This window comes from Alligator mississippiensis, chromosome 3 (assembly GCF_030867095.1).
Source record: "Alligator mississippiensis isolate rAllMis1 chromosome 3, rAllMis1, whole genome shotgun sequence".
Lineage (NCBI taxonomy): Eukaryota > Metazoa > Chordata > Crocodylia > Alligatoridae > Alligator > Alligator mississippiensis.
Genome location: NC_081826.1, coordinates 302,099,482 through 302,170,368, shown reverse-complemented (window position 1 = coordinate 302,170,368; position 70,887 = coordinate 302,099,482). Strand labels below are relative to the sequence as shown.

General features: G+C 52.4%; 1 protein-coding gene and 1 long non-coding RNA gene across 3 annotated transcripts; both read right to left on the bottom strand.

Moving 5' to 3' along the window:
• Nucleotides 1–31,121: 31,121 nt before the first annotated feature.
• Nucleotides 31,122–44,371, bottom strand: LOC109282023 (uncharacterized). Of its 2 annotated transcripts, none has more exons than XR_009461197.1 (4): nucleotides 44,276–44,371; nucleotides 39,920–40,038; nucleotides 34,616–37,484; nucleotides 31,122–32,424 (listed from the first exon to the last, which is right to left on the bottom strand). It is a non-coding gene; the product is annotated as an uncharacterized LOC109282023 (long non-coding RNA). The 2 variants fall into 2 exon arrangements; XR_009461198.1 differs by having other exon boundaries at nucleotides 34,616–34,742.
• Nucleotides 44,372–63,028: 18,657 nt separating this feature from the next.
• Nucleotides 63,029–67,869, bottom strand: LOC132249171 (C-type lectin domain family 1 member A-like). Its single transcript, XM_059723509.1, has 7 exons — nucleotides 67,771–67,869; nucleotides 66,601–66,690; nucleotides 65,914–66,141; nucleotides 65,401–65,549; nucleotides 64,887–64,975; nucleotides 64,321–64,485; nucleotides 63,029–64,138 (listed from the first exon to the last, which is right to left on the bottom strand). The coding sequence occupies exons 1-6, from the start codon at nucleotides 67,856–67,858 to the stop codon at nucleotides 64,335–64,337; spliced, it is 795 nt and encodes a 264-aa protein (XP_059579492.1). The 5' UTR covers nucleotides 67,859–67,869; the 3' UTR covers nucleotides 63,029–64,138; nucleotides 64,321–64,334.
• Between the last annotated feature and the right edge of the window lie 3,018 nt (nucleotides 67,870–70,887).

Genomic DNA, 70,887 nt, shown 5'->3' with positions numbered 1-70,887 from the left:
TCACACCCTTGGGTTGTGACATCCCTCCTTGCTGAAGGCACAGCTGAATTATGTTGCATGCTTGTCATTCGAGTGATCCAGAGCTCTATCACGAGTCATCAAACAAACAAACAAACACAAAATTTATCAACATGAGAAGTTCTTCCTTCAGGGATCAAACCAAACAATAACCAACACAAACATATATACACATAATCAGATTCATGACAAAGAACTACACGATCAGGGCTTCAGTGGGCGTCATGGCGAAGTCGCGCGTCAAGCCCTCACTTCTTGGTGATGTTATCCTTCTCAGGGCTTCTCTCTGCCAAGCACTCTGAATTCCAGATCTGTAAACAAATCTCTCAAAGAAAAATAAGTTAACGCATCTCAACATATTCATGGAACTTTACTGTTATTTCTATATGGTACAAGTGGTTGCTACTCTAAACTATCTTTTCCTATACACTCAACTAGATGAAATCATCAAGGAGCCATTGTCTAACTCTTCTAGATAATGGAAACCTAACTCATAGGCCAGTTGCCATTGGCCTGAGTCTCCTAAAATCCCAAGTTGCCGCTTATTGAGTCCAGAACGCTATAGGAGAAATCCAAACATGTATCGCTCCTCTGGTGTTCTCTGTGGCAATGATGGAAGATCGGATTCATGATGTCTTGTGCCTTGAATCTCAGTCGGGTGTTGACGGTCCTGATCACTAGATAATCTTGGTTCCATCAGGATATGCAGTCATGACAACTGACGAAGGAGGTTGCCAGTTAGTCATGCTTAAACTCCATGGACATGAGTTCCAGCCATGAGACTATAGCCTCGTCAGACTCCATTTCAGATTCTTTGTATAGCTGTTGTAACTCCGTCCAAGCACGAATGCGACTGGTGACGGCATCTTGTTCATTAGTTACTTGGTTGATCGTGGCTGTAGGACAAGCTGTTCTTTCGGGAGTCGATGTTGTTATAGGCTGAACTGCTGCTGCGGGAGTCACTGCTACTGTGGGAGTCATTGTTGTTATTTCTTCAGGCAGGAGGGGCGGATGCACTCCTCCACTCGATTCTCTCTTCCGTCGGCAAAAAGGCGTTGTTGTCGGAGGCGGCGCTGCGTCGCTGGGCGGGGTTGCCGGAGACGACACTGCGTCGGTGGGCGGAGTCGCTGACTGAAGCTCCACCCTTCTTTTCCGGTTCTTCCACGAAGTCTCCCTCTTGCTCGGCGCCATCTTGGGCTGGCGTTTCAGGATCCCTTCTCTCAGCCGCTTCCTTGACCGCCTGAACAGCCATACGCAGCTGGGCCTTTAAACTTAAATTCTTATTCATTAGATCCATTATCGTACGGAAAGCTGCACTTAACTCTCCCCCCTTGTCGTACCGCGGGGCCACCCTCTCATCTGCGGTGCGTTCCTCCATCTCCAGATCTTTGCGGAGCTCGGATGGAAGCTCGTGACCCCTTAATCTAGACACCAGCATGAAGGGGGAGAACCGGCCGATCGGCACCGATTCTTCACTCCCCGAGCATATCGTAGGCAACGGGCACACTCTCGGGTGAGGGTCAGGTTCACTGCGCCCGCCGGGTTGACTCTGGTGAGGGACACAGTATTGAGGGGCCTGAACAGGACCCGCTCGTCGCTCATCATACACCCGAATGCCGCGGCGTGCAAATACACTTCCCTTTCTCTTGGGGCTCCGTCTTCGGAAGCTCCCTCTTCTCCTTTCAGCGAAAGGCGTCTGCTGATTAATCTGTCACCCGTTCCGCCTGCCTGGTGATAAGCGATATGCGCCTCCAGCTCCATGAAACATTTCACTTGGCGTTTTTCAATGCGCCAAGGGCAATTCTTAACTAATTCTAGCTCTAGCGTGCTTTCTCCTGATCCCATCCTCATCGCCATGTGCTGGCCAGGGGAGATCTGGGCCCTTTTTCGCACCGCGGGCTGTGGCCAGCAGCCCGGACACGCTAGGTCGGAGAAAGCAGGCGACATGCTAGTATTAGGCACGGACACGTAATGGTTGATTCAGGATTGTTTACTTACACCGAAGATGGTCGCAGTGTAGGCTGGAAAGTTTCCCAGGCAAAGCTCTGCTTAAATCCCCAGTTTGAGGACTTGAACAGTACTCTGATCACTCCCATGGAGTTGTCGAGGCTCTGTGGATCCTTTTTTTTGCGCGCAGGGAAGGGTTACGTCGAAGGATTGCGATCGGTGACGGGGAGAGGCGAGAGGCTGATCAGACCCCGCTTGAAATACACTGGGCCCAATAGGCTCCGCAGCACTTAGAGATCTTCACACAGCATGAAGTCTCCTCCTCCTGATGTTCGTGGAGTCCTCCAACTTGGGTGGAAACCACTCAAGCTTCTTATACGGCTAGCAAGCCAATCACTAGCTGCCACGTGGGAATATTTTAACACAAGCCAATAATGGGGCAGAAATTTAAATACAAATGGCGGGAACTCCTTGCAACGTGCATTTCTGTGCTGCAAAGAAGAAATGCACCCTGCAAAGAAAGCTTCAAACGGTGGGAAAATAATTCAGTGGTGCCAAAGCACGCACAAAAACAAAATCACACCCTTGGGTTGTGACACAGCCCAATTACTCTCACCTCTGCACTTGGGAAGTCACCAGGGCAGGAAAACACTGAATGCAATTTCAACCTCTCCCAGCCATGAAATGTAGTCTATAGGTGGCACCCTCTTGGGGAGGCTTCCACCATGTCCAGGCAGTCTGGGACTGGGGGATCCCCCATAATGTAGTTCTCAGGGTCTGCACCCCTATACCTGTCCTATAGAAATGGGCTGGAGGGGCGGGCTACACTCCAAAGGGTCCTGTGAATTGCTCCTGGGGTTCACTGTGCTATGGGGAGCTGCTTGAGAATGTAAATCATTCTGCAGTACAAGTGGCCCCTGGATGCTCCTTGGAGAGCTGTAGGGCACCAATCTCTGCTTCTACGCAGTCACTTTGGATGGATTTACTGTGGCTCCAACAAGCATAGCGCACCCCCAAATCCATAGTCCTGATCCAAGCTTTGCTGGGGCAAAAAAAAACCCTGCAAAGGAACTCAAAGATGGGCCAGCAAACAGCAAAAGAGCCTGACCTGCAACTAGCACCAGCCACACCATTCGCATACCACACAGAGCTACAACAACAACCTGTGCCAGTCCCAAAATGTGCCAGGCCCCAAGCCAGGCCCCAAGCACACAGTGAATGTACAGCGGGGCTCAGCCACACAGCTCTGCTGGGACACAACAGCTATAAAACTACAGACTGGGGCACAGCCTGTCCTGTCCAGGGCCTGAGCACACAACAAAAGAGAGCCAGGCCTGTCTGCCTGCAGCCTGGATATTTAGTCTCAGTGATACAGCTTTGCTGGGACTCAACATTTATGAAACAACAAGGGGGGGTGGGAGGGAGGGTAGGCCTATGCGGGCCCATAACTGCCAGGACTCCACTCCTGAGCAGTTTGGACCAGGACTCTTGCTAACTTTATGTTCAGACCAGTGCCATGTGGTATCATACACTGCTGTGAGGCCAGCGAAAGAACTACCTGTCTTAAGGTTCCTTTGAAAACTCTTTCCAATTAATGTTGTTAGCACAAGTGCTCATTCACATCTGCTTCAATGTTGTGGGAAACCAGCTTGATCAATACTGGGGATGCTCTCCACCTCCACCTCTGGGGATCTGTGCTGAAGAATCAGGCCCTCCAGTACTTCAAAGCACACAACAGTGATATCAGACAATATCTGGACATCTGGTTTGCTTATTTCCTGTTTTGAGGAGCCGATGACTTTTGACATGAGCCAGATCCATAGCAGCTTTCCCTCACGTGTGACCCTTTTAAAGAATTGAACCAATGGGAGTGCGGGCTGAGTTGGGGCTGAGTTGCTTCAAGAACTGGGGGAGATGTTGTCATAGAACATGGTGGTGCCAGACTTGAGAGTGCCCAAAACCTTGTTAAGTTCAGGAACTGTGAAAGGTTCTGGAGAGGTTCTGGTCCGCTGCATCCCAGGTGCTGGGTGGTGCTGTGCTGTGGTACAGGCCAGCACTGCAGCTGCTCCCTGGAGTGACAGTATTAGTGATTAAGACTAACTAGTGGGATGTCCAATATCAAATTTATTGTATGGGAGTGTGAAACTATTATACCCTGCACAGGACTGGAACCAAAAGGGTTATTGGTTTCCTACATGCACACACACACACATGCACTTGCTCATTCAAACCTATGTAGTACCTGCTGTAGTGTTTATGAGAGCACTGCTGTTTGTATATCTACCTATCCGAGGTGCTGGAGCCTGCTATCAATGGCCAGTCAAAGCTCCCTCCAAGGCGATGTCTTCTCCAGAAGGGGTTCACTGGCTTGTCCTTCTGGTCCATAGGTTCTGGTGCTGATCAAAGAAAAAGGGCACCACTGAGGGTCATGCTTCATTGCTTTTTGTCCCTCTCTGGCAGACTTCTCTGATTCCCCAGCAACATCTTGGCTGCTCAATCTGGAGGTCGCTATCCCACATGGGTCTTCAGTAGAGCATGACAGCTGTCAGTCACAGTCACTGGGGATTCCACCTGATGGTGCAGTTTCTGGAGTCCACCCTTGTCTTGACTGACTCAATGGTTGTGTCTTGCAGGTTCCAGGAATCAGTTCTTTGACTTGCTTAGCTTAAAATGGCTTGTAGAATAAGTTTTGTAATGGGAGGTTCCTCTGGCTAGGCTGTTGTCAATTAACAGCCAGAGGCTTCTGCTTTGTATTCCCAGCTTGTCATTCAATTACCTAGGCCTACAAAGGATGGAGAATGGGATTCACCACCAAGGAGGAATATTCTGCACTGGTCCGGTCCTGCAGGGAGCAAACCAGGAAAGCCATGGCTGCAACTGAACCCCAACTAGCTTTGAGTATCAAGGAAAATTTAAAAAGTCCTTTTTGAGATATGTGGGGAGCCAGAGGAAAAGTAAGGGCAACATTACACCCCTGCTGAACCAGATGGGACAACTGACACCCAGGAAAAAAACAACCTATTAAATGGGTACTTTGTTTCGGCCTTTCATCAGTCCTATGGGACGCCCATGCCCATTACAGGACAGGGAGGTCTGGCTGAGGGAGATCCCCTGCCCTTCATCAATGCTGATCTTGTGAAGGAACATCTTGAGAGGCTGGACACCTTCAAGTCATCTGGCCCTGATGGTCTACACACCAGGGTACTCAAGAAGCTGGTGAGCATCATAGCCCAACACCTGGCACAGATCTTTGAGAACTCCTGGCGCTCTGTTGAAGTGACCAAAGACTGGAAGAAGGCCACTGTGTTGTCTATCTTCAAGAAAGGGAGGAAAGTGGATCCAGAAAACTATAGGCTCATCAGCCTGACCTCTATCCCAGGGAAGGTCTTAGAAAGAAATGTATTAAAACGTCCATCCTTAATGGACTGGCCAACTCCAACTTCCTGAGGGATAGCCAGCACAGGTTTGTTGCGGGTAGGTCTTGCTTGACCAATCACATTTCCTTTTACAACCTATCACATGGACAAGGGAGAAGAGATTCATGTCATATATCTTGAATTCAAAAATGCCTTTGATCTAGTATCCCATGATCACTTCTTGGCAAAACTGGCCAGTTGTGGCCTTGGGTCCACCACAATCTGTTGGCTGGGAAATTGGCTCCATGGTCGGACCCAGAGGGTGGTAATTGATGGAAGTCAATTGTCATGGTGCCCTGTGACCACTGGGGTCCCCCAAGGCTCTGTCTTTGGACCCATATTGTTCAACATCTTCATTAATGATGTGGACATTAGAGTCAGAAGCGGATTGGCCAAGTTCACCAATGACACCAAATTTTGGGGCAAAGCATCCACACCTGAAGACAGGAGGGTGATCCAGGCTGAAGTGGAAAGGCTCAGCAAATGGGTGGATGAGAATCTGATGGTGTTTACCCCTGAAAAATGCAAGGCTCTCTGCCTTGGGAGTAAAAACCTGCAGCATTCTTATAGGCTTGGCAGTGCTACACTGGCTAGCACTATGGAAGAAAGAGACTTGGGGGTCATTGACCACAAGATGAACATGAGCATTCAATGTGATGTGCAGCTAGTATAGTGAGCAAAAAGCTGGCTTGCATCCATATATGCTTCTCAAAATGTGCTCTGGTGTGGTGCCAGAGGACTGAAAAAGGGCGAATGTGGTTCCCATTTTCAAAAAAGGGAGGAAGGAGGACCCAGGAAACTATAGGCCAGTTACTTTTACCTGGGTAAGCTTTTTGAGATAATTATCTTGGCACATGTCCATAAGGGGCCACCAGGGGAGATTATGCTCAGGGGCAACCATCATGGGTTCATTCGAGGCAGGTCCTGTCAGACCAACCTGGCGGCCTTCTGTGACCAGGTCACAAAATCCTTAGATGCAGGGGTAGCAGTGACATCGTCCTTCTGGACTTTAGGAAGGCCTTCGACACTGTCTCTCACCTCATTCTCATTAAAAAAAACTAGGGGTCTCTGGCGTCAACACCTACACAGTCAAATGGGTCGCTAACTGGCTGGAGGGCTGCACCCATAGAGTGGTGGTGGACAGGTCAGTTTGGACCTGGGGGGATGTGGGAAGTCGGGTTCCCCAGGGCTTGGTCCTCAGGCCTACACTGTTCAACATCTTCATCAGCGACTTGGGTGAGGGGGTAGAAAGCACCCTGTTAAAATTCACAGATGACGCTAAGATGTGGGGGGAAGTGGGCACACTAGAAGGGAGGAATAGGCTGCAATCAGACCTAGACAGGTTACAGGGGTGGGCAGATGAGAACAGGATGGGTTTCAACACTGACAAGTGCAAGGTGCTGCACCTGGGGAGGAAGAACCAGCAGCATGCCTACAGGTCTGGGGAACTCCCTTCTCGTCAGTGCAGAGGCAAAAAAAGGATCTTGGAGTCATTATATTATTATATGACACAAAGCTATGGGGAGAAGTGGACACGCCGGAGGGCAGGGAACAGCTGCAAGCAGACCTGGATAGGTTGCACAAGTGGGCAGAAAACAACAGGATGCAGTTCAACAAGGAGAAATGCAAAGTGCTGCACCTAGGGAGGAAAAATGTCCAGCACACCTACAGCCTAGGGAATGACCTGCTGGGTGGCACAGAGGTGGAAAGGGATCTTGGAGTCCTAGTGGACTCCAAGATGAACATGAGTCGGCAGTGTGACGAAGCCATCAAAAGAGCCAATGGCACTTTATCATGCATCAGCAGATGTATGACGAATAGGTCCAAGGAGGTGATACTTCCCCTCTATCGGGCACTGGTCAGACCGCAGTTGGAGTACTGTGTGCAATTCTGGGCGCCGCAATTCAAGAGGGATGTGGATAACCTGGAGAGGGTCCAGAGAAGGGCAACTCGTATGGTCAAGGGCCTGCAGACCAAGCCCTACGAGGAGAGACTAGAGAAACTGGACCTTTTTAGCCTCCACAAGAGAAGGTTGAGAGGCGACCTTGTAGCTGCCTATAAGTTCATCACGGGGGCACAGGAGGGTATTGGTGAGGATTTATTCACCAAGGCGCCCCCGGGGGTTACAAGAAATAATGGCCACAAGCTAGCAAAGAGCAGATTTAGATTGGACATTAGGAAGAACTTCTTCTCAGTTCGAGTGGCCAGGGTCTGGAACGGGCTCCCAAAGGAGGTGGTGCTATCCCCTACCCTGGGGGTCTTCAAGAGGAGGTTAGATGAGCATCTAGCTGGGGTTATCTAGACCCAGCACTCTTTCCTGCTTATGCAGGGGGTCAGACTCGATGATCTATTGAGGTCCCTTCCGACCCTAATATCTATGAATCTATGAATCTATGAATTATTGATTCCAAAATGAACATGGGCCTACAGGGTGGGGATGTAGCCAGGAAGGCCAACCGTACCTTGGCATGCATCCACAGATGCATCACGAGCAGGTCCAAGGAGGTGATCCTCCCCCTCCATGCAACACTGGTGAGGCCGCAGGTGGAGTACTGCGTCCAGTTCTGGGTGCCACACTTCAGAAGGGAGGTGGACAACATGAAGAGTGTCCAAAGGAGGGCCACTCACATGATCAGGGGGCAGCAGAGCAGGCCCTATGAGGAGAGGCTATGGGACTTCAACCTGCTCAGCCTCCACAAGAGAAGGATGAAGGGAGATCTAGCATTGGATACAGGTGTCACCGTGGATGTAGTCTTTCTGGACTTCAGCAAGGCCTTTGACACTGTCTCCCACCCCATCCTCATTAAAAAACTAGGTGACTGTGGCATTGATGCCTACATGGTCAGATGGATTGCTAATTGGTTTAAGGGTCGTACTCAGAGGGTGGTGGTGGACAGATCATATTCGACCTGGGGGAATTGGAGAAGACAGCGGAGTCCCCCAGGGCTTGGTCCTTGGGCCCGCACTGTTCAATTTCTTCTTTAGTGATTTGGACGACAGGGTGAAAAGCAACCTGTTCAAATTTGCTGATGATACCAAAATTTGAGGTGAGGTGGGCACGCTACTAGGGAGGGAAAGACTGCAGAAAGACATGGATCGGTTGCGGGGGTGGGCTAACAAAAACAGGATGCGTTTCAATCAGGAGAAGTGCAGGGTGCTGCACTTGGGCAGTAGTAACAGGCAACACAGTTATAAGAAGGGAAACTCCCTTCTTGAGAGCACAGAGGCAGAAAGGGATCTTGAGTCATTACTGACTCCGAGGTGAACATGGGCCGACAATGCGAGGTCACGGACGGCAGGGCTAACCGACCCTATCGTGCATCCACAGATGTATCTCAAGTAGGGCCAAGGAGGTGATCCTCCCCCTCTACGCGACACTGGTCAGACTACAGCTGCAGTACTGTGTCCAGTTCTGGGCACCCCATGTCAAAAGAGATGTGGACAACATGGAGAGGGTCCAGAGGAGGGCCACTCGCATGATCTGGGGACAGCAGAGTAGACCCTACAATGAGAGGCTACGGGACCTGAACCTGTTCAGCCTTCATAAGAGAAGGCTGAGGGGGGACTTTGTGACCATCTATAAACTCACTAAGGGGGACCAGAAGGGTTTGGGGAAGACCTTGTTTCCCCTAGTGCCCCCCGGGTTAACAAGGAATAACAGCCACAAGTTTTTGGAGAGTAGGTTCAGATTAGACGTCCGTAGGAACTACTTCACAGTCAGGGCGGCTAGGATCTGGAACCAACTTCCAAGGGAAGTGGTGCTGGCTCCTACCTGGGGGGACTTTAAGAAGCGGCTCGATGCCTACCTGGCTCGGGTCATTTGAGCCCAGTTTTCTTCCTGCCCAGGCAGGGGGTCGGACTTGAAGATCTACAAGCTCCCTTCCGACCCTGCTTTTATGATTCTATGATTCTATGACCTGACCAACTATGAAACTATGAAGCAAATCCCGGGACATCATTCTCCCCTTGTACTCAGCCTTCGTGAGGCTGCAGCTGGAGTACTGCATCCAGTTTTGAGCCCCACAATTCAAAAAGGATGTGGAGAAGCTTGGGAGAGTCCAGAGAAGAGCCATGCACATAATCAGAGGTCAGGAAAACAGAGCTGACAATGACAGGCTGAGAGCTATGGGGGTCTTTAGCCTGGAAAAGCACAGGCTCAGGGGTGATCTGATGGCCACCTATACATTTGTCAGGCGTGACCACCAGGATCTGGGGGAACATTTGTTCACCAGAGCACCCCAAGGGATGATGAGGTCGAATGGTTATAAACTCCTGCAAGACCATTTCAGGCTGGACATAAGGAAGATTTTTTTTTACTGTCCGAGTCCCCAAGGTCTGGAATAGCCTGCCATCAGAAGTGGTTCAAGGACCTACATTGAACACCTTCAAGAGAAAATTGGATGCTTATCTTGCTGGGATTCTATGACCCCAGCTGACTCCCTGCCCTTTGAGCTGGGGGCTGGACTCGATGATCTTCCAAGGTCCCTTCCAGCCCGAATGTCTATGAAATCTACGAAAGCTACTGACTCATACATACTCACATTCACTCAGGACACCACCTGGTACATTTCAAAGGTGATACAATTCAAAGGCCCATCTACTGTGTTCCTCAGGGGATAAGAGAGATGGTGCTGGGGTGCTGGGTTCATTGAGCACCAGGGTGTTGTTGCCAGGAGGAACGGTACACCGTCATGCCATCAAGCTTTCCTGGGCTGGAATGAAGAAGTCATAGAGAGGAAACGCCCTGCAGGACCTGGCCCCTGCTCTTCCACTGAGAGCCCTCTCAGCTGTGCTGGCAGCAGTAAGATCACCACCCTTCAGAGATGGAGCCCTGTCTCCATCACACCACAGCCTGAACCTGCCTGGCTATGCCCAAGCCAGGACGAGCCTCCCCGGCATGGCCTGTGCCAGCCCCTCATGCCAGACACTCACTCCTCTTGTTGCCCAGCTGCAGCTTGTACCCCCTGTTGCTTGTCCCCAGACCTGTGGTACCAAAGCACACTGTGCTGCTGAGACCCTTACCCCAGGGACCAGAGACTGTGCTCAAACCTCTAGACCCTCCCTTCCCTCCACAGCAGGATGCTATCACCCACTGCCTGAAGCCAGGCTTTCTAGTCCTTGGGAACTCCTTTCTGAACTCACACCAGTTTCTCAGCCCCGTTTAGGAGGGTGGGAGAGCATAGGGCCTGTGGCGGGCCAGTAGGGGGCGCTCCTGCGTTGAGCCGCCCACCTCCCTGCGCCCGACCACCTTCCAGGCTCCGAGTGCCTCCCTGGGGTGCCTCCCGTCCGGCCGACCCCTTCCCTGGAGCACACCCGCTAGCCTGGGGTCCCGCTGCCACCATCCAAGGCTCTGGACTCACTTCTGGCTCTGCGCGCCTTGGAGAACGCAGGCCTGATCGTCCAATGGGTCCTAGACCCAATACAAGCACTTGGGGCACTTCCCCAAGTCAGGGGCTTATTAGGAAAGTCTCCCTTAGTCCACCGACCTAAGGGACCTCCTTGGCATAATTCAGACCCACCCCTCAATAAGTCTCCCACACCGGTCACAAGGAGAACTTTATTGATTACAGGGGGTAGGGCGGAAACAGGGTAAAAGGTAGAGCAATATCATAGAAATCTTACAGGAATATCAAAGGAATCCCATTGAGCAAACCAGGGTGGCTGAGGTAGCCGTTTAAACGCATCTGAGTTACTGAAACTAAATATCTAATCGGATGTTTAGTAGCTTACTCACTCTCATCGTCCAGAGGTGGTTGTTGTATCCTCTGAAGGCAGTGCACTCTTGGAGCATGCGGTGATGAGGAGAGAGCCAGGCTCAGATTCACCTGGATGACCGCATGGCTAATGGCTGACTGACCCTTCTTCTTGGACCGAGCCCTTAAATAACCTCTCTGACCTCAGCAGCCCGGTCCAATTGAAGCTGCCAATACTGGCCACAAGCCGACCAATCTCCCCAGCATCCCTGGCTACCTGGGCCCGCGCAGGGCCGGGTCTTTCCCCCCTGCCCAGGTGACCAGAGCATCGCCTCCCAGGCGCCAGGCTTTTGTCATGTAGACCAGGTGGGAGATCCCCACCCTGAGGAATGAAACACCAGCCTCCCAGGCTGGCTGAGACAGGTCTCTGGAGAGGGGCACCAACGGTGGCATTTCTGCCACAGGGCCCATCCCCTCTGCTGGTGTCCAGCCCCAAGAGGCATGGCTGTTACCACAGTGTCTTTGGTTTCCCGTCTCAATTCCCCACACTTCTACTTTCTCCTGATCTGGTGTTTACATCCCATTTCTCTGCCATGGGCTAGATCCTGTCACTGGGACCAAATCCTCCAGCCACACATAAGTATCAGCTCCGTGCAGGATCTCAGAGTATTTTAACACTGTTTCTCAAAGAGTCTCCTCCTAGCTGGCAACTCAGTATGACCTTGTGGGCTTCTCAGCCTTGGTTGACTTGGGGCCCCTCAGCCAGTGCCAGCTCTTGGCTTCCTTTGGTTTCTTGACTACAGAGCAATGCCAGAGCAATAGTGCTGTCACAACAGACTCAGTGATCCCAGACCAGGGCAGGATATTGGTGACACACTGGAGTCCTCTTGGAAATGGCTGGGTTGACCAGGCCTGTTCAGCTTTGATAACAGGCACTTAAGGAGGGACGTAGTCATTTTATATGGTGATGTGCCGGGTGCCTCAGAAAAGCATAAGGACATAAGAGCTGCCATGGACTGGGTCTGATCCTAGGTCCATCTTGACCTGTCTGCTGTGTCATTCAAGAACCATCCTACAGAGCCTGAGGTCAGTGCAGGCTGACATAATTCACCCCAACCAGATGTACATGATTCCAGGGCATTCCATCTTCAACAGCGTGGTCTGGGACCTCCTCGGTCTGTACCTGGTCTGGGACATCCTTGAGCTTGCTCTATATCTTTATAGATAGATAGATAGATAGATAGATAGATAGATAGATAGATAGATAGATAGATAGATAGATATCTTCCAATGTGGCCTGGGTTATGTCAGCAAGTTGAGGTTTATCTGTATCTAATTGTTGTTATTGCTCTTGCCTGAGCTTACCTGTTGATACCTGTGTTGATCTGCCTAGCTATATTTACCTGTTGTTGGTGCACGTATTTACCAACACTTTCTTATAAATCTGTAAGTATCTGTATCTGTTGTGTATTACTAGCTATCTTTTTAAGGTTCCTTATAAACATTAATAAATGTGTATATAGTTAAGCTATTCCTGGTCCTGGTCTGACTCTATAGGGAACAGGTGGAATTGGCCACTGTTTTACAGATTCCTCTCACAGAACTTCTGCTTAGCTTCCTACCTCTTCTATTTGGAGGGGGGAGCACATAGTTGGGTACACCTGGGTTATACCTGTGTCCTCCAAGTTGCCTCCACTCCTGTCCAAACACTACCTCCCATGCTCCCTGCCAGCCCATTGTACCCCTACCCACAGAAGTTGCCCAGGGAAATGGTGGTGGCCAGCAGGGCCAGGAAGGTTGCCAGTAGATCCAGGGGCAGGGACTGCGTGCTCCACCAGGACTCTGCAGGAGACAAGGCAGCATGGGACAAACTCCAGCACCTGCATCTCCCACTGCCTTAATGCTAGAGGTAGGGCAGAGGCCTGGAGGTCCTCCTTTCCCAAGCAGTGACATCAAGCAACTCCACAAGGGCAGGAAAGGGCTGGGGAGCAACAAAATCCTCCACCCACACCCACCCCAGCCCTTTCTGCCCCCACTGTAGCCTCGAGCTGAGCTTGAGCACAGGTGCAAGTCCCTGTAGCCAGGACCCTGTGGTGGTGGTCCCAGCCAGAGCTTTGGCACAGCCCCAGCCCCAGCCTGTTCCAGCCACCTGTGGAGGGTTTGGGATGGAGAGTATGGTTGAGGGTAGAAAGGTAAGAAAGGTTTACTGACTTAACAAAAACACAGCTACACATAGTAACAAGACAAACAATGACAACAAAAACAATTCACGTCAGCAACTTATCGGCAGTCCCCTCTGATGCCTGATACACAACAAGCTTCTCTTTCCACAAAGTTTGTGAATTCAGGTGTTCCTGAACAGCGCTGTCCAAAGGGTACCAAGAAGGACCCTGGAATGCAGTTCTTGGTCTCCTCGAGGTCCACAGGCCCACTGATCCAGGAAACAGCTAACTAATCTTTTTTCACAGAGCTGTATCTTCCTTTTGAATGGTTTCCAGATATTCCAGCTAATTTATAGCTTCTGAATGGGCCTTACTACTTCTAGGTTTTGCTAAATTCACTTGGCCTTACTTTATACAAGGCCTCACTACATCTTAAACTTTAACTAGGCTCTTAGCAACAACATATAGCTTAATAGCTAAACAAACACAGAAAAAACACTTGGTCTAATCTTCATAGAGCCTTCAGCAAGCACCTTTATCACACAGGCACACTTTTCCGCTGTCACACAGCCCTCGCCTGGGCTTCAGGGAAGGTGGCAGCATTGCACACAGGAATCTGCTGTCTACGAACGAGCATGTGAGCATGTCTGAATGGGTGAGTGTTCATGGTGCCTCTGGCCCTGCCTGCACTCAGACCCACACAAACCAGCACTTTTGCAGCCAGTACCTGGCACCTCCAAGGGTAGCAAAGGAAACCCTGATTCCTGCAGCAACTGGGAAAGGAGACACTCCTTCCTGGCACTTGTAGTCACCAGCAAAGGCCCAGAACCTGGGGAAGCCACACACCCTGTTCTGCCCCGTAGCCTGGGCACAGCAACCAGATCCCACAACCTTAACCCTAGAACAGGACAACCCCTTCATCACATGCCTCCTCCATCACCTGCCCACTCCATCATCTGATTTTGGCCCCTTCCTTCTTGTTTCACACCTGAGCCAGCTGTGCACCCCTAGGAGCTCTCTCCACCTCTGATGGAGAGCCCTGGGCAGGGCAGGAGATGCGATTGCACTCATCTGTATGTGACTTGGCCATGTATATGCCTGACCCTTGACCACCAGACTCAGCTGGTGGGTCTTGCAGATTCTGTTGAACTGTGGGGTCTGCAGACACAGGGCCTTGTTAGAATGTGGGGCTGGACCAAGTGTAACTGGGGTGCTGGTTCCTACCTGCCCCTTGCACCCAGGAGGTCACGCTCTGCCTTGGAGAGTTGGGGGAGGTCTTGGAGCACCATAAGGCCTCATTCATCCTGGCACTGGAGCATGGAAAGGCTCATGGTGCAGGCAGCTCTGCCATGTGGGTTAATGGAGTGACCACAGGAACTGCTGTGGCATATCCCAGAAGTAGACGTGGCCTTGACCACAGGCAGGGGTAGACAAGCATGGCTGGATGTGGGCCAGGGCCCTGCCATTGACTCTGGCAGCCATGGCCCTGCTCTCTCCAGTGCAGACAGGCCTGGCGGGGGCTGGCTGTGGAGGTGAGGGGCCAACAGCATCCGGGGGACTCTGCTAGGTCAGCCCAGGCCCAGGAAGCTACAGGCAGGGCTGGGACTGCCCCAGGAATGAGGGGGCAGGGGATGGAGGTGTAACCTTTCTGTGGGGCCCCAGTTGACAGCAACAACGCACAGGTTCAAATCTTGGATACCTGATATGTATCTACCATGTCTCGACTCCCACCCAGAAATCTGGGGCCACTGAATTTGTCAGGGGGTCCCCCATAAACAAACCCTGTCCCCCAAGCAGTGTGTACACAGAGGACAGGTTTATTATAGAAAACAAAGGAAACACCAAATACAATTTTAAATACTCCCAGCTTCCAGGTGTAGTTTATAAGTCGCAGTCTCTTGGGGAGGCTTCCCCCATGTCCCCCATGTCCAGACTCCCTCAAAGGGTAGTTCTGGGAGCCTGCACTCCTCTACCTGCCCTATAGCAATGGGCTAGATGAGGGACCTTGGGTTTACTACTCCACAGGGAGCTGTTTGTGGGCATGTGTCCTTCCACAGGGGAAGGGGCCCCTCATCCAAATTCCTGCTCTGCTGGGGCAGAAAACTACCAAGAAACTCCAAGAGCCAGGAAACAGCAAAAGATCCTGACCTGCAACTAGCACCAACCACACTGCCTAGATGCCACAGAGCTACAAGAGCAACAACCTGTGCCAAGCCCAAAACATGCCAGGCCCCAAGCCAGGCCCAAACGTACAGCAAACAGACAGCAGGGCTCAGTTAAACAGCTCTTCTCTGCCAACAGCTGTAGAACAACAACATGGGGCTCAGGCTGGTCATGCACCAGGGCCTGAGCACACAACATGCAGCACCAGGCCTGTTTGGCTGCAGCCTGCACATTCCTGTGCCCAAGGCTTCGGTGCTGACAGCTCAGCACTGCGGTAGCTGTCAGTGCAGCCCCATCCATGGCTGATGCCTGCTGAGTCAGACCCCATGGACCACAAGCTCTTCTCGGCGGTGCCACTGCCAGCTAGCCAGTACCAAGCCACAGTGCATCTTAGTTCCCTTCCCAAGAGCAGCCCTTGGCCTCTGCCTCTGTTCAACATCACGGGGTGCCTCCAGCCCAGGTCTCTGCACTGCACAGATCCCCCTGAATGCAGACCCTGCCCCCCAGAGAATGCAACCTGAACCCAGAGCCCGATGAATGTGAAAGGTAACACATGCATCATGTGCTACTTGTGTCAGGGAAGAGTATGCTCGTCAGCTCAGTTTGCAACTGCTAGTCAGAAATGTTTTGTGGCTTGGCAGCCCTGGTTTCCAACAAGGAAACCTCACACCCATTTCACATGTCACTGCTTTGACTCTGGCCATTTCCTGTCTCTTCTCACCATTTGCTTGCACTGAGCTCCTGCAGAAGCCATCGGAAGTGTTTAGAGGCAGCGTGAGGCTGAGGTGTGTCCTAGGACTTTGCAGTGACATGTCCCTGCAGGAGCCGGCCCTGCTCATTCTCCTGGGTCTTTCCACCCTCCTGTGTGCACAGGAATCAGCACGGTCCATAGATGCATTGATTTGAAGGGCTGGAAGGGACCTTGTAAGATCATTGGGTCCATCCCCCTGCACCAAGCAGGAAAGAGAATTGGGGTCAGGTGATCCCAGCGAGGTGACCGTCCAGTCTCCTCTTGAAGATTTCCAGGGCTGGTGATTGCACCACCTCTGGAGGGAGCTTATTCCACAGGCTGGACACCCTGACTGTGAGGAAGTTTTTTATTTTCTAACGTGGAGTGTGAAACGTTTATCCAAGATTTTGTGACCATTACTCCTGCTTTTCCTCAAGGGTGTCCTGGTGCACAGTTGTTCACTGAGCTCTGGATGCATGCCTCTGAGTAAGCTGCTACCAAGTCCCCTCTCAGCCATCTCTTTTCCAGGCTGAAGAGTCCCAGGCCCCTCAGCCTTTCCTCATATGGCTTGCCATGCAAGTCTCTGATCAGAGGGGTGTCCCTCCTCTGCACTCTCTCAAGCTTTACCATGTCCTTGTCAAAGTGTGGTCCCCAGAACTGGGTGCAGTACTCCAAGTGTGGACTCACCAATGCTGCATAGGGTGAAAAAATCAAATTTGGTTTTGCTGGAGATGCACTGATTGATGCATGCCCAGGTATTATTTACCCGGCTGGCTACAGTGTTGCAGGTGGATCTGACTCAAGTTTAGTGCTGGGCTTTGCCCCACAGGTCTGGGTGTGGTTGCCCCAGGAAAGGGCTGCACTCCATGCCGGTGCCAGAGCCTTCAGGGCGCAGGCACCAGGCAGAAAGATTCAGGGAGGCTGTGCTTTCTCCAGAAGGCAGGAGACAGTGAGGGCTGCAAGTATTTCTGGGGACCACGTCACATCCCTAGAAGATGCAGGCAGGGTAGCATCAGAAAGGAGATCTGCCTCTATCACTTGACCTTTGCATGGCTCATGAGTGTGGGAGGCAGAGCCCAGGGCTCAGCCCCTTCTCAGCTGAGAGCCCCTCACTGGGCTGCCATCAGCCCTTCTGGCCCATGGTTTCTGACCTCTCAGCTGTCCCATGGCCCAGCTTCCTCAGGGGGTGGGCAGGGTGCTCCTGGCCTTGCCTCACCCCTGCGGGGTGGTCAGGCTGCTCTGTTCTCCTGCCTGAGGATCCCAAAGGTTATGGTCTTTGGTGGGGGGAAGGAGCTGTTTGAACTGTCCTGCTGTAAGAGTGATGCCAACAATGGAGATTAAGAGCTACAAAAAATGCCCTCTCTCCCTCTCTGTGGGGCTAAAGATGGGTTCGATGCCTTTCAATTTGAGCTCACTCAAATACAGGAAAAACCTTCACTGTAAAGCCATGCAGGTGCTACTGTGTGAGAAGCATGCACTTTCCACCCACACGCAGATGGAAGGGGACAAATAGACGAGTGTATGACTGGGTTGTACCTTGCAGCCCAGGCTCACGGATGTGGGGAACCATGTGTCTTGGAAGCCTGCTTTGAGCATGGGGGTGTCAGACTTTGTGCATCTGAGCTGTTATAGGAATGCAATTTTAGTTTCGAATGTGCTGCACACTTCTGCCAAGAAGAGGAAATGGTGGTGAAACAGCTACAAGGACTGAGCCATCCGAGAACACACAGGATGCATGACCACTTTAAATAAACACCATGCAGTGCAATCGGTGGCTGGGCCCTGCTGCTAATAAAAGCCTGCAGCCAAAAAAGATGAAGAAGGAGAAGTGAAGAATTAAAAGGGGCTTTAAATGTGGTCACAGCCCTGCAGTAAGGAACACTGACATGAGCAAGATGCCCCAAGCATGGGGACCACAGGCACCTGGTTCAAATGTGCAGGGGTGACAGCTGGATCTAACCAAGGAGGCCTGATACAAAGCTGGGAAGAATCAATGTGGCCTCTAGCAGTGACCGGCCTGTACAAAGGCATCAGAGGCAGGACCAGAAGCATTAGGTGCAGGGCCCAGGAGTGATTGCGCTTCTCTGCTCAGCACTGATTTCACCTCAGCTACAGCATTGTGTGCAGCTCTGGGCTCCACATTTTACAAAGGACCTGGAGAATCACAGCATCTGAGAGCAGTGGGGCTGGAAGGGACCCACAGCTAGTCCAGCCCCTGCCAGCCCTCCAAACCATCCCAGATAAATCCAGAATATAACCTCTAAGTAAAACTAAATAACCTCTAAATAACCTACACAGGGAAAGTAGGAGAACCATGGCAGCCAATATCCTGCTTCTATGAAATATTGTCAATATATACTCATGAGATCCTAGGTGTCATCTGGGATAATTGGTGTCATCATTGCTCCTGGCCTCATTGGGTGTTATTGATGTGTTGTCTGTGTTGAAATTTTAGGAGCCATGGTGTTGACAAGTGACAGCCAGGAGATGCAACACCAACCTTGTCTAAAAGAATGACCACAGACTCAGTTTGATGGTAACAATTCTGGGCAGGAAAGACTGTGTGGGCCAAATAACCCCAGCAACGTGTGTATCCAGTCTCCTTTTGAAGATCTCCAGGGTAGGTGCCTGCACCACCCATGCTGGGAGTCCCTTCCAGAGTCTGGTGACAAGAAACATGAATAAATGTTTCCTTCTATTCAGTCTGAAACCTTCTTCTAGGAGTTTATGGCCATTGCTCCTGGTTTTCCCCTAGGGCACTTTGGTGAATAGTTGTCCATCTAGCCCCTGATGCTCTCCCCTGATATAGTTGTAAGCTGCGTTTTTGAACTAACAAGTACATCAGACCAGGACATTTGTACATGTGCCAAGGTAGTTGGCACAACACCATGCAGGGTCCCATTGGACACTACAACATTTTCCTGCTTCCCAATTCTCCTTTTCTACGCTGATCAAAACAAATGGTGCGTTGCATTCACCAGCATTCACCGGAGTGGCCTTATTGGCTGAGCCAGCCCAGAGTGGCCTGATTGGCGGCTTGGCCAGCGCAGGTAATTCAAGCCATGGCCCTTAAAAGCCACTGTTCAATCAAGCCCCTGCAGTTGGGGCTTGAGTCCGGAGTGGGTGCACGTGTGCCACCAGCACACGTGTGCCTCCTGTACTCACCGGCAGCAGTGGTGGCAGAGGCAGAGGCAGTGGTGGCAGATCTTCTGAAGGTGAGTGGGGCAGAGAAGCCGGCACAGCTGTAGCGGATCCAAAGGGGAAGCCCTCCAGATCCCTCTTAACTGAGCCGGCAGGGAGCCGTGCTCCCGAGCCATGTGTGAACAGAGTGTGCAAACAGGCGCACTCTATAAGGGCACACCGGTATTTGCACTGGCGTTTGCACTAGGCAGGTGCACAGGAGTAAGCCAGGACGGAGTCTCCAGCAGGGAAGAGAGGAAGACTCAAAGCTCCACGGGCATGGTAAGGATGCAGCAAGCTGCTGCTAAGGACCCTGCACCTGCGGCATCACCTGCCCTGGGCTCCTCTGAGGCCTCCACTCAGAGTCCAGGGGTGGGCAGAATGTGGTCCAGGGGCCAGATGCAGTCCACCAGGCCATTTTATCTGGCCCACAGGGCCCCTAAAAAATGTAGAAAATGAATATTAATCTGCCCTGGGTTTCCTGTCATGTGGCCCTTGATGGCTTGCCAAAACTCAGTAAGCGGCCCTCTGCCCAAAATAATTGCTCACCCCGACCCAGACAGAGCCCATGGGGGAGGGGGGGTCAGCAGCACCCAGCCCCCCTGTCTGTGGGGGCTGCCTGGCAGGGGCCCTGTGATCAGAGTGGGAGAGGGGTCTGGGGGCTCCCTTGCCTGTCTCTCTTGTAACCATCTATGGGCCCTGAAGGAGCAGGTGAGGGAGCTCTAGGCCAAGGTGAGCAGGCTGTGGGGGATCAGGGATGCAAAGGACAAAACTGATGGTTATTTCCATTCTCTGCAGGGTCAGAAATCAAGCGGAGATGCCCCCCAAGTAGGATGCACTGCAGAGGCATGGCAGAAGGTACCCACCAGAACAAGGCCTGCCCAAGCTAGTGCAGTGTCAGCTGCCCAGGTACAGCTGGGGAGCAGATACGAGGTCCTGGCAGCCTTGGGGGTGGGGGCTGATGTAGATGCCTCTGGAGGAGATGGAGCGACTCCAGGCAATGCATGGACTGAGCAAGGACAGAGCACCAAGAAGAGGAAATGCAGAGTCCTCATCATTGGAGATTCCATCCTGAGGGGAACAGAGGGACCATCTGTTGCCCCAATCCCATGGCACACGAGGTCTGCTGCCTGCCTGCGGCCCAGGTTCAGGATGTCACAGAGATGATCCTGGACCTCATCTGACCCTCTGACCAGTGCCCCATGGTCCTAATACACGTGGGAACGAATGATGCAGCCCAGAGCAGTCCAGACCACATCATGAAGGACTACAAGGCTCTGGGGGCCAAGCTTAAGGAGACAGGGGTGCAGGTGGTATTCTCCTCTATGTCTCTCCATGAGTAGACATGGATGGTGCCACAAGGCCTGCATTGCTGAGGTCAACTGGTGGCTTCAGAGTTTGTGTTACCAGGTGGGCTTCAGGTTCTTTGGCAACGACACGCATTGCTGCGCAGTGGGCATGCTCAGGTGGGATGGGCTTCATCTTTCCCCAAAAGGTAAACGTGTCTTTTCTTCCAGGTTGGCTGATGTCATACAGCGAGCTTTAAACTAGTCTCACTGGGGGATGGGACCACAGAGGCACAGGAGGACACTTCACCATCAAGCCAAGTGTCGAGCACAGGAAGTACACAGGTAAGTGACAGGGGCCACGATAGTCTTAGGAACAAGGGGGAGGCACAAACACCTACAGGAGGTCTTAAATTCCTCTACACTAATGCTAGAAGTATGGGGAATAAGCAGGAGGCGCTCGCCCTTCTGCTAGCTATCATAAATCTAGACATAGTAGGGCTCACAGAAACCTGGTGGGATTCTACCCATGATTGGGCAGTAGATATTAAGGGCTACAGGCTGTACAGGCAGGACAGAGAAGGGAAAAAAGGAGTGGGTGTAGCACTCTATGTCAAGGAGCAATACATATTCTGGATGAGCAAGGTGGGGTCAGAAGAGGGGCTGACTAGGTAAGAAAATAAGGGGGTCGTGGGGAAAGGAACAAAAGGTGGGTGTCTATTACAGACCATCCAACCAGGGGGAAGAGCTGGACTGTGAATTTTTAGGACAGCTCATGTAGGCTGTCAAGAGAAGTGGTAGTCATGGGTGACCTGAACTACCCAGACATCTGCTGGGAAGAGCAGTCAACCAGGTCTGACCACTCACGTAATTTCCTAGCTGAGATCCAGGACCTCCATCTAACCCAGGAGGTGCACAGCCCCACCAGGGGAAATGCCCTGCTGGACCTGGTCCTTGCCACTGGCAAGGGAATTGCAGGTTTTCGGCCACCTGGGCGATAGTGATCATCACCAGCTGGAACTTACTATCCAGCGCAGGGTGTCAAGGGCTAGCAGTAAGGTGGAAGTCCTTGACTTTAGGAGGGCCAACTTCAATGAGTTAAGAAGACTAGTATGAGAGGCAGTGGGATCCAGAAGTTTCGGGAAGTTGGGAATCCAAGATGGGTGGCTATTCCTCAAGGACACGATCCTCCGAGCCCAAAGGGAGTCAGTCCCAATGCATACCAAGGAGGTAAGAGTGCTACAAAGCCCTCATGGCTCAGCAAGGGCATTCAGGAATGCCTGAGGGCTAAAAAGGAGGTGTACATCTGATAGAAGCAAGGGGCTATTACCAAAGAGGATCACGCCTCTGTTGCTTGAGGCTGTAGGTTGGCTGTTAGGAAGGCCAAGGCTAAGATGGAACTGGGGCTGGCAACCAGAATTAAGGATAACAAAAAGTCCTTTTTCAAATACATAGGGAGCAAGAAGAAGGCATTGGGTAATGTAGGGCCCCTGCAGGATGCGCTTGGCAATCTGGTGATTGCTGCAAATGAAAAAGCGGACCTCTTTAACATATTCTTTGCCTCCATTTTTCTGAGCAAGGACTCAGGGGAGGCACTGCCAGGCCCAAGGTTAGGGGTGACATAGCTAGGGAACATCTGGAGAGGCTGGATGTGTTCCAATCATCAGGCCCGGGTGATTTATCCAAGGGTGCTGAGGTAATTGGCAGGGGTCATTGCAGGGCCCATGGCACGGCTATACGAGCACTCACGGAGCTCTGGCCAGGTGCCGGATGACTGGATAAAGGCCAATGTGGTCCTCATTTACAAGAAGGAGAGAAAGGAGGACCCAAGTAACTATAGACCCATCAGTCGTACCTCAGTCCTGGGGAAGATCTTTGAGAAAATTATCAAGGATCACATCTGTGAGGGACCAGTAGGGGAGATCATGCTCAGGGGGAACCAAAATGGGTTGATTAAGGGAAGATCCTGTCAGACTAACCTTATTTCCTTTTATGATCAGGTCACAAAGTCACTGGATGAAGGCGTGGGGGTAGATGTTGTCTTCCTGGATTTTAAGAAGTCCTTTGATACTGTCTCTGACCCCATTCCCATTAAAAAAGCTAGGTGGCTGCAGCACTGATAGCTACACAGTCAGATGAGTCACTAATTGGCTGGATGGTCTCACACAGAGAGTGGTGGTGGATGGGTCATTTTCAACCTGGAGGGATATGGGCAGTGCAGTTCCCCAGGGCTCGGTCCTCGGGCCTGCACTGTTCAACATCTTTATCAATGACTTGGATGAGGGGGTGGAAAGCACATTGTCCAAGTTCACTGATGACACCAAGATGTGGAGTGAGGTGGGCACACCAGAAGGAAGAGACAGTCCCAGCTAGATCTGGACGGGTTACAGGGGTGGGTGGATGAGAACAAGATGGGTTTCAATATCGGCAAGTGCAAGGTGCTGAACCTAGGGAGAAGGAACCAGTAGCAGACCTACAGGCTGGGGAGCTCCCTTCTCATCAGTGCAGAGGTGGAAAGGGATCTTGGAGTCATTGCTGACTCCAGGTTGAACATGAGTTGCCAATGCAAGGAAGCTGTCAGTAAGGCTAACCGCACCTTATCATGTATCCATAGATGTATCATAAGCAGGTTCAGGGAGGTGATCCTTCCCCTCTATGCAGCATTGGTCAGACCACAGTTGGAATCCAGTTTTGGGTGCCACACTTCAAGAGAGATGTGGCTAGCATTGAGAGGGTCCAGAGGAAGGCCACTTGTATGATCAGGGGGCAACAGGACAGGCCATACAAGGAGAGACTAGAGGGCCTGAAACTATTCCGCCTCCACAAGGGAAGGATAAGTGGGGATCTGGTGGCCATCTACAAATTCACCAGGGGGGGATCAGCAGGGAACAGGAGATGTTCTGTTCCACTGGGCACCATCTGGGGTATCTAGAAATAATGGCCACAAGTTGATAGAGAGCAGGTTCAGGCTAGACGTCAGGAGATATTACTTTACGGTTAGGGTGACTGGGACCTGGAACCAACTCCCAAGGGAAGTGGTGCTCGCTCCTACCTTGGGGGTCTTTACGAGGAGGCTGGATAGACATTTGACTGGGGTCATATGACTCCAGCATCCATTCCTGCCCATGGCAGGGGGTCGGACTTGATGATCTGTTTAGGTCCCTTCCAACCCTAGCTACTATGTTACTATGATACTATGATTCCACCTGTATCTTAAATGTCTCAAACCACCCTGAACCAGGGACTTGTTTCATATTCTGACCTAGATGTTCCTGTGCTAATTTCATCATCCTGGGTACCAGACTAACCAACCTTGTCATCAGTTGCAGAGGGTCCTCACATTGGAGGATGATCACTCGGATGGATCAAGTGAAGCGATGTATATGAATCCATCAATGGCTAAAAAAGTTGATTCAAGAGCCACAGACTCTCTGGCATGCATCCGGTATGCCAGAATCTCTGGTGTGCACATGGCAGTGAAAGGGAATGTAAGGCCATATATTTCTTGGTCTTGTTTCCTTTCCTCCCATTTCTGTCATTTTTATGCCTCAAGGGTGAGACAGTTTTCCTCTTCGTTCTAATCCTCAAAGGGAACTTATAAAACACCTTTCAAAGATGAGCCTACAAACTTTGCTTCATAAATCTACTGGTTACCAAAAAAACCCATGAAACTGAAAGCAGCAACCAACCCACAAATATTATCACTCTCTCCACACACACGCTTACCAAAACTGAAAAATCTGTCCTTTCTAAAGGCCTAAATTTCTGTCCAGAAAAATACCCTAACAAAATACTTCAATGTGGAGAACTAGAAGATTTCTTCCGATGCCTGCGCCTCAAAGAATATTTCCACGACCAAACTGAACCCACTCAGGAAAGGATCAACGCCAAAAAGCCCCCAAAAACAGCAGATTGGACACCTTGCAGTGGACGAAACCCTGACCTTGACTGCTACATTGTCTGCTTCAGGGAAAGAGTGAACAATGAAATAATCAGCAACACACGCCACCACAACAACCTCTCTCTACCAGAGAAAAAGGCCACAGAATCTTTAAGATCTAACCACCAAATAGTAATAAAACCAGCGGATAAAGGAGGAGCCATAGTCATCCTAAACCGTGAGGATTACATAAAGGAAGCCAAGAGACAGCTCTCTGACACCACCTACTACAAAGAACTACAAGAAGATCCTACTCCCCTTTTCACCAAAAAAAAACAATACCATCAAATCATTTCCATCAAGATTACAAGAAAAACTACAGACCTTGATCCCCCCGCTACCTAACCCGGGGACTTTTTACATGCTCCCTAAAATCCACAAACAAGGGAACCCTGGCAGACTTATCATATCCAACCATGGGACCCTAACTGAGGAAATATCAGGTTTCATTGAATCCATCCTAAAACCACTTGTCACCCACAGAGCAAGTTTTGTCCAAGACACTACACGATTTGAAAAAGCAGATTATATTTAAGACCCAGGAAATCCCTTTGCATTATTTTTCTAGGCCTATATACCAACTTACTATATAACTATATAAACTTCCGTGGTGGCTAGGAGTGTGTTGCTGGGAAGGTGGTCTATGTTTTTAAGTTTCCGTAGCAAGTTTGTAGTGTCACTACACCACGGAAGCCTATATACCAACATTCCACACCAGGATGGCATCCAAGTCTGCCTTACATATCTACAGGAACAAGATTACAACCCAAAATACAGGCCCAAAGATATTACTGACCTTATACACTTCATCCTCACAAACAACAATTTCACTTTTAATAATCAACACTTCCTCCAGATGATGGGAACAGCTATGGGCACTAAAGTGGCCCCACAGTATGCCAACCTTTTTATGAGCCACCTGGAAGAAGACTTCCTCAAGAACTGCACCATCAAACCCTTACTATACCTAAGATATATCAATGACATCTTCATCATTTGGAGTGAGAACCGGGAATCTCTGATTGAGTTCCATCAGAAATTCAGCAGTCACCATCCCTCCATCCGACTTTCTCTAGAATACTCCAGCACCAGCATCCCCTTTTTAGACACAAGGATCAGTATCCAGAAGGGTAAAATACAGACCTCAGTATACAAGAAACCCACAGACCAACATACACATCTGCACAGAACCAGCAATCACCTGAAACACACCAAAAAAGCTGTGCTATACAGCCAAGCCCTCAGACACCACCACATTTGTACTGAAGAGCACACCTGGGATTGCCACCTCACCAATCTTAAAAAGGCTTTCAACCAGCAAGGACACTCCTCCAGAGATGTAGATCGCACGTTTGAAAGAGCCACCTGGATACCATGTGAAGAACTGCTGCAGTACAGAAGAAAAACACCCACAAATCGCACACCGCTGGTTATGACCTATCACCCATCCCTTGAACCTGTACGGAAAATCCTCCAAAAATTGCAACCCATATTAGAAAGAGACCCTATTGTTAAAAAGGTCTTCCCAGAGCCACCCATCCTAGCCCTCAAACAAGCACCGAACCTTGCCAACTTCATCACCAGAACCAAACTTCCTCAAGCCCAGACACACCAAAAGGATCCAGACCGTGCCAGGACAAGAAATGCAAACCCTGCCAACACATCTCCACCACCCCACTATTACTACACCCCACAACACAGCCATCAGCAACCCGGGATCTTACAGCTGCACCTCCAGAAATGTGATATACCTCATCCAATGCCCCAAATGCCCTGATGGAAGATACGTAGGAGAGACCAAACAACAACTGCGCACCAGGATGAATGCACACCGGACATCCATCAAAGACAGAAACACCCAATTACTGGTGGGGGCACATTTCTCACAGGAGGACCACTCTCTCTCCAATCTCTCGGCCCTGATCCTCAAGGGAAACTTGCACAACACTTCCCAGAGACAGGCCTATGAGCTCCATTTTATCAACCTCCTGGATACTAGAGATCATGGACTAAACATAGACATTGGATTTTTGATACATTATAATCTGTCTGGCAACCGACTCCCCAGCCCTGCCCAGCCCAGCCCCTGGCTTCTTTACTTTTCATCCCATCCAGGAAGAGCACACACCGACTGCTGACACTTCCTTAGCCTGACAAAGGGTTTTTGAACCCGAAAGCTTGCTTAATAACTATTCTCCAACCATTTGGGTTGGTCTAATAAAAGATATCAAATTCACCCAAGGAACCTTGTCTGATCTCAATATAGACATTACAAATTCCAACCTGCTTGACATCAGATTCATCAAGTACCTGTCAGACCTGACCTCTTACACTTCTCCCCTGCCCCTCTTTCTTCCCTCCCCTCCCCTCCTTTTCTGCCTTTTGTCTTCCTAATTTCCAGCTCTTTCCTTTTTCGTAAACAGCCTCATTTCTACCTTGAATTACAACTACTGTGGAGGCTCCCTTACTCACTTTGGCTTGTTCTGCTCCCCTCCCACTTTTCCTCTTCCTCCTTCCCCTGCTCTACCTTTTGTTTTCCTAATTTCTACCTATTTACATTCTCACTGATATCCTGTCACACTTTTAGCTTCTCTCATTCCTTGGACTCTCAAAACAGCAGAGACTTCCCATGCTTGAAGAAGGGTGATTGCACCTGAGAGCTTGCAAAGAACTTTTTTTCCAACTAAGTTGATCTAATAAAAGATAATAGGCCTGTGTGAAGTGGCTAGTATTCACTTCAGATTCAGTCAATTTGGGGGACTGCTGCCTGCAGGTCCCACTCCTTCAGGCTCTTCTGGGGCAACAGCTCCCACCCCGCTGGCTCAGTTCTTGCCAGCTCTCTGAGACTCCTTCCTTGTGGTCCCTTACTGGTCTCCCCTGATTCAGCCATGCTGCCCTTTTTATCTCCCTTCAGGTGACCCAAGGAGCCAATCAGGGGACATGAAGTGTGAGTCTCTAGGGCCTGATTTGTGAGGAAAGGGAATCCCAAGTCCTCCAATCATCTTTTACCCCTTCAAAACTCCTGGGCAAATCATTACCAGGTTGATGTTTGTCCCGGAGCCGAGCTTTGCAGGCTTCAGGCACTGGGGAGTGCCCAAAACAAAACCTTGAGGGTCAATTGGAGGGGGTTTTCCCTCCTGCTCAGGGTTCACCACTTCAGCTTCTTTTATCAAGGCCACCTTCTGTCCTGGGTGGCCCACAATATCTTTAAAGGTTGGGTTAACCACTATCAATGTAACCAGGTCTTGGTTGAGCCCTTTTTTTCTCAATCATGCCATCAGGGACCCTCAGCGCACCGGGTCTCTCTCTCCCAGTGGCAGTCTCCACCACCAGCAGCTTATTATTTTCATCCCTCTCCATCCAAATGTATACAGTAGGCAAAGCCCATTGGCCCTGTGCAGGGACTCGTTGGGGCTTTGCTCTAGAGAAGTGCAGGGTCCCCATAACCTCAGGGTGACCCCACATCTCTCTATGCTCCCATCGGTCATATGTCTCTGAGCACAAGGCATGCATCGTTAACCGCTGTTGGTAACCTGGGCCAGCCTGTTGTTTACAGTAGCGAGCAAGAACCTGGAAAAGGCTGGAGTTGGTCCCCACAATGAGACTGGCCCCTTTCATCCACCCTGGATCAGGGCATACTACAGCGATGGTTGACACTTCTTCCTCCACCCCAGCTATTTCAGCAGGGAATTTTAGCCTCATGTTCACATAACCCCTGTAAGGATACTGTTCCTGGCTTAAGCCACAAAGCCGCAGCCCCATAAGGGGAAGCAAAGGCAAGTGTCTCAGATGTTCCTCATAGAAGGATTCAAATAGGATGTAACCTGGGACCTGCTGTCTAGAATGGACCGGCACGGGCGACCATTCACAGTCATGGGGACCTCTGAACAGGGTCCCACTAGTCCCTTTGGCAGTGAATTTACTGAGGGTAATGTGCGGGAGTCTGTCTGGGTCTGGAGCAGAGCCGACTCCATTGCTCTGCCCCTTCCCCGTTTCCCACTGCCCATCGCCCTTTTAACCTTCCAAATACCAATTCAGGGTTCTCAGGCTAGGTGCACTCCCAAGCCATATGCCCTGGCTCCCCACATCTATAGCTGAACCCTGGGGCCCTGAAGTGGGTATGGGGCTGGGGTCCTCCCGAGGCATGAAGATGGGGCACGGGCCGACCCCTGGGGAGGGTCTGGCCACAGCAGCTGCTAGTGCTGGGGCTACAGGATCCTCCTCCACTCCCAACAAGGTGTCCTCATGGGAAGCCACCATTAGCACCTGGCCCATGGGTCCTCTCCAAGGTGAAACATCCTCTGGGACACACATAGTCTCTCTGAGTCTGGATATCTCTTCCTCTTCACGAATCTCTCAGAGGGGGTGACTGAAGTCAGGTGGGCTGCTCTTCCTCCCTGCTAAGTTGAAGTTCTGGAGTAAGTCCGAGCTATACCGTGCCCCAATACAAATTTGCCGGAGCCATATCTGGTCAGCGTCAGTGACATTAAGCACTCCCTGGGTCACCAGGCATTGTAACACCAGCTCTAAGCGCAGGGCATATGCTGAAAGAGTCTCGCCCTTGCACTGGAACGTTCACAGCAATTTGTAGTACGCACCCCCACTCCCTGTGGGTTGGCCAAAAGTATCTTGAAGGACCTGCACGCATTGCTGGGCGGTGATAGCGGGGTTCCGGAGTTTGGCAGTCCTTACAACCCCTAAGGCAGGCTCCCTCAGGACCTCCAGCAGACGGCATCACTTATCCTCATCAGGTATTTGCCAAGTCAGTCAAGTCTCTTGAATATGGGAGAGCCAAGAATCGAATCCTTCTTCCCTTGCAGGGACTGGAAGGGTTCCCAAGAAACTCTGGAGTGTCTTACAGCCTGCCTGGTCACTGGAGGAACAGGTCACCTCCCGCAGAATCTGCTGGAAAACCCTTACCCATTTCGGGGTAGCTTCAGTACCAGCAGGTTGCCCCGCTCCCCCCTACACCATCCCATCACTCCCGGAGGGTACGGCAGACTGGTCGGCATTGGACATGTCTCCTGGTAGCTCTCTCTCTCTCTCTCTTTACAGGGGTACACAGCGCTTGAATAATATCCTGGCACCTGCTACACGGGGATCCTGGACGAGCCCCCAAAATGTAACCCGGGCGGTACTCCAAAAGGCACCCCCCTCTCCAATTGAAGGGATCAGAGCAGGTGCACAAGCACTGTGGGAGGTGTAGGGATTCTCCTTCTCCTATAGAGCAGAGCCAGACCACCACTGGGGACTTAACCATATATCTTTTAATGAGGGACCAATACTGGGAACATAACAGGCATAATCAGGGGGTATAGTGCACACTACAATGCCCCAAGGGGGCAGGATTCAACAAAGGTTAGACACTTAAAATCATTAACAAAAGACAGGGTTAACAAAATATAAAACACAAACAGCAGAGCAAACAATACTGGTTGGGGAAATATAAAAAGGCACCAAATACAGAATGTCAAAGGACAAAGAAATATAGGGCCTGGGTACCTGGAGAGGGAGAAAAGTGGAAAACACAATGGCTCCTTTCTACTGCAAGACAAATTTATCCTTGTTAGCTCATTCACCCCAAGACACCAAAATTGGGACTTGAACTCAGATCAGCCACACAGTAGGCAAGAACACTACCACACAGCCACTAGTACTGGTCTGAGCTGCTAGGGGTCTTGACCTTCCTGGAGCCCCTGCCTCACATCGAGATGCCTGGCCTCTAATTGGAGGAGCTGGAAGCCAAGCTGGGAACCCCTCAGGTCGCTGCTCAGATTCTCCTGCTGGCCACAGCCTAGTGTAGGGGATCCTAGAGCCCAGCAGGAATCCTCTCCTGCCAGCCACATGACATGCTGCTGAGGGTCCAACTGTTGCCTCTAGGTCCTGATTTCATAGATTTCATAGACATTCAGGCTGGAAGGGACCTCGGAAGATCATCGAGTCCAGCCCCCTGCCCAAAGGGCAGGAAGTCAGCTGGGGTCACAGGATCCCAGCAAGATAAGCATCCACTTTCTGTTACCAAATTTGCCCATTACTTTGGGGTGTGCTCATTTATTAGGGATACTTTCTAGGGTCTTGGTGATTCTGTCAATGTGCTGCTTGTGTTACTATACGGAGCTGTATTTCTCCCTTTTGCAAGCCCTCACCCCCAGTGGAGCTATCTTGCAGGACTCAATCTCAATGGAACTGGGTTCCTCCAGTCACCAAATCAGTCATACACACAAACACACACAAATTAACGTGACACGCCTGACCTGGCCGGGCTGATCAGCATGGACAGGCTGACACCCTCATATGCCAAGAATCAGTTCATAAGAGCAACAATAAAATACTGTCAGACACAAGCACACAGGTGAACAGAATCCCTCTGAATCCGGCTGGGGGTCCAGCTGACACCCTCATGGGCCAGCATTCAGTTCATAAGGGCACGTCTGAGTCAAACTGGGCCAATCAGCCTGTACAAGCTGATCCCCTTATGTGTTTCAAACTCAGCACGTCCCAATCTTTGGCCTCTTGATGAGCAGACCCCACAATAATTTAGGCTTCACAGGGATCTTTAGCATAGGTAAAAGAAGCGTTGCTGCAGAGCACGGGAGGAAAAAGAAGCAGAGAAGGAAAAATATACCCAATTACTACCAGTTTGCCTATAAAAGTTATTTATTGCTAAGCATATGAAATATATAATAGTACTAGTAGTAATAGCCATGCAAAAGAAAAACAAACACAAACAATGACAATAATATTCTGGTTTCACTAAGTATTTGGGGAAACTTAGCTCAAGCTTAACTAATACAGTGCAGGTTCAGAAGTTTATGCCTAGACAGACGAGAGAGAACGCTGGGATCTCACCGAGTCCACGGTACCCAGGCTGCAAAGCTGACAGGCACAGTCCGTAGCACAATCCTTGAAGGGAGATAATCTGTTCTTCCAGCGTCCCAAGAATGACAGGGGATGGCGTCAGCACAGGAGTTTTCTTCTTCTTTCCTTTTCTCCCTCTTTCCTCCTGCTTCTTCCTTTTCTTTCTCTTTCTTCTTTTTTTTAAGCACACACACTTACAGATTTTTATACCCTCAGTTCAGCTGCTTTGAAGCACCCTCAGTAGTGTAAATCATTGTCTTTTCTATTGACAAGGGGTTATCTGGTTTGGACCATCTCAGGAAACTGATTGATAATCAGGAAACACTTAAGATTAGGGAGTAACCCAAATACTTGGGAGCCAGCTTGAGATTCCTATGGATGACAGATATCCTGATGGGATATCTCATGGTTTCTTCAGGAACAATAGATAGCTTGCAGCATCAGGATTTTGGATTTTTACTTGTTGTGCACAAGCCTCAGCTTAGCATGACTTTTCCAGATCTAAAGCAATTATTGGGGTGCTCATAACCTTTTGTGGAGAGGACTCCCACCAGTCGTCTCGGGAAAGATATGACAACACATGGGATTAGGGCTCCAGCAGGCTGGATGCTGTGATGAACCCTTAACCATTGTTCAAATGTTGCCCGTACCCCCTCGGACTCGGTCTCTTGCCTCAGCATTCCCTAACCCGGCAACCGAGTTTTAGTCAATCAAGTTTAAATAGGCCTCCCATAGTGGGACCGGGGAATGTACGGCCCGAGATGCCTATTAAACTTAGAGCTGTGTGTGTGTGTGTGTGTCTGGGGGGGGGAGTCCTTAGCAAATCCAGATTGGAACTGGGATGATAAATGCTGAGCTGGGTGTGTGTGAACATGGGTTGATTAACATTGGAAGCACAGATTCCCCATCATGCAGCGCTCTCCTGCTTCTCTGGTCCCAGAATTCACTGCAGTTTCTGCTTCAGGCTTTCTGTTTTCCATCTCTCATGTAAATGAATGGTCATCTGGTTCCATCTCGGATGTAAATGAGACCTAGGGCGGTTGTTTCACTCTTATCACCCTTATCTGGAGAGTTTTAGGTGCGTCTCTCACTTCATCTTAATCAGTTTCGTTTATGTAGAGGAGGGGAGGGACGGGGGCGGGGAGGGGAGTCCTTTGTGAGTCAGACAGACTGCATCCTGTGCCAGGGTTGCCCAAGAATACAGAGCTGAGGCGTAACATTTCGTCTTGAAGGTGTTCAATGAAGGCGCTTGAACCACCTCCGGTGGCAGGCTGTTCCAGACCTTGGGGGCTCGGACAGTAAAGAAACTCTTCCTTATGTCCAGCCTGAAGCAGTCTTGTAGTAGTTTATGACCATTCAATCTCGTCATCCCTTGGGGCGCTCTGGTGAACAAACGTTCCCCCAGATACTGGTGGTCACCCCTGATAAACTTGTAGGTGGCCACCAGCTCACCCCTGAGCCTGCGCTTTTCCACGCTAAAGAGCCCCAGGGCTCTCAGCCTGTCATCGTAGGGTCTGCTTCCCTGAGCTCTGATCATGCGCGTGGCTCTTCTCTGGACTCTCTCAAGCTTCTCCACATCCTTTTTGAATTGTGGAGCCCAAAACTGGATGCAGTACTCCAGCTGCGGCCTCACTAAGGCCAAGTACAAGGGGAGAATGACATCCTGGGATTTGCTTGAGAAGCATCTATGGATGCAAGCCAGTGATTTGGTCCTGATCCTTCAGGCTCTTCTGGGGCAACTGCTTCTGCCCCGCTGGCTCAGCTCTTCAAAGCTCCTTCCTCATAGTCCCTCACTGGTCTCCCCCTGAGTCAGCCATGCTGCCCCTTTTATCCCCCTCCAGGTGACCCAAGGGGCCAATCAGGGGACATGAGGGGTGAATCTCTGGGGCCAGATTGGTAAGGAAAGGGAATCCCAAGTCCTCCGATCATCTTTTGCCTTTTCAAAACCCCTGGGTTAGGTCACTGCCAGCCAGCCCGTCACATGTGTAAGCGAGCAGATCATGTACCCAGCTTAAGCTATGAGAAAGTCAAAGGGCATGACCCCAAGTTACTAGGGTAAGCACAAACTGGAACAATCTTATTCTAGTTTATTAAAAACAGGATACTAGTATAGGAAGAGTGTGGCTATTAATGATTGGTGTATCCGTTACTATGCATATGATGTCATACTTCCTATTTAATCAAGTTGTCCGCGAAGTAGAACAACGGACAGTTTCCTCTCGGGGCAGTTGTCTGTTCAGAATGCATTCTTTAATAAATCAAGTCTCTAAACTTATGTTGTCGTTCGTCTGAGCCTTTGCCTAATGAACCCGGGGACTAGTTTTCCCCAACACCCCCATGCATGTGGCCTTCACCACAGATAAGGTGGCCTAGCATGGATGAATGCGGGCCACAGCTCTGCCATTTTCTTCAGCTGGGGAGTTACAAGATCCTTCCCACACACCCACCCCAGCACTTCCTGCCCCTCCCTACAGCCTGGGTTGAGCCTAAGCATAGGGGCAAGACCCTGTAGCCAGGACCCTGTGGGACTGCTCCCAGCAGGAGCATTGGCACTGCCCTGTCCTCAGCCCCAGCCTGGGCTGCAGGGAAAGTGGCAACATCACACACAGGAGGCTGCTGTCTATGAACAAATGCATGAATGTGACTGAATGGGTGAGTGTACACGGTGCCTTCGGCCCTGCCCATGCTCACACCCACACAGCCCAGTGCCACTCTGCAGCCGGCACCCAGCACCTCTGAAGGCTACAAAGGAAACCCTGATGCCTGCAGCAACTGGGCATGGGAGCATGCTCCTTCCCATCTCATGTGGCAGCAGCAAAGCCCCGGAGCTTGGGGCAGCCACACTCCCCCCTCTGCCCTGCAGCCTGGGCACAGCAAGCAGAGCCACCCCTCAGCTCTGGGGCAGGACAGCCCCTCCATCCCCTGCCCCCTCCAATCTCTGATCTTGGCTCCTGCAGTCCTGTTTCACCCCCGAGCCAGGTCTGCACCCCTGGGAGCTCTCTCCATCCCTGCTGGGGAGCCCTGGGCAGGGCAGGGGATGTCCCTGCACTCATCTATTCACTGCTGGGCCTCATGCCCAGCTGGCTCTGTGCCCACCTGGCCCAGCTGGAGGGTCTCATATGTGTCCTCAGCCTCACCTGTCTGAAGGTATATAAACACAGAGGCTGGTCAGGGTGTGGGGTTGCGGCAGGACCAGGTATAGGGAGGGGTGCTGGCTCCTACCTGTCCCTGCACCAGGGGGGTCCATGCTCTGTCCCGGGGAGGCCTTGGAGAACTGCAGGGCCTCATACATCCTGGCAGTGGGTCACAAAGCAGCTCCCAGTACAGGCGGCTCTGCAGTGTGGGGCTGCTGGAGAGAGCAAAGGAAGTGCTGCGGCATCACTTAGAAGCAGAAATGGTTTTGACCACAGTGTGGAGCCATGAAGCTTGGCTGGATGTGGGGCAGGAAAAGGCCCTGCCCTCCCTGGCACAGGCAACCCTGGCAGGGGCTGGCTGGGATGATGGGGGCCCAAAAGTATCCAGGGGGTTGTGCTGGGTCAGCCTAGGCCTGGGAAGCTTCAGGCATGGCTGGGGCTGCTGTAAACATGAGGAGGCTGTGGATTGATGGACATTTTCTGAGACCCCTCTAAGTCCCCCCCAGTTCAGGCTCAGGGCAGGATAAGCCCATGGCCCCTTGGGTACCAAGACTGGAACTCCAGGGCACGGCTCTTCCCACCATCCCTGTCCTGACTCCAGCCCCCAGGAGCTCCAGGTGGATCAGGTCTGATGGGCTTTTTCCTTCCAGGAAGCGAGATCCCAGAAGCAAAAACCCGTAGGACAGGGAGCTGCCCGCAGGCGTTGGCTGAGCTGGGCCCAGGTCAGGAAAGCACAGGCTGCGATGACTATCTCCCACTGTTTTGGGAAAGTCACCTGGGCTGCACACGCACCCCCAGGTCTTGTCACTAGGCAGTGGCAAGTTGCACCTTTCCCAGTTGTGGACAGGTCATTATAAACAGATCTATGTCCAAATAGCAGGCAGTTCCCAGTGGAGTCCCACAGAGCTTTGTTCTGGTCCAGGGGCTGGGCACCATGTTTATTAAGGACCTGGATGTGTGCACGGAGCTGCTGGAGCCAGGCTGCAGGGGACATGAAATGGTGTAGGACTGTGACCAGGCTGGTGGAGGGGAGCAGAGTCCAGAAAGACACCCTGTCCAGGTGCCCAATTGGACAGGTGGCCATGCACAGACATCTGCCAGCTCCACGTCACCACTGTCCTGAACTCACTGCTGGGGAAAGAGGGGGACCCTGAGGCCCCTCCACACTGGTGTGTGCTGGGGCAGGTCAGAGATGCTGCTGTGTCTGACTGCTCCAGGCCTATGGGGTCTGGCATCTATCTCGGGTCCTGGGAACATCTGGTAATGCCCTTGCTAGGCCCTGTCTGACAGACAGTTCAGGGAGCAGGTGTTGCTGAGTCCTTGGGGCTGGGAGGGAATTGCTCTGGTGCAGGTGGGATCTGGTCCCTGGAGCCACAAGGTGAAGGGTAGAGGCAGGGTGAGCAGGGAAGGCAGAGCTTGTGGCAGAAATGCCACCATCTGTGTCTCTCTCCAAAAACCTGTCCTGGTCAGCTTGGGACACTGGGGGCAAATTCCTGATGGAGGGGGATTTTCCTCCCCGCCTATGTGACAAAAGCCTGGTACCGAGGTGTGGTCCCTCTGGTCACCTGAGTGGGGGAGGGAAAAGCCCCTGTTCCTCTGCCCAGGTGACCAGTGATGCTTTTTAAATTGGTTGGCTAGTTGCCAACACTGCTGGCTTCTCTTGGACTGGGCTGCCAAGGTCAGAAAGGCGATATAAGGGCCTGGCCCAGAAGAAGGGTGGAGAAGCCATTTTACCAGCATGGCCCAAGCATCAGGACACAGGGAGAGAGTCTGATCCAACTGAGACGCTCTCTCTGGAAATCTCTGAGCCAGATCTCTACCATCTTCTGGATGATACTTGTAAGTGTTTCTAGAGAGTTCGTCAGCTCCCAGTGATGCATTTGCATATCAAACGACTACCTCAGCCAGACTGTTTTGCTCAATGGTAATCCCTTGATAGTGCTCAACCTCTTAACCTAGTCTAACTCTACCCTTTGTAACCAATACAGTTCTCCTTTATGACTGGTGTAGGAGACTTATTGAGGGGTGGGTTTAATTATGCCTAGGAGGCCACTTAGGTCTGCAGACTAAGGGAGACTATCCTTTTTGGCCCCCGACTTGGGGAGGAGCCCCAAGTGCTTGGATTGGGTCGAGTACCCGTAGGACTATTAGGCCTGTGTTTCCTGGACACAGGACCTAGAAGGTCCCCTCTCGGGGTGGTGGCAGCACTTTACCCCGGACTCTGCGGTGGGGCTCGAAAGGGGGTCTGCCAGGGCTTAGGTGACTCTGGGGAGACACGTGGAGTCCAGCAGGTGGACAGGTGTGGAGTGGTGAGGTGGGAGGCTCAACGCAGGAGCTCCCCCGACTGGCCTGCCACAGAGCTAGCCCTAGCGCCAGCCCCATGTGTGCTGGGTGCAGGGTCCAGCTGACAAGGTGGGTAGTGAACATGAGCCCCTGGAGCTGCTATACTGTGGACATGTGCTCTTCTAGTCATGGGACCCTCATGCCTTCATACCCTGTGGTCAGTCCCTGTGGTTCCCTTGGGGCGGCAGGCCAACTTCTCGCAGACCCAATGGTGTTTCTCATAGGACAAGCCTCATCTCTGTATTCTTGCCCTTTTTATTGTTCCAAAAGTACCATGGGGTGTCTTGCTCCCAGGCCTGCATTGACACAGGCCACATCAGGACCCCAGGCTGTCCCTGCACCACATGGCCCTGCCCGCCTGGCTCCAGCCTCAGCGTCGTCCTGTCTGACCCTGCACAAGTGCCCAAGCCAGAGCACCCAGTACAGCCTGTGCTGCAGTGAGCTGACAGGAAGCTTCCCACAACCCGGTGCTTGTGATCAGGCAGGTGCATAAATTTTCAAGGAAGGAGCTCAGTACGACCTTACAAACTGCAGGGTGCCATCCTCCCACTGCCACTGGCATGTGTGTGACTTTGAGTCCCATCTTGAACTGAATCCAATCAAGTATGAGGCATCTGTGTGGGCAAGAAAGCTCTGCAGAGGTCACAACGGCTTTAAAATGGTGTCAGGGCAGGGAGACCCGATGCCTGGGTACAACACCCAGAGGGTCCCCGGGTGCTGGGGCCATTCCTTGGGATTGGGAACTGGCAGGAGAATGTCTGTCGGCTGCTCCAACAGTCTCCAAGGCCTCTGAGCTGGCAGGAGATTTTCAGCAGTTCTTCCTCTGCTCCAGCCTGTTTCTTCCCCTCAACTGCTCCAGACAGTGCCTCAGTGCTGCCCTCCATCAGCCAGGATCTTCCCAGTCCCTCTACCCTGCAGCAGGATGGAGTCACTGGCTCCTTCGACATGGGCCTTTCTGACCCTCACTGTGCCTCCTCCCTGCTCTCAGCCCTGCCTGTCCTGCCCCTGCCAGGCATCACCTTCCCACTATCCCCAGGCTGCGCAGCCCAGTGCTGTGCCTGCATGGTCCTCTGGTCCCAGTCACAGAGGATAAGGAGCTGGGAGGATTTTCCTTCACACTCAAGTTTGCTTTGCTCCCAGGTCTTCTCCTTGAGGAGGAACAGGAACTTCCCACGGTGCAGCACCCAGGTCTCTGGACAGCAGTCTGGGCACAGGCAGCCGCTCAAACCTGTGCCCCACCCTGTACATTGGCTTTCAGGTCTCCCTTCCACCCAAGGGGTCCCGGGCCCTGGTCTGCACTGGTTGGGACTGGCCCAGGTGCAGGAGCTAGGTAGGCCTGTCTCTGAGCTCAAGGCTGTGTTCTAAGCCTGTACCTGTGTAATACCGGGAGCCCCCACCCTGCCCAATGCTCCCAGCAACTGCCACCCCAGCATCCCTCTCACACCCATGCTGCCAGTAGCCTGGAGGCGGGGGGGCGGTGTCTGAGAATTGCTGCATCCCCCAAGCTGTGCCTGATCCCTGCCAGGCATCTGCTCCATTGCCCCACAGCAAGGGTCCTGATCTCTCCATCGCACCGGCATGGTGCATGGGGCTGGACACTGCCCTGAACTCCCTGCCCTGCCCATGGGGCCATGGCCCATGTTGTCTCCCCAACCCTGCCCTGCAAAGAGCTACCTGTGACCTGGAAAGGCTGAGTACTGGTCTGGGTGCTGGCAGCAGCATCCAGCTGCTGCTGCAGTTTCTGGGCCTGCTGCTGTGCACGTTCCAGCTCCTCCCTGGTCTGCAGCTCTGCCCAGATGTGGTTCCTCTCCTGGTGCATCCTCGTCAGGTCTGACTGGGCCTGCGCCAACTGATCCTGGGCCAATGCCAGTACTGTGCCCGCCTGCTCAAGCTGCTGCCCCTTCACCCTGTGGTCATGGGACACCTGATGCAGCTGTTGCCCCTGTTGCCAATGTATGCGCATGATGGCTTCAGCTCCTGAGGCAGCACCTGGCATCCCTGGCTGAGAGGAGTTGCCATGGCAGGAGCAGCACCCACCACCCCCTCTGCTCATATCTCCACCCAAGCCCCGGTGCCACGGGAAGGTAAAGCTGGTGGCAGCCTCCCAAGGCAGTGCCAGGGCACAGATATGAACATGGACACAAGAACATGGCTGCCCTGTGTCCCCAGTGATGCATCCACCCCTGCCCATTACCCCTGTCCCCAGAGTACATTCTGGGCCAGGGGAGCCCAACTCACAGCAAACCCCCAGGTCGATGGTGGTGGCCAGCAGGGCCGGGGCAGGGGCTGTGCACTCCACTGGGACTCTGCAAGAAACCAGGCACCATGGGACCAGTCTCTGCAGATGCAGCCCCCGTGGCCCCCAGACCGCTGGCCTTCACCACAGTTGAGGCACCCAAACATCACCAGATGTGGGGGTATAGCCCTGTCCTTGGCTGCAGCAGCCACAGCCCTGCCATTCCACCACAGACAGGCCTGGCAGTCAATGGCCAGGGATGTTGGGGTCCAAGAGAATCCCGGAGACTCTACTGGCACAGCCCAGGCCTGGGACACCCCCCACCCCAGCACTGGTAACAAGCAGCTCTGCAATGGCAGGAAGGGACTGGGGAGGTTCTTCCCCCCGCACCCTCCACAGACCTCCCTGCCTCCACTGCAGCCTCAGGCTGAGCCTGAGCACAGGGGCGAGACCGTCTAGCCCTGACCCTGAGGGGATGGTCCCATCCAGAGCATTGGCTCAGTCCCATCCCCAACCCCTGTCTGGGCTGCAGGGAAGGTGGCAGCATCACACACAGGAAGCTGCTGTCTATGAACAAGTGAGTGACCGTGTCTGAACAGGCAAACGTGCATGATTCCTCTGGCTGCGCTTATGGCCACACAGCCCAACCCCTCTCTGCAGCCAGCACCCAGCATCTCTGAGGGCTGCTGAACCCAGTATGAGGATCTCAGAGGTGTCAATGAACTCGTCTTGGACTGGGGGTTGCACACGCAGGGGCTAGTCAGGGTGTGGAGATGGGGAAGGGCTGGGTGGAGGATGGATGCTGGCTCCTACCTGCTTTCTGCACCCGGGGGGTTGTGCTCCATCTTGGGTGGGCCTTAGAGAATCAGACATCAGTGTAGGTGATGCTCTGGCCCATCCTGGCAGTGTTGCAAAGGGTGGCTCTGGAACTGCTGGGGACAAAGCACATCACAGCAGGAGGAAAGCATCAGCCAGAAGCAGAAGTGGTCTTTACCAAAGGTAGGGGTGGCTAAGCACAGCTGGTTGTGGGGCCACGGCCCTGCCACTGGCTCCAGCAGCTGCAACCCTGCCCTCCCCAGGCAGGTCCCCAGGACTCTCAGGGGAGCTCTGGGGGACCAAGAACATCTGGGATGGCATGTAGAGTACGCCCAGGCCCAGGCCAGTAGCCCCTGTCTGTCCCAGGCTGAGGAATATCCTGTGTCACCAGGGCACAGGCTGCAACAGCAGGGTCTCCTGGGCTGTGTCTGTGCTCTGGGCTCCATTGCTGAACTGCGTGGGGGGGGAAGGACCCTCCCAGATGCAGGACCTGACCCCATCACCACTCACAGGTGCCTGGTTATGGGGCAGCCTCCCCCACATGGTTCCCCTCCACTCTCCACGCTCCACACCCACTCATACCAGGGTCACAGGTCTGTGTGCGCAGTGACTTGAGACTCAATTTCTGCAGCAGGGCTGGAGCATCATTGTCACCGCAATGGTTGAAAAAACGCACGAGATTTCCTGGGACAGGCAGAGTGTGAAATCCCACACAGCCTGAGATTTATCTGCTATCTGCCTTATTGGGCACTGAGCTGAGGCTGCTGCTGCTTCTTCTCCAGCCGTGGGGAAGTGTGCTCTGTGAACCACCACTCCTCTCCCCTGGATCCCAGCTAGACAGGTTGTGCAGCCCCAGAGCTCACCCCAAGCCCTTTCCTAGGCAGCAGGGTGTCTGAATGCATCCAGCTCAGCAAGGCCTCAGGGGCTTCCCACACAGGACTGAAGAAACTGGCCCCTGGGAACAATACTGAACAGGTCCTGGGAGACAGCCAAGGTGCAAAGGCCTGGAGAAGGGTCAGCACAGTTCCCCTTACTGAAAACGACAAAGCCTGGAGCCTGGCTCAGATCTTTCAGGGGTTGAATTCTGGCCAAAACTGCCAGCGAGGCACACGTCTGGGACTCAGCCGCACTCTGGGCTGGAACCAAAAGAAGCTGCAACTGTGACTAAGGTGTGCCGGGCTCCCCACCTTGCCCAGAGCACCAGCAAAACTGCCAGGCACCAGCCCTGGCTCGTCTGCTCCAGGGGCCGACACCCCCATGGGATTATCCCACTCCAAACCCAGAATAGCAGATGGGGAAAGAAGAGAACAGGGGTCTCAACCCTGAGACAGACTCTCTCTCCCTCTGCCTGAGGGTTTCCAGTTCACTTCTTAGGTAAAGGCAGGGGGTGGGGGTGGGGGGGGGAAGCATGGGACCAGTTTCTTCTGCTCCCAGTTCTGCTTCTCAGGTCTCAGTGGCCCCAGGGGAAAAGAGTCCCACAGGTCCAGCTAAAAGGTTTCTATACACCTGGCCTGACAACACACGCTTTTCCAGTCTGGACTTCCTCTGCTTAGAGCTTTTCCTCTTAACCATTTAATTTAAAAACAAGAACAATACCCAGGTAGCCAAATGAGTGAGGCATTGGGTCCCATGGCCTATGTGACTAGAAGCCAGGCCCTCTTGTCTACAAGAAATGCAGCAGGTATCTCAAACAAAAAGACTCAACAGACGCACCTTTTTTGCCTCAGGTGTCTGCCTCCTGCAGCACCTCTCTCCTCAGGGCACTCACACAGTGGGGAGGAGACCAGACACATAAAGAAAGCATGAGTAAATGCAGCAGAGCAGAGATAGATAGATAGATAGATAGATAGATAGATAGATAGATAGATATAATATTGAACTAAAACCGTATAAAATAAAACATTTTTTTTGGCAAAACTGTTTATTTCTACATATACATCTCTCTCTCTCTCTCTCTCTCTCTCTCTATATATATATATAACTGTACATCTACCAAACTGTTATGTGACCATTGTGGTTCACTTGACAGACCAAAAGCACACTGTAACAGTTAAACTATTTTAGTTCTGTTACAATATGCCACAACACACTTTCCAACACAACATGGTATGTACATTTGGTCTGGGTTACGGAGGGACCATCTCTGAGTCCCCTAGAAGTTGTCCTAGTTCAGACTTGGGGCAGGGTGAGCCCACAGCCCCTTAGGCATGGACAAGCAGCTCCAACAGCTTCCCAGGCTATGGGAAATTGGACAATTGGTCATGTACCTTAATCTCACCTCAAAGGCACATGTCCTGTAGTCCAAATGGATCAGGCCATTAATTCTCATTAACCAATTGAGCCCAGGCATGGTTCAAATTGATAAAGGGGCATCTGGGAAGTGGGCACCTTTGTCCCAAATGAAACTGTTTAAAGGGGCAAGATAGATCTAACCCTGAGTCTAGCCTTTTTTAATAAGATAACTTTCACTGTCAAGACAGCATCTCAGTGGCCCAGCTCGGAGAATGAAAGAATAAACCACCTACCACCTGACCCTTAAGGAATAGAGCAACCAATCTTCTTAATCCTCCCTGCCACCCTTCTTGACTAGCAGGAAGGAACGGCTCTTAGCTGTTGGTAGATATGCATCAGACGGACTGATCAGTGCCCACTCCGATGTTGAGGCAGAAAAAAGGTCAGAAAAATCCTCAATTTATGATGGCCACCCTCCTGCAGGGAACTGCTCCACCATTTCTGTATAGAAGAGAAGCACCCCAAGAATGGCACTGCTGTGTGCACTGCCACTGCACATGTCAGCATTGCACAGTTGTCAATATGGAGAACAAACCACTGCAAGGAGTTTTCCTTGGCAGGTTTGTGTGTGTTTGTTTTCTTTTGCAGAAACCACGGTGTAATCTCCCTCCAGGAGCAAAGGGGACTCATAGACTACGAGGCCTCACTACCATCAGCAGTGTCTGTCTCACCCAAACCACTGCTTTTCCATTACAGCAAAATTGTCTGGTCTGCTTTGTGTTGTCCTGTTATATGCTTTGTGTTTCTTTGTTTGGTTCATTTTAAGTTGTTAAAAGTTTAAATGTATACAAATATCATAAAAATATGATAAAAAAATCATTGTAATACCTCCTCTAAAAATTGAAGCTTTCTGTGGATCCCAGACAGGAACAATTCCATTCTTTTGCACTGGAAAGGTGTTCTGATATTTGAAACAAGGGCAGCAATTAATATAAATGTTTTTAATTTAACTTGATTAGGAAAATGATATTTATTAAAGGTTGTGTGTGTTTTGTGTATTCTTTTTTTCCTTCCTCTTCTCTAAACCATTTGATTAAACTTTTTTTTGTTCCTCTCTCAAGGATTTAAATGCTATTTAGAACATCCGTAGCACAAGATGTGCGTAAGGAACTACATTAACTCATTGTGTTAAAGGAACAAAGAATCTGCAGAGTTAATGTCTCCCTAAACCTGAAACCTCTGTGTCTAAAGAAAAAAAAATGTTAAAAAACAAGTGAGATATGGCTCAGCAACTGTATAATATCATTTGAGTAATCATGACAGATTAAAAGATAAGTCTGCCTGTTGCATTTAGAAATTTATTTCTAATGACTTGGCCAGCACATGGAAAAAGAATCACCTTGGTAGCACAAATCCCATCCATAAAAATGCAACAGGTTCCATAATAAAATGTCAAACAAAGTCATATTTAATTCAGGATTGCTTTAATAAGTGAAGAGATAACTGTACCGCTGTAGCTGTGTAAAGCAACCTTATTGTTTCATAGTTTCATAGTTGGTCGGTGTGGCGGGCCAGTAGGGGGCACTCCTGTGCTAAGCCGCCCAACTCACTGCGCCGCCCACCTTCCAGGCTCCAAGTGCCTCCCTGGGGTGCCTCCCGTCCGGCCGACCCCTTCCCTGGAGCACACCCGCTAGCCTGGGGTCCCGCTGCCACCATCCAAGGCTCTGGACTCAATTGTGGCTCTGCGCACCTTGGAGAACACAGGCCTGATCGTCCAATGGGTCCTAGACCCAACACAGGCACTTGGGGCACTTCCCCAACTCAGGGGCTTATTAGAAAAGTCTCCCTTAGTCCACAGACCTAAGGGGCCTCCTCGGCATAATTTAGACCCACCCCTCAATAAGTCTCCACACCAGTCACAAGGAGAACTTTATTGATTACAGGGGGTAGGGCGAAAATGGGGTAAAAGGTAGAGCAATATCATAGAAATATCAGAGGAATATCAGAGGAATCTCAGAGGAATCCCAAAGAGCAAACCAGGGTGGCTGAAGTAGCCTTTTGACCACGCATCTGAGTTACTGTAAGCTAAATATCTAGTTTGATCTCGAGTAGCTTACTCACATGCATCGTCCAGAGTTGGTTGGAGTTTCCTCTGGAGGTAGGTCACTCTTTGAGCATGCGGTGATGAGGAGGAAGCCTGTTTCAGATTTACCTGGGTGACCGCATGGCTAATGGCTCCCCTTCTTCCTGTCCCGGGCCTTTAAATAACCTCTCTGACCTCAGCAGCCCAGTCCAATCAAAGCTGCCAGTTCTGGCCACTCGCCAACCAATCTAAAAAAGCATCACTGTCTACCTAGGCCGGTGGGCTGGGCTTTTCCCTCCCCCTCCCCAGGTGACCAGAACATCCGCCTTCAAGGCACCAGGCTTTTGTCATGTCGGCAGGGAGGCCGATCCCTGCCCTGAGGGATTCAACACCAGCCTCGCACGCTGGCAAAGACAGATCTCTGGGGAGGGGCTCAGACGGTGGCATTTCTGCCACACTTCCCCCCCCCCCCCTTTAAAAGCTTAGACACAGGGCCTTTCAGGGCCTTGGGTCCGGGCTTGTTAGGTCAGGTTGTTCCCACGGGAGGCCAGAAGAAAAGGAAAAAAAAAAGAAAACCTGAAACAAGAAATGAGTTATAACCATAGCATACAGAAACCATAAAACCTGATGGCAGTCTTACACTAGTGATCCCCTCACTAGTCCTGAGTTCCAAGGACCCACTACCCAGAGTCCTTTTGTGACAAGGAATCCGCTATCACATTCTGGCTTCCTTTAATGTCCTTGACAGTGAAGTTGAACTCTTGAAGCTGCCAGGCTCATCGCTGCAGCTTGGCATTGGTGTTTTGCATGGTCTGCAACCACTGCAGTGGGGCATGGTCCGACAGGACGGTGAACTGTTGTCCCCATAGATAGGGCTTCAGCTTGTTCAGGGCCCAGACGATGGCCAAGCACTCCTCGATGGAGGACAGGCTCCGCTCCCGAGGGATTAGCTTCCAGCTGAGGTACGCCATGGGGTGCCGTGTCTCCTGGTGCTCCTGTAAGAGTACAGCTCCTAGTCCTACGTCGGAGGCATCCGTTGCCACATAGAGGGGTTTATCCTGGAGCGGTGCCTTCAGGATCGGTTGTTTGACCAGGGCAGCCTTGAGGGTGTCAAATGCTTCCTGGCACCCCTGCTTCCAGACCACCGGGTCCGGGCTGCCCTTCTTGGTCAGCTCGTGCAGCGGGGCTGCAGTTGCTCCAAACCCCGGGACAAATCTTTGGTAGTAACCCGCCAGGCCGAGGAAGGTTCTGACTTACTTCTTGGTCTGTGGAGGCAGCCAGTCTTTGATGGCCTCGATCTTGTCCCACAAGGGAGCAATATGACTTCCACCCACACGATGACCCAAGTAGACTACCTCAGATAGTGCCCACTGGCACTTCATTACCTCTGCCATGAAGTTCCCACCCTGGTCCATCATGATCTCGGAGGGAAAACCCAGCTGGCAGAAGACCTTGATGAGGGTGTCAGCCACCATGGGTGCCTCAAGGGAGGTCAAGGCAACTGGCTCCAGGTACCGAGCTGCGTAATCCACTCGAGTCGGTATGTATTTCTTTCCTCTATGAGTCTTACGCTTCAGCGGTCCCACAATGATGGATGATAGGGAGGGGCTTCAGCAGAGCCCTTCTCTTGTCCCCACTCTTGCTCGTCCGCTGGCATGTCTCACAAGATTTGCAGTAGTCAGTCACATTCTGGGCAATTCTGGACCAAAAAAAGTTCACTTGTACCCACTGACGTGTCCGTTCCCTGCCCATATGACCAGCACACAGTAAATCGTAAGCCATGGAGAGCAATTGCTGTCTGTATTTCCGGGGTACAACGAGCTGGGTCTGGGGCCCCCAGGTCTCGGCATGGTTCTTTGGCACCCACAACCGATAGAGAAGCCCCTTATCCCAGACCACCTGTTCCCTTTTGTCCAGAATGAACTCAGTCTCTTGCTCCTGAGCCATCTGGCGGAGTCCCTCCAAGCTGGGGTCCTCCAGAACCTCTCACTTGAACTCCTCTTGCCCAACTAGCCAATCAGCAGGGAGCTCAGGTGCTCCTGCAGGGAGTGCACTCTCACCCTCAGGGACTTTCTGGGTCTTCTCCCTGATAGTCTAACCCCCCTCTGCCACTGATGGAATACACGCCTCCCCAGGATTGTCACTTAACCCACCCTAGGGGGCCCTAGTTCCTTCTGGGACCAGGGTGCAATTGCCGTCTGCAGGGGTCCCTTCTACTGCAGCCAATGGTGTGGCTGTCGCCTGGGGATTTTCTAACCCCCCTCTTTAGCCTTTCTGGTCTGAGGATGAGTCACGGCATGACCAGTGCAGGGCTTTGGCTCTTGGGTCTGTTCCCACCTCCGGAGCTGGGATTCCTGCCCCATAAGATCCTGTCCCACCAGGATGGGGACCGGAGCCCCTTCCAGTACCCCCATTTCCAGGTACGTTGCACAGTCGTTCCACACGACGGGTGCATGGGCTACTGGTACCGTCAGAGGTGTGGGCCCCACTCCTTGAATAGTGAGGGTCTTCCCTGGGATTATGTCTGCAGGCGAGACAAGGTTGGAATTGATTAGTGTCACACTGGACCCCGAGTCCAGTTCCCCCACAAGGGTCCTCTCCTTTACCATTACCATGGTCCGGTGGGGGGCCATCACCTCCTCCGAGTTTGTGATCCTGTAGCAACAGACACTCCCCTCAGAGGGGCTCCGGCCCTCCCCATCACTGCTCACGGCTGTTGCATGCCTGACGGGCCTGGGTCTAGTGCTTAGCTTTGGGCAGTTGGGCTTGATGTGGCCTGGCTCCCCGCAGTTATAGCAACCCCTCTTTTCTGAATTGGGTGGTTTGTCCGAAGCTGGGGCTGCCTTGCACTCTGCAGGAGGTGGCCCTCTTTCCCCTTTTTGACCTGGACCTCCTTTCCCCCTTCTTTGGGACCCTTTTTGTTCCTTCCCAGAGTAGGAAGGCTTCTCACGGTTTAGTAACATTCGGTCTGCAATTTCAGCGGCCTCATGAGCATCTTTGGGGTCCCTGTCCCTGACCAGGGTCTTAACCTCTCTCGGACACCAAGAATAGAATTGTTCCAGCACCATGAGCTGGCGTGACTTATCTAAGGTGTCAACCTTGGTTTCACCTAACCATTTAATGTATGTGTCATCCAACAGGGCCACATCATCAGTCAATGACTTTCCGGGTTGTGGGCGCGTATTCCAGAATTTTTTCTGAAAATAGTCCGGTCCTAACTGGAACCTTTTAGACACTGTGGCTTTGAAGGCATTATAGTCATCAGCTGCATCTGAGGGCAGGCTGTTCAGGACCACCACCATGTCGCCTCCTACCAGAGCAGACAGGTACATCATGATCTTTTCCTCCGGCACCTTGCACCGCTGGGCTTGTCTTTCGAAGTTGCTTAAGAATAGTGCAGGATCGTCTCCATCTCGGTAGCGAGCGAAGGCTTAGACGTCCAGTTTGGGGTGTTCCCCGGATGCTTGCGAAGTGTTTGTGTTTCCCCTGTTGGGCTGCAGACGGAGCTGAGCCTCCAGCTTTTTCTCCTCCAGCTCCAACTTTTTTGCCTCCAGCTTGGCTTCCCTCTCCATCCTCCTCTCTTCCAGCTGGCGTTGTTCCCTCTCACGCTGGGTTTCCAGCTCCATCCTTTTTGCTTCTAGCTGTCGTTGTTCCTTCTCCTTCTCTCGCTGGGCTTCCAGCTTTTTTGCCTCCATCTCCATCCTCTTCTCCTCTAGCTGTCATTGTTCCCTCTTTTCCTCCAGCTGCAGCCTTTTTAACTCCAGCTCATGGAGTATCTGCTGCTTCTCCTCAGGGGGTGATCTCTCGGCGGCCTCCGGACTTGACGAGCAGGAGTGTGTTCCTGGGTTGGAATCAGGAGTTGTCGAGCGTGAAGCTGATGCTTGTTCTGACTCGCCGGTACACAAGAGCTTAATCAGCTCTTCCTTGTTTAGCCCTTTCTTCACATGAAGGCATCTCTCTTTTGCCAATTCTTTCAGTTCAGGCACAGTCATCCGGACATACTCGTCTGCCATCCTGACTATATACACTATCCAGTCGACCCAATGTCAAATTAGAAATTGTTTGCTCAAGGAATTTCAGTGACTCTATTCCTTTCCCCAAATTATGGCTCTACTACAGCAGGGTATTCGGATCCCACCGCTGCTGCCACCACATGTGGCGGGGCACTAGGGGGTGCTTCTGCGTTAAGCCACCCACCTCCCTGCGCCCGACCACCTTCCATGCTCCGAGTGCCTCCCTGGGGTGCCTCATGTCTGGCCCACCCCTTCCCTGGACCACATCCACTAGCCTGGGGTTCCCGCTGCTACCATGCAAGGCTCTGGACTCAATTCTGGCTCTGCGCACCTTGGAAAACACAACCCTGATCATCCAATGAGTACTAGACCCAATACAGGCACTTGGGGCACTTCCCCAAGTCAGGGGCTTATTAGGAAAGTCTCCCTTAGTCCACAGACCTAAGGGGTCTCCTCAGCATAATTTAGACCCACCCCTCAATAAGTCTCCACACCAGTCACAAAGGAGAACTTTATTGATTACAGGGGGTAGGGCGAAAATGGGGTAAAAGGTAGAGCAGTATCATAGAAATATCAGAGGAATATCAGAGGAATCCCATAGAGCAAATCAGCATGGCTGAGGTAGCCGTTTAAACATGCATCTGAGTTACTGTAAGCTAAATAATTAGTCTGATCTCGAGTAGCTTACTCACACGCATCATCCAGAGGTGCTTGGAGTTTTCCTCTGGAGGCAGGGCACTCTTTGAGCATGAGGTTATGAGGAGAGAGCCAGTTTCAGATTCACCTGGATGACCACATGGCTAATGGCTCCCCTTCTTCCTCGCCTGGGCCTTTAAATAACCTCTCTGACCTCAGCAACCCGGTCCAATGGAAGCTGCCAGTGCTGGCCACTAGCCAACCAATCTAAAAAAGCATCACTGGCTACCTAGGCCGGTGAGCAGGGCCTTCCCTCTCCCTCCCCAGGTGACCAGAGCATCCCCGTCCCAGGCACCAGGCTTTTATCATGTAGCAGGGAGGAAGATCCCCCGCCCTGAGGGATTCAACACCAGCCTCTCACGCTGGCAGAGACAGATCTCTGGAGAGGGACACAGACAGTGGCAATTTTGCCACTGTCGGGTAGGAAGGGACCTGAGGAGATCATCTAGTCCGACCCGCTGCCATGGCAGGAAAGAGCACTGGGGTAAAACGACCCCAGCAAGGTGTTCATCCAGCCTTCTCTTAAAGCTCCCCAGGGTAGAAGCCAGCACAACTTCTCTTGGAAGTTGGTTCCAGATCCTAGCCACCCTGACAGTGAAGTAGCACCTCCTGTTGCCTATCCTGAAGCTACCCTCTGCCACCTTGTGACCGTTATGTCTAGTCACTCCTGGAAGTGCTCGGGGGAACAAGGACTCCCCCAATGCCTGCTGGTCCCCCTGACTAGTTTGTAACAGGCCACTAGATCCCCCTCAGCCTTCTCTTGTGGAAGCTGAACAGGTTCAGGTCCTGTAGCCTCTCCTTGTAGGGCCTGCCCTGCTGGCCCCGATCATGCTGGTGGCCTCCTCTGGACCCTCTCCATGTTGTCCACATCCCTCCTGAAGTGTGGCGCCCAGAACTGGATGCAGTACTACAACTGTGGCCTGACCAGTGACGCATAGAGAGGGTGGATCTCCTCCTTGGACCTGCTTGAGATGCATCTGTGGATGCAGGACAAGGTGCGGTTGGCCTTCCTGACCACGTCCCCACACTGTTGGCCCATGTTCATTGTGGCATCAATAATGACTCCCAGATTCTTTTCTGCCTCTGCGCTGACGAGAAGGGAGTTCCCCAGCCTGTAGGTCTGCTGCTGGTTCTTCCTTCCCAGGTGCAGCACCTTGCACTTGTCAATGTTGAAACCCATCCTGTTCTCATCCGCCCACCCCTGCAACCTGTCTAGGTCCAATTGCAGCCTATTCCTCCCTTCTAGCATGCCCACATCCCCCCACATCTTAGTGTCATCTGCAAATTTGAATAGGGTGCTTTTTGCCCCCTCGTCCAAGTCGCTGATGAAGATATTGAACAGTGTGGGTCCGAGGACCGAGCCCTGGGGGACCCCACTGCCCAAGTCCCTCCAGGTCAAAATGACCTGTCCACCACCACTCTCTGTGCTCCAACCAGTTAGCAACCCATCTGACTGTATAGATGTCAACACCATGGTCCCCTAGTTTTTTAATGAGAATGAGGTGAGAGTCAGTGCCGAAGGCCTTCCTGAAGTCCAGAAAGACTATGTCCACTGCTACCCCTGCATCTAAGAATTTTGTGACATGGTCATAGAGGGCCACCAGGTTGGTCTGACAGGACCTGCCTCTAATGAACCCATGTTGATTGCCCCTGAGCATAACCTCCCCTGCTGCGAACATGCGCCAGGATAATTCTCTCAAAGAGCTTACCCAGGACCAAGGTAAGGCTAACTGGCCTATAGTTCCCTGGGTCCTCCTTCCTCCCTTTTTTGAAAATGGGAACCACATTGGCCCTATTCCAGTCCTCTGGCACCACACCAGAGCACCACAAGTGCTCGTAAAGCCATGCCAGGGATCCCACAATGACCTCTGCTAATTCCCTCAGCACCTTGGGGTGGAGATCATCAGGACCTGCTGATTTGAACATGTTAGTCCCTCCAGATGTTCCCTGACTAGATTATTACTGACCCTAGGCCAGGGTGCACCTCCCCTGGGGTCTACGGGGGTCCTGGCAGATGGGTAATCTGGTCCATGCTCAGGAAAATGGAGGCAAATAAATCGTTAAATAGGTTAGCCTTGTCGTCTGGTGCAACAACCAGATTTCCTAGCGTATCTTACAGAGGCCCCACGTTACCGGTGCCTTCTTTTTGCCCACTATGTATTTAAAAAAGGACTTCTTGTTGTCCTTGATCCAGGTCGCTAGTCCCAGTTCCATCTCCACCTTGGCCTTCCTGACCGCCCCCCTACAGCCCCGAGCTACTGAGGTATAGTCCTCCCTGGTGATGGCCCCTCCCTTCCATTGGGTATACACCTCCCTTTTAACCAGGAGATGTTCCCGGATGCTTTTGGTGAGCCATGGAGGCTTTTGCACCCTCTTGTCCCCTTTAACCCTTTTTGAGATTACCTCCCTTTGGGCATGGAGGATTGTCTCCTTAAGGATTGACCACTCCTCTTGGACACCCGACTCCCCTCCCCTCCGGGACCTCAGTGCCTCCCCAACTGTTCTCCTTACCTCATTGAAATCTGCCCTCCTGAAGTCCAGGGCTGCTGCCTTGCTGCAAGCCTTTGCCACCTTGTGCTGGATAGTAAATCCCAGCAGACGATGATCACTGTTGCCCAGGTAGTCAAGCACCTGCAGCCCCCCCACGAGGTCGTCACCTGTGGCCAGCACCAGGTCCAACAAGGCATCTCTCCTGGTGGGACTGTGCACCTCCTGGGTCAGATGGAGGTCCTGTATCTCAGCAAGGAACCTACCTGAACGGTCAGACCTGGCTGACTGCTCTTCCCAGCAGATGTCTGGAAAGTTCAGGTCCCCCATGATGACCACGTCTTTTGACCTAACTACCTCCGTGAGCTGACTTAAGAGTTCCCGGTCTAGCTCTTCCCCTTGGTTGGGTGTTCTGTAGTAGACCCCCGCCATTAAGTCCCTTTCCTCTTGACTCCCTTGTATTCTGACCCAGAGCACTTCATTGTGCCCCTCATCTGACCTTGTGCTACTCGTTGAGGATGTGTATTCCTCCTTGATGTAGAGCGCCACCTTTCCTCCCTGTCCTGTCCCTCCTGTACAGCCTATAGCCTTTGATATTCACCGCCCAGTCATGCATTGGGTCCCACCATGGTTCTGTGAGCCCCACTATGTCTGGGTTCGTGTCAGCTAGCAGGAGGGTAAGTTCCTCCTGCTTGTTCCCCATACTACAAGTGTTTGTGTAGAGGCATTTGAGGCCTCCTGAAGATGTGTGCACTGCCCCCCTAATCTCAGTACTACCCGGGCCCCAGTTGTTTACCTGGGTATTTGTTCTGCTCATCATTGGTCCAGGATGGGCTGTCCTTGTGGGCGTCCCTTGGTTTTTTGGTTCAAGGCTTCCTCCGCCCTCATCTTCCCCATCCCCCGACAAGCCTAGTTTAAAGCCCGCTGGAGGAGATCTGCCAACCTAGAAGAGAACTCACGCTTACGTTTGGGGGAAAGGTGCAGCCCATCCCACCCGAGCATGTCTTTCATCGTTATGTGCAGGTCATTGTCTAGGAAGCCGAAGCCTGCCTTGAGACATCATTCCCGAAGCCGCTAGTTGGTCTCTCTGCTGCAGGTCTCATGTCGTTTTCCCCATCTGCTCACTGGTAGGACAGAGGAGAATACCACCTGTGCTCCTATCTCCCTCAGTATGCCGCACAGAGCATGGTAGTCCGTCATCAGGTGATCAGGGCTTCTCCTGGCCACATCATTAGTACCCACATGGATTAGGACCTTGGGGTAGTAATCAGTGGGCTGGAGCACGGCCTGGATAATGCCTGTCATGTCCCGAATCTTTGCTCTGGGGAGGCAGTACACCTCGCGTGTTGAGGGGTCCTGGTGACAGAAGAGGCCTTCCGCACCCCTCAGGATGGAGTGACCTATGACGATCGCTCAACGCTTCCTCCTCTGGGTCTGCTTGGCTCCTTTGGCCTGTTCGGAGCATGAAGAGAGCAGAGTTGCCTCCTCACTGGAAGTTTCCTTTTCTCCTTCCTTCTCCTGCAGTGTCACCAGGGCCTTGTACCTGTTATACAGCTGGACTGGAGGAACTGGTACTGCTCTGCTGTGAGCAGCCCTGGTTCTGGTCGTGACCGTCTGCCACTCAGCAGTTGAGGGCACGTCCCAGGGTACTTCTTCCTAGTGTGCATGGCCGTGCAGGGAAAGGAAAGGAAATGTTATTTACTTTCTCCTCCCTGCCCCCAGGGTTTTCTCTTTTAATGTCTTTTAACTGCTTAAGTTTTACTTTAACTTCAAAGCAGCTGAAGATGACACGCCTCCTTTCTCTAAAGCTGAACCGTGGTGTTCAGTAACTAAATGTTATAGTGAGATCACCCTGATGGCCAGTGTCAAGTGTGGGAATAATGTAAAAAGAAGCCCCTTTTTGCCTTCCCCAATACCATAAAGCCCCCTCCATGTAGGAAAGGGTTCTTGCACTGGCTTGCACTGCCAGCCCCTCCTTGGGGTATTTCTTTTTCTTCTGCCCTTTCCTCCTTCCTCCCCTCTCTCCTTTCTTTTCACTATAAGGATAATGATGTGAAGTTATTTAGGTATTCTATAAAATTGATGCTTTGTGAAATCACATTCGATAAGGATGTACATAAATATAATACGGTATTGTACTTTCCCTTCACTGTTTTTGGTGTTCTATCTATTGTATGCACCATGGCATTTCACCTGTTATATTTTATATTTTATGCTTTCAACCTTGTAACAAATGATTTTTTTTTGTTTTTGTTTTTTTAGAAGTAAGTTGTACCCTGTAACAATAGTAGCAAGTGCGGAAATCAAACTACCATCTCTATATCGGGCCAATCTCTGTATGAATGGGAGTGAGTGAGTGAGTGAGTGAGTGAGTGAGTGAGTGAGTGAGTGAGTGAGTGAGTGAGTGCCTAACAGTAGCTAGCTACAATAAAGAGATAATGAGCAAGGACTAAAACTTAGAAAACTGGAAACTAACAAGAGGGAAGGATCAATATTGAGCTGGGAATTCCCTGAAACTTCATTGTTGAAGGAACAGAAACCCTGGTTTGAGTCAATCAACACTGGAGACTGGCTCTTGGGACTGAATACCTCCCTATTGGCCACTTTCAGAGCCCAGGCAACACCAAAAACTAAATTAATCATAATCAACAATGGACTCTAAACTGCTCATACCGATGGACGTGACCCCGGGGGCTGACAGCCATCAGCTGTCCCTGAATTAGGCAAACTGAAAACTGGGGGCAGCACGGAAGTCTGCCAGAGGAGGATAAAAGGCAGTGAAGAGTGACTCTTGGTGGCACCCTCTTGACCTGACCAGCACCCTATGCATCTAGCCAGAAGGACCAGTCAGCAACACACTTCTGGAAACAACACCGCTTGGAGAAAACCTTGACTGGCCATCGATGGCAGACTCCAACCATAGGATAGGTATGCCTGACACGGGTACTTTATTGCAGCTGCTACATGTGTGCATCTGTGTATATATGTGTGTGTGTGTGTGTGTGTGTGCGTGTGTGCGCGCGCGTGTGCGTGCTTGAGAGACAGTACCCCTTATAATTTGCAGATTTGATTTATGGTTTTTGACCCTATAAAGACTGCACATTCTGTATAAGAAATCAGAATTTTAAGGATTCTGGGAGTTGGTCCCAGAGTCACAGCTCTTCCTCAGCCCCTCTGCTGACTCCAGCCCCAGGGAGCCCCAGCCTTTGTCTTCCCAGGACCCTAAAGCCCAGCAGAAACAGATCATGGGGTTGACAGGGACCTTCGTCCCTTGGCTGAGCAGGGCTCAAGGTACCAGGGCACAGATGCAATGACAGGGTCTCCTGGGCTGTGTCAGTGCCCTCCCTGCAGGGTCCTCCTGTGTAGGGAGACCACCTCTTGACAGTGGAAAAGAGGGACACATATCATCCCCTCTACCCGCATAGGAAACATGGATGAAGCAAAGCTGAGCGGGGGGTAGGGGGGGCAGGGGAGGATGCAGGCTGCCTGCTGTGGGGCTCGGGGCTCCCCACCCAGCTACCCTCCCCACCACCCCCAGCTGAGCTGCCCGTGGTTCCAACCCACATTCCTGCCCCAGCCCCAGGCACTTCCCTAACTGTGCTCCCAGCCCCACTCCCAGCTTACTGAGTCTGCCACAATCTACTCACTGACCACATCATCTTTGCCCCCTGGCCTGCCATAGACTAACCTGCAGGCAGTTGGGGGAGCTGTTCTCCCTGGCACCCTGGAGGTGTATTCTGGGGCACATGCATGAGTACAGGCACACACACAGGCCTCCTTCTGTGTCCTGTTCCCACCAACCTCAAGCTAGCTACAAATATCAAGGACAATAAAAAGTCCTTTTTTAGATATGTGGGGAGCCAGAGGAAAAGCAAGTGCAACATTGGACCCCTGCTGAACCAGATGGGACAACTGACAACTGATGCCCAGGAAAAAGCAAATTTGCTAAGTGGGTACTTTGCATCAATTTTTCGCCAGTCCCATGGGACACTCCTTCTCACTGTGGGTCAGGGAGGCCCGGGGGAGGGAGATCCCTTAGCCTCCATTGAAGCTGACCTCATGAAGGAACACCTTGACAGGCTGTACACCTTCAGGTCAGCTGACCCTGACAGTTTACACCCCAGGGTACTCAAGGAGCTGGCGAGCATCATAGCCCAGCCCCTGGCACGGATCCTTGAGAACTCCTGCTGCTCTGGGGAAGTGCCCAAAGATTTGAAGAAGGCCAATGTGGTGCCTATCTTCAAGAAAGGGAGGAAAGTAGATCTGGCAAACTATAGGCCCATCAGCCTGACCTCTATCCTGGGGAAGGTTTTGGAAAAGGTTATTAAAGAGGCCATCCTTAACAGGCTAGCTGACATTAATATCCTGAGGGATAGCCAGCATGGGTTTGTTGAGGGTAGATCTTGCTTGACCAGTCTCATTTCCTTTTACAACCAGGTGACCTAGCACCTGGACAAAGGAGAAGAGATTGATGTCATATATCTTGACTTTAAAAAAAGCCATTGATCTGTTAACCCATAATCACCTCTTGGCAAAACTGGCTAACTGCAGCCTCGACCTCGCCACAATCCGCTGGCTGGAGAGTTGGCTCCATGGTAGGACCCAAAGTGTGGTGATTGATGGAAGTCAATCGTGATGGTGCACGATGACCAGTGGGGTCCCTCAAGGCTCTGTCCTAGGGCCTATACTTTTAACATCTTCATCAATGATGTGGACATTGGTGTCAGAAGTGGACTGGCCAAGTTCGCTGACAACACCAAACTCTGGGGTAAAGCGTCCACACCTGAGGACAGGAGGGCAATCCAGGCAGACCTTGACAGGCTCAGGAAATATGCGGATGAGAACCTGATGGTGTTTAACTTCAAAAAATACGAAGTTCTCCACCTTGAGAGGAAAAACCTGCAACATGCTTATAGGCTCAGCAGTGCTACACTGGTTAGCACTACTTGTGGTCATGACTGACCACAAGATGAACATGAGCATTCAATGTGATGCTGCAGCTAGTAAAGCAAGCAAAACGCTGGCTTGCATCCATAGATGCCTCTCAAGCAAATCCCAGGACAGCATCCTCCCCTTGTACTCATCCTTGGTGAGGCCGCAGCTGGAGTACTGCGTCCAGTTTTGGGCTCCACAATTCAAACATCATGTGGAGAAGCTTGACAGGGTCCAGAGGAGAGAAAAGCACATGATCAGAGGTCAGGAAAACAGACTTTATGATAAGGCTGAGACCCATGGGACTCTTCAGCCTGAAAAGCGAAGGCTCAGGAGCGATCTAGTAGCCACCTATAAGTTTATCAGGGGTGACCACCAGGATCTGGGGGAACGTCTGTTCACCAGAGCACCCCAAGGGATGATAAGATTGAATGGTCATAAACTCCTCTGCGATCCATTCAGGCTGGACATAGGAAAGAACTTCTTTACTATCTGAGCCCCCAAGGTTTGGAATAGACTGCAACCAGAGGTGGTTCAAGCACCCACTTTGAATGCCTTCAAGACACCTTTGGATGTTTATCTTTCTGGGATCCTATGAACCCTGCTGAATTCCTGCCCCTGGGGCAGAGGGCTGAACTCGATGATCCTCTGCAGTTCCTTCCAGCCCGAATGTCTATGAAATCTATGAAATCTATGAAAGCCTAGTCCTGTGCAGGCTGGAACTCTGCCTACCTACAAGGGGAAACCTGCCATATCTGCGGTGTCACCAAGCTGTATTGCCTTCTCAGCATGGCTCAGGACATCTCAGTAGCCTGGGAGAACAGTGTCCTTAATAGGGCGGCTGCAGTATATTCTCCCTTTCTCACAGTTAGGGTCCTCCAGTCCTCACTTAGTCTTTCCTGCCATGACTTTGATGGACTGCTTCCAGGAAATGATCCGCAATCTAGGAGCAATTCAGCCCTGTAAGGGAAAAGCAACTGAGGCCACCAGTCTCTAATACCCCTGGATCAGCTATGCAGTCTTAGGGGCCTGAATGGGAACAACTCCAGCTCGTACATGCCTGCCTCAAAACTGCATTTTGTGTAGAGTTCATAGATTTTCAGACCCTCATGACCCTCTCCCTCATTTGTAGACCCTCAGTGTCACTCTAAAATCTCATTCATACACAACCTCATAGCTGAAAGTGCTGGGTTTTGCCCCAGGGATCTCTAGCAGCAAACTTTGGACAAACACAACAAAGGGGAGCAGCTCACCCATCCAAAGCTCTGCATCCTCTGACATCTAATCCCTGCCATGCCTCAGTTCCAGGGGCTTTTTAAGGGCTCCACCTGATGCTCTTCTCCAGTTTGGGACCGCCTCCATCACATGACTGGGGCTCGCACTCTCTGACAAGGCAATAATTGGGCCTGCGCTAACCCATCAGATGCCCAGCATTATCTCCAGAGAGGCCTTCTGGGAACTGGGAACTTGACCACACTAACAACCATCTCCATCACTTCGTCCAGGCCAGACTGGCTCCTCTGGCAGGTTCTGAAGTGGGAAATGGCCTCAGTCTGGCTAGCACAGCCCCCACAGGGAACCACAGTCCAGGAGGATCCCAGATATGCTGGAGGTAAGCGACAGGATATGACTGGGACTACCTTCTCCCTCTCTCCAGGCACTCTGTGACATATGGCAAAAAGAAGTCATCAGTGTGATGAAGTCATCAGAAAAGCTAACTGCACTTTATCGTGCATCAGCAGATGCATGACAAACAGAGCCAAGGAGGTGATACTTCCCCTCTATCGGGCGCTGGTCAGACTGCAGTTGGAGTACTGCGTCCAGTTTTGGGTGCCACATTTCAAGAGGGATGTGGATAACCTGGAGAGGGTCCAGAGAAGGGACACTCGTGTGGTTAAGGGTTTGCAGGCCAAGCCCTACGAGGACAGACTAGGGCACCTGGACCTTTTCAGCCTCTGCAAGAGAAGGTTGAAAGGCGACTTTGTGGCTGCCTATAAATTCATCATGGAGGCACAGAAGGGAATTGGTGAGGCTCTACTCACCAAGGCGCCCCTGGGGGTTACAAGAAATAATGGCCACAAGCTAGCAGAGAGCAGATTTAGACTGGACATTAGGAGGAACTTCTTCACAGTTCGAGTGGCCAAGGTCTGGAACGGGCTCCCAAGGGAGGTGGTGCTCTCCCCTACCCTGGGGGTCTTCCAGAGGAGGTTAGATAGGTGTCTGACTGGGGTCATCTGAGCCCAGCACTCTTTCCTGCTTATGCAGGGGGTTGGACTCAATGATCTATTGAGGTCCCTTCCGACCCTAACATCTATGAATCTATGAATCTATGAAAGAAAACCCAGGTCCCTGTGCATGACACTGGGACAACGGTTGAGTATGTGACAAAAGGAATCTGTGACAAATGCTGTCAAGAATCGTGCAGCCTGTGACTGGGATTACTGTTCACATTTCTTGGGACTGTTACACCTAAGTAGGGATGGACAGTCACCCTACATGTGACACAGGACACTGGGCAACAGAGATCTGTGCTCTGACACAGCACATGGCAGCTCTGATGCTCTTGTGTCTGCTGGGCCATACTCAGTGTGAGAATACCTATGCATGGTTCACAAGATAAACCCAGCAACCTCCAACAGGAATCCAGATGCCGCAGACATCTTGTCCTATGGGCATCCCAGGTCTTTGCAACACAAGATTTTCTCTAGTTCTCTGCAGTCAAGAAACAAGGGGAAGTGCAGAGCTGGTGTTTTCAGAGGGGGCTGGAGCCCAGACCTGGTGAGAACCACTGTTTCAGCCCATGTTGCTCTAAGTTACTCATGAGAATGGCATGTTGGTCTACCCTAGAGACCTAGCGCTGTTGGGCTAGAAGAGTCTTCCAGAGGTCACATTCAGTTTCAGCCCTACCTCAGCTAGGTGCAGCCACATTGAAATCAGCCCAGACAAACTCTTTGTCCAACCTCTGAGCAGTATGACACCATCACCCTTGCCCCTGCCTCCAGCAAAGCAGGGGGCCACAGAGGCCAATGTCCTGCTGTGCTAAAGGGGGTTAATTCATGCCCAAGAGACCCAAGGCAGAGGCCATGCCACCAATGCAAAGGAAGGTCAAATCCCCGAATTCCAACCAGTCTGAACAGGGCGGGAATCCATTCCTTGCCAATGGAGCCTATCCATTCAATGCAGTGTTGGTCTGAGCACCAGCAGGGATCCTACTCCAGTACCTTGCTGTTCTAACAGCAAAGAAGCTGTTTTGGAGACCCAGACTGCCCCCACCCCATTGCCTTTGCAACAACTTCCAGAAATTGCTGTGTACAGTGCTCTAAGCAGAGATGACTGGAAAACTGCTTATCCTCTTCTTTGTGGCAGCTCTTCAGACAATTGGGCACTTGTACAAATGGTGGGGGTTTGATCCCCAGGGTTTTATTCTATGCCCCTAAATTGAAATGGTGGGGCATAGAATAAAACCCTGGGTCAATTTTATACATAACAGGTTTTACGCTTCATTAAATTGAATAGGTTTATAAAAATAGAAATAGTTTATCTTAGAACGTTTCATCACTGTTTGCACATAACAATGTTCACAGCGAATTAAACCTGGTGTGCTGTTCCTTGTGAATTCCAGCAGGGAACAACTGCAGTCCTCTGCCTTTCCTCAGATCTGGGTTCTGGGGAGTTGGCTTGATGACAAGAACCTTTTCCAAACTCAGTGCCATTGACCGAGACCCTGGTGCCAGTGACCCCTGCCTCACCCTTCCCTACCACCAAGCATACTCATGCCTGCCCCGTCCCTGGCATTTGCACAGAGTGAAGGGTTGGTGTAACCTGGTCAAAGTACATTTGTATGGCCAGGCCACAATACAGGGCTCATGTTTTACCTGCACACAGTTTAGGCTCCGTTGTGGGAGAAAAGTATGGAGCAAAAAGACAAAGTTTGCAAAATGGCACCAGCATGTCTGCTGCTGAAACCTTTTGCACCAAAATAAGGTTGTATGGCAGGGTGAGTTTTATGTAGGCAGGCAGACAGGCAGGCAAGCCCTTCTTGGTGGTTTTTGCAGAAGGCTTCTTATGCGGGCATCTCATTCTCAAAGCACAGAGTTATTCTCCACATTTCTTCCTTCCTGTTCTCAGCTCTGATTGATATGCCGTTGCTGCCTTCACCACCACCGAAAAAACACAGACCACGTATGAAGCCTGTGAATGATACCCAGACAGATAGGAGAGTCAGCACCATCAATACCTGTGCAGAGTAGTTGCCGGAGATAGCAAGACAGGCATGTTGAGTCTGTTGCCAAGAAGGTGGTCATGGGAGCCTGGGGCCAAACCTATCTTCTTTCTTGCAATGCAGAACAATAAGACATGCAAAATAATGCTGCCATATTTTACTATTCTTTTGGTTGTGGCAAATGAAAGGTTATAATAAATGCAGGTTCTTTCAGATGTGATGTGCCTATGGTTGCTGTTTTCTTGTAAACAAAGTCTTGTAATGAACCTCATTGAACACTGCCTGAGGTTCTTGCTTCTTGGAAATGGTTACCTTCAAAATTCTGTAGTGGGTGGCTTGTTCTTTATTTAAGTTTGGGTGAATATATCAGTAATGGTTAATTAAGTAAAATAAAACTATCTGTCTCTTTTTCTTTTAACATGGGCAGCAATGTGGGTCATCATCAGGCAGGGTCCTAGGCTTTTTGTTCCTGTGTTTTCTGTCTGAAACAGCAGGGAAGCTTGTTTAACTTGCGGTACTGGAAGAACCAGTAAATCCCCAAGCTGAAATAAGGGGCAACAGCATAGTATGGCACATTGTGGGGAGGAGAGCTGTTGGTTGGTTTCTACGGGTTGGGAGTGATGGGCACCGCCAAGGCCAGGGGTGCCTAGACCATGAGTTAGGGCAAGCAGGATGAGGTGAGACTGTGTGATCATGAACAGCGTGGCAGGGCAAGGGACCATAGTGGTTATGGGCTGACCACACTCAGTGCAAGGAACAGTGCTAGGAGTGAGTGGGCACCAGTTGGTATAAGGGCATCTCAGCTGCTGTCATGAGTCTGCCTGGGGTGAAGGTGTGTGGGGGAATTGGTGACCTTGTGCAATCACGAATGGTGCGGCATCCAGCACAAAAAAGAAAGGCAGCTGAGGTCTGCAGTCACTCCTTGCTGTGACAAGCCATGCCTCATGTGATAAATGTGCTGTTCTCATTAAGGGCTGCCAGCTGTCATGGGCCTGGCTGTGGGGTGATCTTGTGCAGTCGTGGATGGTGCAACAGCTGACACAAGAAAAAGAAAAGCAGCAGCTATGGGTTGTGTTCACTCAGGGGCAGGGGCAGATAATGTGGTGTTGGTGCCGTTGTCACCCTGGCTAGGGCAGGGCCAGGGCATGAGTGGTGAGGGCGGGGGTGTCCAGGAAGAAGAATGAACATTGTTTCATGGTGGGCTGGCTGGACCTGAGCATCTGGAGTGCAAATCACCTGGCATCCAAGGAAGTACATTACATGCAGTTACCGAAACAGGGCAGCTAACCTCATCCATTTGTAAATGTAATTCCAAGTGACACCTGTAGAAACAAAGGGATGGACTACAACAAATGGACCAGAGACTGGGTGAGGCCTGTGTGCAATATGGCACCACGGTTGACCCGACCTCAGGGCTCCCTCCACTGCCAGGACCCCCTGGCTGCCTGCAAGGGCCCCTCCTGCCCTGGTTGGGGTGGGCGCAGCATGGGGGACACAGGCGCTTTCTCAGAAATACACATTTCAGTGGATGAACGTGATCTTCATTACAGTAAAGATTACCAGATGATTAACCGACCTGGGTCAGGCACCTAAACACAAAGAGGCTTAGCTAAACTGATCCCTTGACCCCTTTCCCAGGACCACTATAATCTGGTTCCATCTTTTCCCAAAAGTCCCAGTGAAATGAGGACATGTAAATAAACCAATCAGAGATCGGGTATTAGCATGTTAAATTACCACCCATAAATATGGGGCCAGGGGCAGCCAAACTGGACCTATCCTGAAGCTCAGGAGAAAAATCCAACCCAGCAGGAGTCCCCCGGAAGCAGAGAGGCCTGGGAAGCAGACCTGCCCTTCCTGAGCCCAAGGCTGCATAAGCATTGCCTTCACTAGTACCAATAAGTCCTTGCTACTGTGTATCCTAACAAAGCTAGAGTTGTGATTGCAGTGGTCCAGCAACTGCTGGGGTGGATGAAGGGCCAGTTGTGGGTGTCTGCAACAGGGTCCGGCCTTGTTACTAGGGGTGTGGAGGAGCTCGAATGGCCCCACACCCTGGCAGCTTTCCCTGCATGCACCCCAGGCCTGGAAGGACTCACCAGAGGCTGAGGGTCCAAGTCTGGGAACACAGCAAGCCTCCCAAGCAAGGGAGCTAGCGCAGGGGTTGGGAACAAAGAAGAGCCAGCTCAGGGCACACAGAGGGAGGATAAAAGGAGGCTTAAAGCCATCTCTGCAGGGCTGCAGCCTCAGAGACAGAGAAGAGGGCTGCCCTGTGCCTGGGCTAGTCTAGGTCCAGCAGCGGTGGGGATGGCCTGCAGAGACTTCTCTTTGGGTTTCTTGGTCTGTTTTGTTTGTATGGAGCTCTCTTCAAAACCTCTGGAAGAGAAGAGTGAGCGGGGAATGAACCCCGGGGAAAGCCGAACAAATCAGAGCCTTAGACCCGCCAAAAGCAAAGTGGCAGTTTATTTGTTGAACTTTCTGTGTTTATTTGGCATTTCTCACAAACCCGGATTGGTGCCAGAGACTGAGGGGCTGCAGCAGGGACGGGGACCTGAACAGCGGGTTCTTGGCTACAACCAGCAGCAGAAGAGCAAGTAGTGGGATCAGGGGGCGGATCAAATGTGATCATTTCTGCTCTGCCTGAAATCTCCGTGACAGTGCACGGTGTCCTGTGTCTGCACTGCAGCAACACGAACTCCTCGTAAACCATCTGGAGAAGTGTGGGCTACACAAAGCTACTACGGGGTGGGCAGACAACTGGCTCCATCACCGCTGGCAAAGGGTTCAGTCATTCTCACCAGGTCATGTCAGGATGGCAGGAGGCCCATTTGAAACTGGAACAGGATTTCAAGGGAGGTGGTGCCGTCCTCTACCTTGGGGGTCTTCAAGAAGAGACTGGACAAGCACCTGGCTAGGGTCACATGACCCCAGTACTTTTTCCTGCCGTGGGCGAGGGGTCGGACTCAATGATCCATTGAGGTGTCTTCCGACCCTAACATCTATGAATCTATGAGGCTTTGAGTGGAGCCCCACAGGTGTCTGCCCTGGGCCCGGGGCTGCTCAACATGTCCATTCATGGTGTGGATGCTGGCACAGAAAACTTCTGGAGCAACTTATGGATAACACAACATTAGGAAGGGCTGTGAGCACACTGAAGGATGTGAGCACAGCACAGACAGATTGTAACAGGCTGGAAATGCAGGCTGGAGCCGACAGGATGCAGGTCAGTGCGGACAAGTTCACGGTGCTGCCCTCAGGAGGAAGGATCATGGACACGGGCACAGAGTGGGTGAGACGCGACTGGGGCAGCACTACAGAGAAGGACCTGGGCATCTCGGGAGGTCCCAGATTCAAGAGGAGTCTGCAGTGCGTTGTAGCTGCGTGAAGAAGCCCGCGTAGATCTGGGCTATGGGACAGGCAGGATGAAGGTGCTGGAGGTGGAGGTGTCTGGGCAAGGGCAGCCAGGCTGGGGCAGGGCTGGAGAGCAGGCAGTGCTGCATGCAGGGAGCACGGCGGGAAGTGTGCCAGGTGCAGCCGTGCTGGAGTGGTGCGAGCTGGAAGGCAAGGGGCAGGGTGAGCTGGGGCTGCTGAGAGCCAGAGCGCAGCCCCTCTCCCCCAGCCACGCTCCTGCATGGGAGTGCAGGGTTCCTGCTGCCAGGGGAGGAGAAGGGCACAGGAGTGCCTGGGTGCCAGGGTGCAATGAGTATACCGTTTTAACACGTGCTTTCATACTTACAGAGCCTCCCCTCTTCATGCCTGAGGGATCATCTCTGTGTCTCCCTGGGGGCAGCTGGATGGCTTCTCACACACCCACTGCTGCTGCTTACTATACCCACCTCCTGGCTCTATTCTTCCCCTTTTAATTGTTCCATAAGTAACATAATCATAAGATTTTGGACCTCTGAAAAAAAAAGTCATGTCAGGGCCTTCACACCATCCCAGCCTCCACAAGCCCCATGTGTATGGCTGCAGCCAGGCCCCAGGCCCCATTCTGGCCAATCTGACCCCTGCATTGCCTTGCCTGGGTCTCAGCCCCTTCCAACAGCCCATGCAGCTGGTGAGTGTCCCCTTGCTGCTGGCCAGGCTGCAGCGCAGCTGCCAGAGCCAAGCCCAGTCCATACAGGCAGCTCCTGGCACAGGCACAGCCTGGGATCAAGGCTCCTGGCAGCCTCCCCTGCCCACACTGCACGGGTCCTGTCCTCCCACCCAGCGCAGCCCCCACCAGGACCCCCTGAGCCCGCACAACATGTGTAACAGGAGCTGAATGGGGCTCCCAGGATGGGGAACTGGAGTGCATCTCACTGTGGGTACGGAGTCCCATCGATCCAAGTCCAGACCCTGTTATACCGCAACCCGATCCAGTACGAGGTGTCCATGTTGGTGAAGAAGCTCTGCAGAGGGAGTGACTGCTGGGAAACAGCCCCAGGCCTGGCCAGAGCCAGGTGACAGGGGGCAGCTGGGGCCATGGGGCCTCTAAGTGTATGGGCAGCAGGAGAGGAACAGGGAGGGCAGGGCCCTTGGCTCATCTACCCCCCCAGCTCTTGCAACTGCCCCATCGAGTGTGTCTGCACACGTCGACGGCACCCACATTGGCTCCAGCTGCTTAGGGGGCACAAGGTGCTCATCCCAGCAGCCAGCACAGCACTGACCCATCCGCATGCTTTGGCTGTGCTCAGCCCCAGGGAAATGTCCCCAGAAAGGCTGTCCTGCCCTGCTCTGCCCTGCTCCCAGCATTTCACTGCCAGGCAGGTTTTCCAACCACCACCTTCCCCAGGCACTGCCTTCCCGCTTCAGCCCCAGACCCACAGCCCCTTACCGGCATGGTCATGAGGTCCCAGTCCCTGAGGACCAGGAGCCGGGAGAAATTTGCTGCACAAGCCGCTAAGCTTTCCAACCAGGTCTTCTTTTCCTTGGAGAGGAACAGGCACTTCCCACGGTGCAGCACCCAGGTCTCCGGGCAGCAGTCTGGGCACAGGCAACAGCTCACACCTGCCCCACTGTGAGGGCAGTGCCAGGGCCACGGGCTGCTGTTGGGGGTGCTCTGGAGCCCCAGGGAAATGGCCTTTCCAAGAGCTGTTGGGTCTGCCCAAGCCCAGCCCTGGGATGGGCTCAGTGGGAGACAGATAGTGCCCAGGCCACGGGGCAGCAGGAAGACGGGGACAGAAGGTCTGGGGGAGCCAGACCAGGATGCCAGGGTTTCCGCCTGCAGTGACGCCCACTCCCCACTCCCCATGGGACTTGGGCCTAGCACTGCCTAGGGGAGAAGGGCTGTCCTGCCTGAACCGCAAGCTCTGGGGGTGTCCCACTCCCTGCCCAGCCCCACCACTACCTGCTCGACTGCAAGCCAAGTCTCCTGCAGTTTTGTTCAGCTGCTCCTGCAGGTCCTGGACTTGCCCTTGCATCCAAGCCAGCTTCTTTTGGACCTTCCCAACTGCTGCCCTGGCCTTCTGCAGCTCTGTGCCCCTGCCTTGCAGCTTTTTCTGGCTGCAGTCCCCCTCCGCTCTGGTCTCTGCCAGCTGGTCTTGGGACTGCACCAGTGCCGTGCTCACCTGCCAGTCTGTGGGCACAGATCCATCAGTGCCAGGGGCAGGGCCTGGCACCCAAAGCTGGGCACTGTGGCAGGGGCCACAACCCCTGTGCTCAGACCTCCACCCACAGCCCCAGGGACACAGGGCTGGTGCAGCCAGTGGGAGCCTCCCAGGGCACAGGCAGAGACTGGAAGGAGCTGGGCAGGCCCCTGCAGGCAGCCAGACTCCAGGGCCAGCCGGGCACCAGCCAGGGCCATCTGCCCTGCCCCCTCCCACAGTGCAGGTCCCCGCTGGGATCATCTCCAAAGCCATTACTGCTCCTTCTTGGCTGGGGGCCCACGCCTCCCCCCAACTGCCCTGCCCCTATGGGGGTTCATGCCCCTGATGCCAGGCCCAGGCAGCCCTGTGTCCCCCATGCTGCGTCCACCTGTATCCACACATTCCCGCTTGCCCAGTCCTCCCTGCCAGCGCGGCAGGACTGTACTCACAGCAGACCCCCAGCACGATGGTGGTGGCCAGCAGGGCCAGGCAGGCTGCCAGCAGGACCAGGAGCAGGGGCCACATGCTCCACCGGGGCTCTGCAAAGAATGAGGTGCTGAGAGATACCCTGGCACCCGCAGACCATGCTGCCCCCCATGAATGTGGCCTCGACCAGAGATGAAGGCGGCCTAGCATGAATGAATTAGGGCCACAGCTCTGCCATTTTCTCCAGCAGTCATGGCCCTGCCTTCCCCAGCACAAAGAGGCCTGGTGGGGGCTGGCCAGCCAGGTGAGGGGTCTGTGCTGGGTCGGCCCAGATCTAGGACACCTCCCCATCCTAGTATCGCTCACAGGCAGCTCTGCAAGGGTGGAAAAGGTCTGGAGAGTCACAAGATACTCAGCCCACCACACCCACACAAGCCCTTCCTGCTGATCCTATAGCCTCAACTGAGCCTGAGCGTGGGGGCAAGACCCTGTAGCCAGGATCCTGCAGTGCTGGCAGGAGCATTGGCACAGCCCCATTCCCAGCCCTGGCCCGGGCTGCAGGGAAGGTGGTAGCATCGCACAGAGGAGGCTGCTGCCTATGAACCAGTGCATGAACGTTTCTGAATGGGAGAGTGTGCATGGTGCCATCAGCCCTGCCTGTGCTTACACCCACTGTCCAGCGCCTCTTTGCAGCTGGCACCCAGCACCTCTGAGGGCTGCAAAGCAAACCCTGATGCCTGCAGCAACTGGGCAGGGGGTACACTCCTTCCCAGCACGTGTGGCAGCAGCGAAGCCGTGGAGCTTGGGGCAGCCACACTTCCCACTCTGCCCTGCAGCCTGGGCACAGCAAGCTGAGCCACCTCTCAGCCCTAGGGCAGGACAGCCCCTCCATCCCCTGCCCCCTCCATCTGATCTCAGCCCCTGCAGTCCTGTTTTACCCGCGAGCCAGCTGTGGACCCCTGGAAGCTCTCTGCATCCCTGCTGGGGTGCTCTTGGCAGGGAAGGGGATGCCCTTGCCCTCAGCTCTGTGCTCCTGGACCCCATCCCCAGCTCGTCCCTCAGTCCCTGGGCCCAGCTGGAGGGTCGCATAGGTGCTGTCAGCTTTGCCTGGGATTGGTGGGGTACAGACACATGGGCTGGTCAGGGTTTGGGGCCTGGACATGACCAGGTTTGGTAAAGGTGTGGGCTCCTACCTGTCTCTTGTATCTGGGGCCTCACAGTTTGTCCCAGGGGAGCCTTGGAGAACTGCAGTTCGGCATAGTTCACGCTCTCCCCCATCATGGCAATGTTGCACAGGGCAGATCGCAGGCTGCTAGTCCCAGTGCAGCATGTCCCAGCAGGAGGGAAGCATCAGCCAGAAGTAGAAGTGGCCTTGACCACAGGTGGGGGTGGCCAAGCACAGCAGGATGTGGGGCCACAGCCCTGCCATTGGCTCCAGCAGCCATGGCCCTGCCCTCCCCAGGCAGGTCCCCAGAGCCAGGGCCTGGCAGAAGAGGTCTAGGGGGCCAAGATCATCCAGAAGGCCATGTAGAGTAAGCCAAGACCTGGCCCAGTAGCCCCCCTGAGTCCCAAGCCCATACATGTCCTGTGTCACCACCGCACAGGCTGCAATGTTGGGGTCTCCTCGGCTATGTCTGCACTCTGGGGCCCGTTGATAAAGGTTGGGGAGGAAAAAGGTCCCACCCAAATGCAGAGCCTGACTCCATCAATGCTCACAGGTGCCTGGGCACAGGGCAGTGTCCCCTAGACAGGACCCATCCACACTCTCCCATACAGGGTGCACAGGTCTGTGGGCGCAGTCGCTACAGACAGTCATAGTTTTTGCAGCAGGGCTGGAACATCACTATAGCTACTTTGGTGGAGGAAATGCATGATCTTTCCTGGCACAGGAAGAGCACAAGATCCCCCACGGCCTGTGGTTTATCCATTCTCAGCCCTATCAGGTGCTGAGCTTAGGCTGCCCCTGCTTCTTCTCCAGCCCGGAGGAAGGGCACTGTGTGCACCACACCTCCTCTCCCCTTGCTCCCAGCTAGACAGCTTGTCTACCCCAGATCTCACCCCAAGCCCTTTCCTAGTCAGCTGGATGGGTCTGAATCATGGACAGGCAATTATTTTGGGCAGAGGGTGACTTACTGAGTTTTGGCAAGCCATCGAGGGCCAAATGACAGGCAGCCAGGGGCAGATAAATATTAATTTTCTAAATTTCTTAGGGGCCCTGCGGGCCACATAGAATGGCCAGTGTCCCTCAGTGGAAAGGACAAATGGGATCTGGGGACCTACAACTGGTTTCTCATCATCCCCGTACCCAGGAAGTGACAGGAGCAGATGCTCAGGAAGGGCCTGTACAAGCGTGTGGAGGAGAAAAGGCTGAGCACGAGCAGCCACGTGGGTTGATGACAAACACATTAGGTGCAACAAGCTTGATCTTCTCCTTGGCCAGAGGAACTGTGGGGGGATGAAGGGCTGCTGTAGCATCCCATATCTGTGCTGCAGCCAGGCTTGGAGCAGGTCTCGTACGACCTCCTGATGCACCTTGATGATGTGTGTGCTGGACACAGCTACGACCAGGCATAGAGACAACCTGCTCATGTCCCACCAGCAAAGGGGCCTCAAGTGGGGCTGGCCCACAACCCTGGGCCCAGCTGGTCCCACCAGAGCCATCAGGGGGACGCCCCCCAGGAACGAGCACTGCCCGCAGCCTGGGCCCAGCCTGGCTGAGTAAGGCCATTGTGGCGGGCCTCAAGTTGGGCACTCCTGCGTTGAGCCGCCCACCTCCCTGCACCCGCCCACCTTCCAGACTCCGAGTGCCTCCCTGGGGTGCCTCCCGTCCGGCCGACCCCTTCCCTGCAGCACACCCGCTAGCCTGGGTTTCATGCTGCCACCATCCAAGGCTCTGGACTCAATTCTGGCTCTGCACGCCTTGGAGAACACAGGCCTGGTCGTCCAATGGGTCCTAGACCCAATACAGGCACTTGGGGCACTTCCTAAGTCAGGGGCTTAATAGGAAAGTCTCCCTTAGTCCACAGACCTAAGGGGCCTCTTCAGCATAATTTAGACCCACCCCTCAATAAGTCTCCCACACCGGTCACAAAGGAGAACTTTATTGATTACAGGGGGTAGGTCGGAAACAGGGAAAATGGTAGAGCAGTACCATAGGAATATCATAGGAGTATCAGAGGAATCCCATAGAGCAAACCAGCATGGCTGAGGTAGCCTTTTGATCTCACATCTGAGTTACTGAAGCTAAATATCTAATCTGATCTCGAGCAGCTTACTCACTCGCATCGTCCAGAGGTGGTTGGAGTTTCCTCTGGAGGCAGGTCACTCTTGGAGCATGCGGTGATGAGGAGAGAGCCAGGTTCAGATTCACCTGGATGACCGCATCGCTTATGGCTGCCTTCTTCCTGGGCCGGGCCTTTTTATCACCTCTCTGACCTCAGCAGCCCGGTCCAATCGAAGCTGCCAATACTGGCCACAAGCCGACCAATCTACCAAGCATCCCTGGCTACCTGGGCCCATGCGCAGGGCAGGGCTTTTCCCCCTGCCCAGGTGACCAGAGCATTTGTCATGTAGACAGGGAGGGAGATCCCCGCCCTGAGGAATTCAGCACCAGCCTCTCACGCTGGCAGAGACAGATCTCTGGAGAGGGGCACAGACGGTGGCATTTCTGCCACAGCCATCAGGGCAGCCAGGCTTTTAAGGTAGGAGGTCTGGCCCACTGCACCCCTCAGCCCCAGGCCCAGCCACAGACCCTTATAGATTCATAGTTTCATAGGTGAACACCCCTCTACTCCTCTTGCAAGCAGTCCTGGGCTGCACCTGTGCCCCTCAGTGTTTTGCCACTAGGCAATACTGTCCAGATCCCCATTCTGTGAAGGTCATTATGAATAGATCCACGTCTGAATAGCAGGCGGTTTCCATTGCAGTCCCACAGGGCTCTGTCCCAGGCCTGGGACTGTGCAGCATGTTTATTAAGGACCTGGATGCAGGCACAGAGGTACTGGACATGAGGTTTCAGGGGACATGAAATGGGGCAGGACTACAAACAGGCTGTCAGAGGGGAGCAGAGTCCAGAAAGACCCCGACAGCCTGGAGAGTCGGGTGGATGGCAGAGCAGAGAAGAGCAGGGCAGTGCACATGCAAGGCACTGCCCCAGGGAGGAACTATCCAAAGTGAAGGGAGAGTCTGGGAGGCCCCATCAGGATGGCAGCGCTATGGACCTGGGAGTTTTGGCGGTGCCCAGCATTGGGATGCATCTGCAGTGTGATGCACCACACAAAAGGCAAGCACAGCTTTGGCTACATCAATAG

Bases quoted from the DNA above. Each gene is read 5' to 3' on its own strand.
- LOC132249171 (XM_059723509.1), bottom strand. From the start codon at position 67,858: ATGATGGGGGAGAGCGTGAACTATGCCGAACTGCAGTTCTCCAAGGCT. The intron at 66,142-66,600 runs GTGAGTACAGTC...CTGTGCCCACAG, and splicing joins CATCGTGCTGGGGGTCTGCT to ACTGGCAGGTGAGCACGGCA. The intron at 64,976-65,400 runs GTAAGGGGCTGT...CTCCCTCTGCAG, and splicing joins GGGACCTCATGACCATGCCG to AGCTTCTTCACCAACATGGA.